This window comes from Rattus norvegicus, chromosome 3, assembly GCF_021556685.1.
Source record: "Rattus norvegicus strain SHRSP/BbbUtx chromosome 3, alternate assembly SHRSP_T2T, whole genome shotgun sequence".
Lineage (NCBI taxonomy): Eukaryota > Metazoa > Chordata > Mammalia > Rodentia > Muridae > Rattus > Rattus norvegicus.
This window is the reverse complement of record NC_141536.1, coordinates 131,418,766-131,478,108: the sequence shown is the minus strand read 5'-3', so window position 1 is coordinate 131,478,108 and position 59,343 is coordinate 131,418,766. Positions and strand designations below refer to the sequence as shown.

Here is a 59,343-nt window from a genome sequence, read left to right as displayed (position 1 = left end):
TTTAACTTTATTTATTTATTATATATAGATACACTGTAGCTGTCTTCAGACACACCAGAAGAGGGCATCAGATCTCATTACAGATGGTTGTGAGCCACCATGTGGTTGCTGGGAATTGAACTCAGGACCTCTGGAAGAGCAGTCAGTGCTCTTAACCACTGAGCCATCTCTCCAGCCCAAAGACCATCTTTTAAAAATGCCTTAAGGTGGGCCAGTCACGGCAGCACACACCTTCTGCCCTTGGGTTCAAGGCAGAGGCAACTCTCAGACTTCTGAGAGGTGAAGGCCAGGCTGGTCTACATAGAAAGTTCCCGTACAGCCTATGCTACATAATGAAACCCTGCGTCAAACAAACAAAAGACTTAAAGAAGGCCAGCTGCCCAGTAGTAAGATCCTTCAGGGATCTGAGAAGTAAATCAAGTTATAAAGGTGATAGAAATTGGTTAGAATAAAATAGTAAGAGAAATAGGGATAGAGAAATGTTCAATTGTCATAGGCCATGGACTCTCAGACTAAGTCAATACATATTTTGTACATGTGTAAATATAAGTTTCGTGGCTTCTCAGCCTTTGGGTAAGACTGAGTGGGGTAAACGTTGAGTCTCTGTTGCAGACTGTATTGGTGGGAATTGTGGATCGAGTCGTTTTCATCCGCCCTACTTCAGGAACCATTCTGATTTTTTTGTTTTGTTTTGTTTTAATGTATGTGAGTACACTGTCACTGTCTTCAGACACATCGGAAGAGGGCATCAGATCCCTTAAGAGATATTGTGAGCCACCATGTGTTTGCTGGGAATTGAACTCAGCACCTCTAGGAAGTGCATCCAGTGCTTTTAACCGCCGAGTCATCTCTCCAGCCATACAGAATAACCCTTAATCACCCCTCATTTACTGATATCATTTTTCTCATTGCTATGAAAACTATCTAACAAACGAAATTTCAGGATGGTTGGGGCTGGAAAGATGGTTCAGAGCTTAGGAACTCTGGCTGCAGAGAACCTAAGTTCAATTCCCAGCTCCCACGTGGTGGTTCCCAACTGTCAGTAACTCCACTTCCTAGGCATCTGACTCTGCTGGCTTCCCCAGGCACCAAGCATGCATAGAACACATATACCCACATGCAGGTAAAACACCCAAACAAATAAAGTAAGTCTAAAAAAAGAAAATGGCTCTGTAGACACACGTACAGGCTAATCTTCATTCCTCTCCTAAGACCCTGTGGCATCAGGCATGCATGTGATACACAGACGTCCGTTTAGGTAAAGCATTCATATGCATAAAACTAAATAAAATAATTTTATAAAGTTGAAAACAGTGACAAGTTTGACTCATGGTGTACTGGCTGGTTTTGTGTCACCTTGACACAAGCTGGAGTCAGCACTGAGAAAGGAGCCTCAGATGAGGAAATGCTTCCATGAGACCCAGCTGTAAGGCATTTTCTCAATTAGTGATCAAGGGGGAGGGCCCAGCCCATTGTAGGTGGTGCCATCCCTGGGCTGGTGGTCTTGGGTTCTATAAGAGGGCAAGCTGAGCAAGCCAGTAAGTAATATCCCTCCGTGGCCTCTGCATCAGCTCCTGCTTCCTGACCTGCCTGAGTTCCAGTCCTGACTTCCTTTGGTGATGAACAGCAATGTGGAAGTGTGAGCTGAATAAACCCTTTCCTCCCCAACTGCTTCTTGGTCATGATGTTTTTTTTTTTTTGTTTTTTTTTTTAAAGATTTATTTATTTATTTAGTATATATGAGTACACTATAGCTGTCTTAGACACACCAGAAGGGTGTATCAGATCTCGTTACAGATGGTTGTGAGCCACCATGTGGGTGCTGGGATTTGAACTCAGGTCCTCTGGAAGAGCAGTCAGTGCTCTTAACCACTGAGCCATCTCTCCAGCCTGGTCATGATGTTTTATGCAGGAATAGAAACCCTGACTAAGACAAATGGTTTGAGGGAAGGTATAGCGGCAAGAGAACATAGGGGGCCTGGTCACCTGTGTCACAGGAAGCAGAGAGAGGTGAGTGCTGGTACTCAGCTGGTTTGCCCATTCTTTCCTTTGTATTCATTCCAGAACCTCGGCCCATGGATGGTGCTACTCCCATTCAGAGCAGATCTTCCTTCCTTGATTAAACCTTTCTGTTAATACCCTCATAGACATGCCCAGAAGTGTGTCTCCTGGGTGACTCTAAATCCAGTCAATTTGACAATGAAAATGGAACCATTATACTTTTATTTTGATTGTCCATGCAGAAATTAAAAAAAATATATATGGCCATGTGTAATTTATTTCATTGTATTATTATTGCTATTATTAATAATAGTAGTAAAGATTTGTGTATTTCATATATATTAGTGTTTTATTTGCATTTACATGCCAGAAGAGGGCATTGGATTCCATTATACATGTTTATGAACCACCACGTAGTTGCTCAGAACCTATGGAAGGGCAGTCAGTACTCTTAACCACTAAGCCATCTCTCCAATCCCATATTATTGGTTTTTTTTTTTAATAGTGCCTCATTTGTTGATTTCTCCTTCCTGTTACATCCTGCCTGTGTTATCGCAGGCTGATCCTGCCTATGTTCAAACGTTTCATAGCCTTTGACTTGATATTATGTCTATAAGACTCATCTATGCTAGTTTAGAAATACTTCCCCTGTTCAATGAGGCGTTTCATGGTACAAATGTACCTGGTTAGTACCAGTTCTCTCGTTGATGATTATCTGGAAAGCTCTCTACTTAGACTATTACAAAAGAAGCTGCTGTGAGCATTCTTTTAAAATTTATCTATTTTTATTTTATGTGTATCTGTTTTACCTGCATACATATGTGTGCCCTGTGTGTAAGGTGTCCAAGAAGGCTGGAAGAAGAAGTTGGAGCCCCTAGAACTGGAATTACAGATGCTTGTGAGCCACCGTGAGGGGACTAGGAACCAAATCCAGTTTGTGAGCTGCCAGGTGGGCCCTAAAACCAAACCCACGTCCTCAGCAAGGGCAGCAAATGCTGTTAGCTGCCCAACCATCTCTCCAGCCCCACCGTGAACATGGTTATTTATATCTGCTAAAAAATTATTTTTATTTAGATTTCTTTATTTTGTGTCTGTGTTTGTGGTGTGTGTGTGTGTGTGTGTGTGTGTGTGTGTGTGTGTGTGTGTTGCTTGCATGGGTGTACCATGTGCATGGCTACTGCCCATGGAGGTCAGAAAAGGTCATTGGATTTATTGGATCTCCCTAGAACTTGCATGAAGAAGAGTTGTGAGCCACCATGTTCCCCTGCAAGTGTACTTTCTAGAGAGCCATCTTTCTAGTCCCTTGATCTTCTTTTAATTATGTGTCTGAATGTATGCGCACATGAGTGCAGGTGCTTACAGAGGCCAAAGGCATCAGATACCCCTGGAGATGGAGCCACCAGACACGGGAACAGAACCCTTGTCCTTTGGAAAAGCAGTACATGCTCTTAAGCACTGAGCCAACTCTCCAGCCCTTTTACTAGTTTTTAATTCTTTAATTCTTTATTAATTAATTTATTTCTTTAAAGAATTGTTTCTTTATTTTATGTTTATAAGTACATTGTAGCTGTCTTCAAACACATCAGAAGGGAACATCGGACCCCATTACAGATGGCTGGGAGTCACCATGTGGTTGCTGGGATTTGAACTCAGGACCTCTAGACAACCATCTATAACTGTGGTATCATGGGATCAGATGGCCTCTTCTGGTGTACAGATAGATGTACACGTAGATAAAACATCCACATACAGGGCTGGAGAGATGGCTCAGTGGTTAAGAGCACTGGCTGCTTTTCCAGCCCAGCGGTCCTGAGTTCAATTCTCAGCACCCACATGGTGGCTCACAACCATCTGTAATGAGATCTGGTGCCCTCTTCTGGCATGCAGGCATACACGCAGGCAAACTGCTGTAAACATAAATAAACACATTTTAAAATATACTTTTAATTTTGAAATAGGGTCTGACCGATTTGTCCAGGTTCTCATTGAACTCCTGATCCTCCAGTAGCAGTCTCCCACATTCTGGGATTCTAGGCCTACAGACCCAGGCCCAGCTATGGTATCTTTTGAACAGTCATTTTTACTAGGCAATTCACAGAGTAGAAGTGCTTTATTGTGGGTCTCCATATATTTAACTTTAGCAAGTTCAGTCAAGTGTTTTTCCAGAGTATATGAGCTAGAAATGTGATTGCTCCGGTAGCTGCCCCCACCCACATTTAGGAAGTTTTCTGACCCACGTGCGCGTGTGTAACACTTCAGCTATTCTTATAGACTCATATGCAAATCAGATTTTATCATTGTCATAAATCACGGAAAGAATTAGTCATCTTCTGTAGCAGATGCTGCCACTGCCACTGCCACTGTCCTGCCCACGTTCCCAGGGATCTCTTTTACAGTCTCCCTCGTTACAGGTATGGCCGCACATTTGCACCATAACACGGAGCAGCGATTTTGGTCCTCAACCTGTGGGTCTTGACCCCCTTTGTTAACTTCATGTATATCAGACGTTTGCATTATGATTCATAATAGTAGCATATTTGCAATTATGAAGTAGCAACAAAGTAAGTTTATGACTGGGGTTCAACAGGAAGAACTGTATTAAAAGGTTGCAGCATTAAAAGGTTGAGAACCACAGACACAGATTACCTCTAGGCAAGGAAACACAGTTTTGACACTGGCCCTAGGAAGCACACACGAGCAAGCGCACACACACACACACACACACACACACACACACAGAGAGAGAGAGAGAGAGAGAGAGAGAGAGAGAGAGAGAGAGAGAGAGAGAGAGATTCATGTACACGAGATGATCAAGAGAAAAGCTGATACAAGATAGAGTTCTCCAGGCTGAACCTGGACTTTCCGGTAGTACTTCCCCAAAGGTCTTTCTGTCTCCTACCCTCATTTTCAGGCTTTCCTTTGAGTATTGCCCCACACAGCATTTTCTGCTTCATTACTAAGAACCTGACCCAAGATGCCTTTGTAAGATCCATTTCTCCATCCTTCTTTCTCAAGGTCCTACTCCTTGTGGTCTAGTTAATGAGGGCAACCACTAAAAACCTATTCGTTTTCTACTTTTGTGTAGCAGCTGAAACAATTGTGGAAGATGAATGTGGAAAGTCAAAAAAGTCAGGGGCAGAGAGATGGCTCAGTTATTAAGAGCACTGACTGCTTTTCCTAGAGGTCCTGAGCTCAATTCCCAGCAACCACATGGTGACTCATAATATCTGTTATGGGATCTAATGCCCTCTTCTGGTATGCAGGCCTAATATAGACAGAGCACATAAATACATAAATAAATAAATAAATAAATAAATAAATAAATAAATAAATAAATAAATAAATAAATCTGTAAGAAATAATACAATTTTAGACTTATGGAAAAATGTGGGGGTAGTACAGAGTTTGCTTAAATCCTATGCTTAATATCCCCATTCTTTTTATTTAATCTTTTAACTTTATGGGTATATGTGTGTGCCCGATTGTAAGAGTACCACATGTGTTCAGCAGCCTGAGAACACCAGAAGAGGCCATCAGATCCCTTAGAACTGCAGTTACTGACAGTTGTGAACCACCCTGTGAGGAACTGCATACTGAACCCAGTCTTCTGTAACAGCCGAGGAGCCATCTCTAGCCCCAATTCCTCTACTCATAATATATTCTAGTAATGAGGTACATCCATCACAACTAGTGGGCCAGTACGGATACGCTGTTGATGGCTAAAGTCCATAGTTTGTTCCATTTTCATCCATTTTCCTCTGTTCTGTGATCCTCCCCGCCCCCCAGGCCAGTGCATTATGGTTAGTTGTGGTGTCTCTGTGAGCTAATGCTTCTGGGGTTTTACTTGTTTGCTTTTAATGACCTAAGCCATTCGAGGAGTGCTGGACAAGTCTTTGGTAAAATTTTCCTCACACCAGGGCTATGGCTTTGAGGGTGGAAGGCTATAAAGGTAAAGATCTGGTAGGTATATTAAATGCTTACTGTATGCCATAGCGTGGATCTACAATGTTCTCCAAAGGGCTATGTGCCTCCAGCCTGTGTACTTTTAGGTGCAAGATGCCTTTAGGAGGCTGGACAACTGGAAAGGTTGATCATTAGAGATGTGCCCTTGAAGTGGATGTTGAGGCCCAACTTCCCCCAAGTCCCCCAAATACCCTTCCCAGGTGTTTCTCCTGCTTCCCAGCAACCATGGACTAAAGACATTTGAGAATGAAGGATCTCACTCTCAAATCTAGGAGCAAGGTCAGGAAGCCCTAAAATTATAGGCCCTTAAGTCTGCTTTCAAGGGGGCTGGAGAGGTGGGTCAGGAATTAAGAGCACTGGCTGGCTGCTTTTCCTAGAGGACCTGGGTTCAATTCCCAGTACTCACATGGCAACTCACAACTGTCTGTAACTCTAGTCCCAGGGGACCTGGCACACTCACACAGACATACATTCAGGCCAAGCACCATGCAAGAGTAAATAAATCTTTTTATAAAAATACACTTTTGCGGCTGGAGAGATGGCTGGGTGGTTAAGCCCACTCACTGCTCTCCCAGAAGTCTTGAGTTCAATTCCCAGCAACCACACGGTGGCTCACAGTCATCTGTAATGGGATCCGTTTACCGCCTTCTTCTGGTGTGTCTGAAGACAGCTACAGTGTACTCACACACATTAAATAAATAATAAATAATTTAAAATAAAAAATACACTTTCGCTTAACCAGCTTAAAGGCAAATTCTCAAATATGAACTTGAATATAAACATGTTCACCTTTAAGTGAATTTCAAACATAAAAATGACCTACAGACCATACCAAGGATCAAGACATGTGCTTAGTGGTTTGGAGTCGGTGGCTGACTCCAGTTCCCGGATCAGCCCTGGTGGTTGTCCGCTCTGACTTAACTGGTTGTTGCAGAATCTCACAGAGCCCATTCTTTGCATGGACTTTTAGGGGAGCGTGTGTAAAATAGAAAGGGGGTCCTGGCGAACCCTTGAAGTGGAAGAAGAGGCAGAAGGAGAGGGCAAAGTGGTAAGTGTGAGAAAGATAGAACAGACTATTGTGCTTTTGAAGAGGAGCCAACCGAAGCCGAAGATTCTACACAGGAAAGGTTATTGATTCTGTCTTAGAGCATCCACATAAAAACCGCCGGGACACCATGGTGAGAACTGCTAGACTTCTGACCTCCAGAGCTGTTAATCAACCAGAGTTGCATAAAGCCACCCTGTCTCCTGCCACGGTGGTTCACACTCGTGATCCCAACAATTGGGAGGCTGGAGTGGGAGGATTGCCACAAGTCTGAGGCTAGCCTCACCGGAGGCCTCTACATAGATCCAATCTCAAAATGGAAACGAACGAACGAACGAACGGACAAAACCCCAGAATATCAACATATTAAAAAGGGAACGAAAGTCCTACCTACCGGAGGGGCAGGGCTTTGAGGAACACACAATACTTACAGTTGGAAGTTACTGGAGTCAAGCTGGAAAGGCGCCTGTTGCTCCTGCAAAGGTTTCAGGGTCAGCCTCTAGCACCCACTTTGAGCAGCCCACAACCACCTGTAACTCCAGCTCCCTCTTCTGGTCTCCGATGGCAACCACACCCACTGACATTTACTCACATGTACACATAAAATAAATTTAAAATCTTTTAAAAAGCATTGGAAGGCCAATGTCTTTGAAACGGGTCACTAGAGAGGCACTGGAGAAATACACCTACTGCCTCATTCCTTCATACACAATGTTTGTCATTCATTTAGAATGAGGGACTGGAGACATCACTCAGTTGGCAGAGGGCTTGACAAAGCATCCTGGAAGCCCTGAGTTCAGTCCTCAGTACCGAATAAAACTGGATGTGATGTCGTATACCTATAATTCCAATACTGGGAGGAAGGCAGAGACCAGAAGTCCCAGGTCTGCTGGCCGTGATGTGGCACACCTTTAATCCCAGCGCTCGGAGGCAGCGTATCAATGGGGGTAGACTTTGAGGTTTCCATAGCACATGCCGAGCCCAGCGCCTTTCTCACTGAAGGGACCCTTGTATTGTGGGTGCTCTCCTCTGGACCCCAGATTAGGCACAAACCATACCCAAACATCAATTTCCAAACACAAAGAGATCCTTTATTAAGTAAGATAAAAAAGACCAGGTAGCTGACTCTAAACCAGGCAGAAACAGCAGCAAGTAATTCACAGCTGTTGATTTTAAGAGGAAAAGGGGGGGAGGGGTCTGCTTAGGATGAGCTAGGATGTGTCGGTGAGTTCTGACTGGCTATTTTAGTTAAGGTAGTCAAAACTGTGATGCGCGACCTTGCTGTTTTGATAGTTGGACCTTGGAGATCTATCTCAGGAATGAGTGAGGTCTAACAAAGTGGCCCAAATAAGGGGACTAGACCTTGGTGGCTAGCTTTAGGGATGTGATCTATTTATTTAGAAAGGAAGAGGGAAGGATATTTCTCTCCCCATTCTCTTCTCCCCATCCTCTTCCCAACTAGCTCCCCTATAGCTGGGGACGATGGGGGGTGGCAATGAATTTCATTAGCATTGTTCACACACCAGTGGGCACCTTACCTGTGGCTATGCAATGGAAGAAAACTTTAGGATAAGATCTTTAAAACCAACCAGAAGGACAAAAGGACACTGGGAAAACAAGAGTAAGACCTGCCGCTTACTTCTCAACTGAATCAGCAGGACCCTCAATGCACTGAGATGTCTCTAAAGAGCCACAAACAAGTCAATGCTCAACCTAAACATTTGTTTAAAGATGCAGGTAAAATAAGTTGTTTCCTTACAATCAAAAGCAGAATTTCTTGCCAATCAGTGTGTAGGAAAAGGGGAAATAAAGTGAGGTTTTTAAGCTGGAAAAAATGTATAAATATTTAGAAACACAGCAAAACATATATACATTTGACCCAAAGAAACAAAAATTGGGGTATAATGAAGATATCACAACATAATGTGTGGCCTGCAACTGAGGAGTGTCTAAGGAAAGTCAGGTATGGCGGTATAACAGTGCACGCCTGTAATGCCAGCTCTCAGGAGGCAGAGGCAAGAGGTTTGCCACAAGTTCAAGGCCAAGGTTGTGTACAAAGTGAGTTTCAGGTCATCCATGGCTACAAAGTAAATGGAGGCATATTTATATTACAAAAGGGAAATTATACACACACACACACACACACACACACACACACACACACATATCCTCTCGTGGCTACACTTTCCCTTTATGTTAATATGTATGTATATAACAATTATATATAAAATGTATAATAAATTTATATTACAAAAGGGAAATTATATATCACATATGTGATATATAAATATGTGTGTTATATTGTATATGCCATATAAAAATATATGTGATATATCATATATATCAATACATAATTAATGTCATATATCATTTTATATTGTATATCACATATATTATATACATGTGATGCACATGTCATGTCACATATGCCAGATGTGGTGGCAAACATATATGTCACATATATTATATATATAAATACAGGATATATAACTTATATATATGATATATACATATATTGATATAATATGTCATAAGTGCAATATATTGATATATAATATGTATCATATAAATGATGTAGTATGTAATATATACATAATATCTCTTTTGTCCATATGTAATATATATCATATTTATATATATGTTGTGATATATATACATATATAATTCCTCTTGTGTAATATAAATATATATAATTATATACATAATATAATTATATCTATGTAAAGGAAAGATGTAGACTGGGAGGAATGGTGGCATCTGAGTTGAAGCCAACCAGCCAGGGTTTGTGGGAAAAAGCATCTGTAAGAGGCAGTACTGGATATACAAAACACAGTATTGTTTTAGTCTATTTGTTTTACTGAGTGTGTGTGGCTTATAAAGCACAGAAGTCAACTGTTCTAAAGGTCCAAGGTCAGGCTGTTCTCACTGGTGGGTGCTGACTTATCTCACATGTCAGAAGACAGAGATAGGAAAGGCGATCTCTGAGGTTCACTTGTAACAGTGGAACAATCCTAAACTAATCACTTTCTGAAAGGCCCCACCTCTCAGCTGAAGTTTCACCAGGAAAGTTAAGGGGAACTCCACGGTCAAACCTTAGCACCACTCCAACCCTGGCAGAATTGTTCTAATAAAGATCTGCCCTCTCACCCTCCAGCTCTAAGCTTCCTGGGTAGTTTTCTATTGCCTCTGGAGCTTAATGTGAATGTAAGATTGTGGTGTAGTGGGCTTTACTGACAGATGTGCGAAAGAGGCTCCTCCCCTTCTTCTGGCCTCTGGGACGGAAACTATGGGGGGAACTGAGTCGGGTCAAGAACTCCCCAGCAGTCAAAGGACCCTCACTTCCTCTGGTGTTCCCGGGATGGCTGTTCAGGACTTCATACTCCGTGGAGGCCATGTGGACTACAAGGTCTTCCATTCAGCTGTTTTAGCCGAATTCATTGTCATTCCAGGGGATGACCTTGACAAAGTGGCCTTTGAGGGCAAACCTGGCCCCAGCATCAACTGAAGATCGGCTATGTCTGTTAAACTTGCAGGAGACAACATGGTCCTTGGTATAGCCAAAGATGTTTTTCAGGGAGCCTCAGATGCATGTCACTTTTTTTTTGGGGGGGGGGTTAGGGTCTCACTATACAGCTCTGGCTAACCTAGAACTCCCAAGGATCTGCCTGTCTTTGCCCTCCAGTGCTGTGATTAAAGGCATATGCCACCACACCTGGCAGTCACTACCTCGTTGATGTCATTATACTTGATTGGCAGCTTTCTCCAGACACAGTAAGAGTAGGAACAGGGAGGCCATGCTGGTGAACGTCCTTTTCAGTTCCGGGATGGCTTGACAGCTCTAGAACACACAGGTATGATCATCTGGGCAGCCTCATGGCCATCTTACCACCTCTCTCAGAGGGTTACTTATGGTCTTCTGGGTGGCAGTGATGGATGGGTGTCCCTCCATGATGCCAAAGTTGTTATGAATGAGCTGGGCTGTGGGGCAGTGTAGGTAGTTGGAGGAACAAGAGGCAGAGCTGACAATCTTGAGTGTGATGTTCTTTGCTGGTTGATGCCCATCTCTGATTTGAAGGCCCCAGAAGGCTTCATCCAGCCTCCTCTGTGGGAGTTGTCTTAGTGTTCTATTGCTGTGAAGAGACACCATGACCAAGGTAACTCTTTTAAAAGAACGAATTTCCTTGGGAGCTGGCTTACAGTTTTAGAGGGTTCGTCTATGATCATCCCGGCAGGAATCAGACAGACATAGTTGCTGGAGCAGTAGCTGAGAGCTTTACACACTGATCAGCAGATGGAGAGAGACACTGGGCCCGTTGTGGGCTTTTGAAATATCAGAGCCTACCTCTAGGAGCACACCTCTTTCAACAAGACCACACCTAACTCTTCTAACTCTTCTCAAATAGTTCCTCCACTGAGGACCAAACATTTAAATATTGAGCCTACGGGGCTCGTGTGGGGTGGGGGCATTTTCTGTCAAACCACCACAGTTGGGAAGATGCTGCAAGACTCCACAATAGAGTCAGCATCACAACAACATTCTAGACTGGTCTGGTTTTCTCGATGACAAAGCTGCCTTGGAGTCACCCTGCTCCTGTAAGTAACCCCACTTAGCTCCCTGATTCACTATTCTAGATTTGTTTGCAATCATTTCTTTAGTTTGCCGTTGGCGCCTTATCTAGGGTAAATAGATGTGTGCTCATGTTTCCCCAAAGAAAGTCACTTAACAAGAGATTATGGACAGGAGACACCACATCCAGTCTAGAATCTTCTTTCTTTCTTTTTTTTAAGATTTATTTACTTGTTTTCTTCAGACACACCAGAAGAGGGCATCAGATCTCATTACAGATGGTTTTGGGCCACCATGTGGTTGCTGGGGATTGAACTCAGGACCTCTGGAAGAGCAATCAAGTTTGCTTTCAACCGCTGAGCCATCTCTCCAGCTCCTAGAATCCTTTTTCATGTTTAAGGACTTTTGCCAAGCTTGGCTTCCCAGCTGTGTTTCCTGACTTCTTCTTATCCCTATAGGGGTCCGAGATGACTGGTGACCCTGGAAACTTTGTGCCACTTATCCATCCTATAGCATGGTGTTGTCTCCTGAAGGTGACTTCGCATCCAAGGGCCCTACACCCAGTGCTTTCGTGTCCAGTAACTAATTCTTTAAAATAGCAGGTGAGAATGTATGTCACCTTCTGGTTGGGGTTTCTTTCCCACTCTTTGTTTATTTAACATGTTTGTGTATGAACCTGCATTCATGTGTGTGTGCTTGGAGAGTGTTCAGGAGCCTGTGGAAGTCAGAAGACGGTGTCCGATTTGTAGTCCCAGGTAGTTTTGAGATACCATGTGGGTGCTAGGAACCAAACTCAAGTCTTCTGCTGAACACTCACTTGTAACTGCTGAGCCACCTCTCCAGTCCTTGGGTTGGGAAGTTTAAAGTGTGAGTGGAAAATCCCAAGTCTCGTTATTCTACTGAGTAGAAAGAAAGAACTCTGAGATCCTAATGAGGGCAGAACCACCAAACACCCGTGCCTATCACTAGGTTGACCTTTATGGTTAGTCCCTAGGAAGCAGCAGAGCCCCTCCAAGAGTTGGGAAATGATGTTCTAAGTGCCTGCAGCATGCCAACAGGAACATGAAGAATCCAGGACGGCAGGTGGCTTGCACTGTGTACAGACAGAGAAGGGCCACACAGATGCTTCAGGCTCTCACATGACAGACATCTTCCAGCATAATGAAGCAAAAGAAATGAGGCTCCGAACTGATCTGAGTACAACAGCAACTCAGCAGTGTTGCTGGGGTCTCGGCACAAGCCACATGGTTCCGCTGGTAAAATGCTTGCTGTGTAAACCTGATGGCCTGAGTTCAATCCCTACTTCCCACAGTGGAAGGAGAGAGCAGCTTTCCAAAAGCCATCCTCTGTAAAACTTCCACATGCACACTGGTACTGCCCACTCATGCACATTTGTACACACACACACACACACACACACACACACACACACACACACACCACAACCAAACACAAACACACAAACAAAAACATACATATACATCACACAGTGATGATGATGATGATGATACTTTTAAAAATCTGGCTGGTGTGGTGGCATATACCTTTAATCTCGGCACACTCAGGAAGCAAAGAGTCATATTTCAGAGAGTTTGATGCTAGCCTAAGTTACAGAGTGATCTTGTCTAAGGTAAATAAATAAATAAATAAATAAATAAATAAATAAATAAATATTGAGCATGAAGAAAATTTGGTAACCCTGGGAGTTTAAGGCCTAAACTTATAATTTTAGCACCTGACTACCTTGTTATCTCCCTAGACATAGAATTTAGCTTTTTAAAATTTAATCTTATTATTTTTTTGCATGTATGGGTATTGCTGCTTGCATGTATGTCTGGACATCATGTGTGTGCCTGATGTCTTCAGAGGCCAGAAGAGGACATCAGATCCCCTAGAATTGAAGTTATAGTTGTTTGTGAGCTGCCATGTGGGGGCTGGGAATTGAACCCAGGGTTCCTGAAAGAGTAGTCAGTGCTCTTAGATGCTGAGCCATCTCTCTAGCCCAGCTGTAGGATTTTTGAGACAAGGTCTCACTATTTGTAGCGTAGGCTAGCCTTGAACTTGGGACTTTCTTGCATCAGCCTCCCAAGTACTAAGATTAGAGGATGAATTTCCAAGCCCAGATAAACTCCCTTTTAGGCATTATACAGCTGAGGAAACGTGAAATCCTGTGTCTTTAAGGAAAAAACTTACATAATGAACTTTCTTAATATTTGTATAAATTATAAGATAACTGATAAATATTAGAAATCTGCTAGAAAAAGGAAAGCTCTCTGTTTTAGGGTTTTATTGCTGTGAAGACACCATGACCATGGCAACTCTTATAAAAACAACATTTAGTTGGGGCTGGCTTACAGATTCAGGGATTCAGTCCATTATCATCAAGGGAGGAGAATGACAGCGTCCAGGCAGGCATGGTGTAGCGGGAGCTGAGAATTCTACATCTTCATCCAAAGGCAAACAGGAAAAGATTAGCTTCCAGGCAGCAAGGGTCTTAAAGACCATGCCCATAGAGCCACTCCTGGGCTAAACATATTCAAACCACTACATTCCCTCTCCAATATTGTCCAAATCAGTCTTCCTCAAGATTAACAAGTTGAAGGCTGGAGGCACTGCTCAACGGTTAGCAACAGCGGCCACTCTCCCAGAAGACCTGGGTTCAATTCCCAGCACCCACATGGCAGATCACAACTGTCTGAAACCCTCCCACAGACATACATTCAGGCGAAACACCAATGCACAAAATGTCAATAGATGAAAGGATTAAGTGTGCTGGGTACCGGGGCTGGGGATTTAGCTCAGTGGTAGAGCACTTACCTAGGAAGCGCAAGGCCCTGGGTTCGGTCCCCAGCTCCGGAAAAAGAAAAAAAAAAAAAAAAAGTGTGCTGGGTACCCATTGCTGCAGAAAGAATCCTGGCTTTAAACACCAGGAAGCACTTTCCTCCGTGTCCTTCACGATAGTTGCAGTCTCTGTTCAGCGGCTTGAGCCCTCCCAGGTTCAGGCTCCCTGCTTTGCCGGCTCTGGCATCTAACTTCCTCACTGTTACAAGGTGGCCGAGCACAGCCATACATTACACTGTACCTGAGCAGAGTTTTATGTTTGACTCCTGGGATGAAACAGTATCACTTAGAGTGATTGATGGGACTCTGACGCCCTCTTCTGGCCTCTAGGAGGAAGCTGCATACAACTGCACACACACTCTCCAAATAAAACATTTAAAAATTTGTTTAAAGAATTATTTATGGGGTTGGGGATTTAGCTCAGTGGTAGAGCGCTTGCCTAGCAAGCGCATGGCCCTGGGTTCGGTCCCCAGCTCCGAAAAAAAAGAAAAGACAAAAAAAAACACCCAATTATTTATGGCCTGGAGAGATGGCTCAGTGATTAAGAGCACTGACTGCTCTTCCAGAGGTCCTGCGTGCAAATCCCAGCACCCACATGGTGGCTCACAGCCCTCTGTAACGGAATCCAATGTCCTCTTCTGGTGTGTCTGAAGATTGAGATTGATATCTTCAACCCCCCTCTCACTTTTTTTGGGGGGGCGGGGGAAGGATTTCGTTATATAGCTCTGACTGTCCTGGAACTCTCTATGTAGACTAAGCTGGCCTCAAATTCATGGAGATCCATTCACCTGCTTCTACCTCCCAAGTGCTGTCACGGCACTCAGCATCAGACCTCAAAGAAGAACAAATGAAACTAAGAACACAGAGGGAACAAACTTTTCTTATCAAAGAGGCATGAAAGGGGCATTAATTAGCAAGTTAACACTACTTTTGCAGTGTTAGTAAATAGGGCTTGGGGAAAGTATGGGGACATTAGATAAGCTGTAAAGGAAGGGTAGGGAAGAGCAGGGGGCTATGAGAGCATTGAGCAGGGGGTTATGGGAGCATTGAGCAGGGGGTTATGGGAGCATTGGTTCCCTGTGGCTGCTGGAACATCCACCCATGTAAAAAAGCCTGGAATGGTCCTATGAATGCCTGTAACCCCGCATTGAAAGCCTGGAGACAGAGGATCTCTGAGGTTTGCTGTCTGTCACGCAAGCTCCAGGTTCAGAGAGAGAGAGAGGAACAGAGCAAAGAGAAGGAGGACACCTGAAGCTCTCCCTTGTCCTCTGCATGGGCATTGGTGTACACCTTTGCCTCCCCCTTCCCCACATCACACAAGCACATGAAAACATACGCAGTGGAAATAAATAAACCCACAAGTGCACTCTTACATAGTTCTGGAGGCCAAAAATCTAATGTGTATCCCTGGGCTGGAACCAGAGTGTCCATAGAGCACTATATTTTTGCCTCTTGCAATTCCTGTGGCCACCAGCGTTTTTTGACTGCTGATGTCATTACTCCTACAAGCGCCACCTCCATGGTCACAAGGCATCCTTTTAATCTGTGTAATCTGCCTATTTTTCCTCTCTCATAAGGACATTTATAATGGTATTTAGTATCCTCCCAGATAATTGAGGATAATCTAATCTCAAATCCTTAATTACATCTGTAAAGACCTTTGTTCCAGGTAAGGTCACACACGTGGCTTCTTCCCTGGCTTCTGTAAAGGGAGACAGAGATACCCTTTTTGTGGGAGGCAGGATTTACATGTTAGTCTGTAACAGTGGGAGAGAGCAAGGAAGAGCAAAACAGGCCCTCCCTCTTAAAGGCTACCTTCCTTTAGACTAGTATTGTCCCCTAACCGTTCCTTCTGATGTCACTGGCAGGATGTTAGTTCTATGCGTGCACCGTAGAGCCACTCACAGCGGTAACTGTAGGAACAGTTAAGAGGCCTAGAACCTCAGCCACTGTCTTCTGAAATCCACTGTGCTTTCACAGCTCAGGGGGGAAAAGCCCTGCTTCCAGCTTCACATTTCTTTCTTGTCGTCCTTCTCAGAAGGCTGCCTACCCAGACTTGGTCACTCTCCACATCGTAGAGGAAAGGGCTCTCATCCCTTGCTCATCTTCAGAGCTGGTTCTTTTTGGGTGGCATGTCTGTCGCTGACACAGTCACTTTGGGCAAGTTAACTTAAAGCTCTAATAAGTGGGTGAGATGTCCACCGTCCCTGGGAGGGGTGGGGCTAGCCTGTCTAGAACCACATGGGCTTAGAGCAGGAAGAAGCGGTTTACCACTGAGAAAGATTGCAGGGAAGGCCTGCCCTACAGGAGGTAAGAACACTTTCCTGCCTTTCCCAGACCCCGGTGTATCTCAGAGGAGACACTGAGGCCTTCTCTCCGGGGAACTTCCACTGTGCTTACAGACAGCATCGAGGGTTCCTTGGGAGTCCTGACTCAGCACGCTGTGGTTCCTACTGCAAGCTTTGCACACATTGATGAATCCTGGGTGAGACCCTGGGAGGATTCATTCACTCCTTTCTCATTTCTACTGACGTCTGATCTACTGGGTCCATAGACCTAACCTTTCAGGAACATGACTCTTCTACACTCACACACGCACACACTCGCGTGCGCACACACACACACACACACACACACACACACACACACACACACATCTCCAGAGTCTCTAGACAATCCTGGCTGATCTGAAATTCACTAATAGCCCAGGCTGCCCTCAGACTTGGAGCCGACCTCCCTCCTCTGCTTCCTGAGTGCTGGGACTGCAGATGTGCATCACGACACCGGCTCTGGCTCTCTCAGAACAAGTTTGTCACAAACCAGGAAAAGGCCTTTTTGTTCCAAGTACTCTAAAGGATTCTACTAAATGTATATATGAAGGCTGGAGTGTAGCTCAGTGTCAGGACATTTGCAGGGGATGGATGAGCACCGGAAATGCATCCTGGTACTCCAAATAAATAAAAGTTTAGGAAATCTACAGATGGACTTAGGCTTTCTTCCTGGCTTGGAGTCTCCCAGTTGGTCACATGTTCTATCCACTTACTAATATCTCCTTTAATGTCTCAGTTTCTCCAAAGCAAACTTGCTCATTTAAAAGGCCTTACTTCCAGGAGCTTTCTGTTCCTGATGCTGCTGTAAGCTTCTCCGCTCCATGGACTTATTATTCTGACTGCTGCCAGCATTTAGCAGTGCTCTAGCATAGGGCTAAAGAGAGGGCTCAGTGGTTAAGAGGCTCTTGCAGAGGACCTGGGTTCGATTCCCAGTACCCACATAGCAGCTCACAGTTGTAACTCCAGGTGCAGAGGATCTGACACCCTCACAGAAACATGCATGCAGGCAAAACACCAATGCACAAAAAATTAAATACATGTTAAAAGTATTATGACTCATACTTACGTCTTCTATACAATGGACTACCTTGCTAAATTCTCATTCATTTAATAACATGCTCACAGGGGGTTGGGGATTTAGCTCAGTGGTAGAGCGATTGCTTAGGAAGCGCAAGGCCCTGGGTTCGGTCCCCAGCTCCGAAAAAAAGAACCAAAAAAAAAAAAAAAAATAACATGCTCACAGATTCCCTTGGCTGCTCACACAGATAGCCACACTGACTGTAATAAGTGATAGTCATTTTGGTTTTTTTTTTCCATTATAATCCTTATACCTTCCCTTTAGACAGTTTCACCATGCAGCCTTGGCTGTTCTGGAACCTCTTATGTAGACCAGCCTGGCCTTGAAATCACAGAGATCTGCCTGCCTCTGCCTCCTGACTTCTGGGATTAAAGACCTTAAAGGGTATGCATCCACACCTAACTTCTTTTTTTTTTTTTAAATATCATCTGTAGAGAAACTGACAAAATATTGCAGGGGTGAGACTGGCGTTAGCCTCTGTTCTCCTGTGCTGCATATGCAGGTGAATTTGGTTCCTTTTTTTTTTTTTTTTTTTTTTTTCGGAACTGGGGACCGAACCCAGGGCCTTGCGCATGCTAGGCAAGCGCTCTCCCGCTGAGCTAAATCCCCAAGCCGAATTTGGTTCCAGTACGTGTACACACACACACACACACACACACACACACACACACACACGAGAAAGAGAGACAGACAGACAGACAGACAGACAGACAGACAGAGATGGACACAGAGACACAGGAGAAACAGAGACAGAGACACACAGGAGAGAGAGAGAGAGAGAGAGAGAGAGAGAGAGAGAGAAACACACAGGAGGGGAGAGGGGAGAACATACTTCTGACTTGTCTGTTAGAAATTGGACTATTTCTCCAGCATCCTTCTATTTTCTATGGCTATGTGTTTTCTGTGTATAAGCAGGTCTGTGCCTGTCCATTTCCAACCTGACAGTAGTTTCTAGAGAGAAGAAGCCTTAACTAAGAATGTGTAAACCGGCTGCCCTGATTTCGAGCTCTGGGAAGAGGAGGCGGGAGGGGAACTGGGGATGGAATGAGCGCTGAGATGGAAACACAGCAGAAGATGTGTCTAACTAGAGAGTACATGACTGTTACAGATAGTGAGCATCCCATCCCTGGAAGCATCCAACTGAGCTGGATGCCGGTTCTAAGGATCCCATGTAAGACTCTCGACCACAGCTATTCATGAGGGGTGGGCCATGTCCTGTTTCTCACCTCTTGCAACTTCAAGCCTGAGGGTTTTTGTTTTGAATTAGGATTTTTTCCCCCATACTCCTTTTGAGGCTATAAGGAAGGCAAAGTCTTGCCCTTTGTATGCAGATGATATTGATAAACATATCGAGACTGAATTTTAAAAGTAAGAGAATAAAAACAGATTAGGATTCTCTGTCCCTAAAAATACTTGTAGGGTCTGGCTCCAGGAGTTGGGGGAGGAACCATCATTGGAACATATTGTATGAAAAATATTTTCAGTAAATAATAAACATCTAGAAACTATCATAGATGTGTACCTACCTCCTCCAATCATAGAATTATGGTTATTATTATATTATTATTATATTATTATTCATTCTCAGTGTCTGAAGTTTGCAGAGCCCCACAAGTTAATGCGATCTTTTTTTTTTTTTTTTTTTTTGGTTCTTTTTTTTTTTTTTCCGGAGCTGGGGACCGAACCCAGGGCCTTGAGCTTCCTAGGTAAGCGCTCTACCACTGAGCTAAATCCCCAGCCCCTAATGCGATCTTTTAAAATAACAATAATGACCCAAGTGTTCAGTGATTTGAAATCCGAAAAAGGGGAGGGAGGGAGGGAGGAAAGCGGAGAGGCAGGTTTTATCAATAGAATCGACTTGTTCTTGAATAAAATAAGGAATTTTGAATGAAGTTTTGAAGATTCTTAAAAGATGGAGGATAATTCTGTGGCTTCGTGGTTTTATTTTTACTCTTTCATTCACCACGCTCCTTCTTTCTAGCAAGTCTCCCGTTTGTTGGCAGATAAAAATACATCTGCAGAGTTGCCCAGAAGCTGCGCCATCAACTCCATAGCCAAGAAGCCCCATTTTCTTGTGCCGCTATAGACATCTCTTCCGTCTCCAGTTCACCAAGATCAAAGTCCTTTTCTTTCTTAGACGAGTTTTCTCCGGGGAAACCTAGAATTCAGAGTTGATTCCCCGATGAGGTCAATCCTTGAGGGCGGATCGGTAGTCATGGTGAGCTCGCCTAGTCCCCTCCATAGCCTCGCCAGAGCTGCGCCCCCTCTCTGTGTGCCCTGAAAATACGCCAGCCAGCCAAGCCCAGAAATCCGTTACTAGGCTGCTGTATCCCTAAAGGCCATTCCAAGGCGGAAGAAAGCAGGGACAGCTTCTGTGGATTCCCCGGGCCGCTGTGACCCGGAACGCATCTAGTCCTGTTGTGGGCAGGTGAGGCTGGCACTTCTCTGAACCGCAGACGCCTGAGCACCCCTGACCAGACGCGCCCTGGCAACCTCCAGCAGCTAGCACTCTGCTTAACCCGTGAAGCCTACCACGATAGCTGTGCGGGTTGTTGAGCAACAAAGCTGTGGCACAGGGACATCAGCGTCCCCAAAGTGAGCAGGCCGTCCCTTGAAACTTAGTATCTTTTTAGCAGATCTCTCACCCACACACACACTTCCCTCCAGGAATGAAGGTAAATAGGAAAAAAATAAAAACAAAAAAACTCAAAGCTCTTCTGCCTTCTTCGCTGGCGGAGGAGGAGAGAGGTTGTATCAATTTTCAATCCCTGGCTTCCCTGGATAAGTCCTTTTCTGCCTCCGAATTTGAGGGTCCAGTGGCTAGGGGAGGCAATAACGGGAAAGGCTGAAGACAAGAAGTTCGCTTTAAATCTGCACTCACATGATATGCAATTAGCTTTTGTCTTGATTGTGCGTTGATCTTGGGTGAAGGGTCTCCTGGACTGTAAGGTTTCGGGGTGAGAGCTGCTTTGGTAGAACAAGCCTTATTTTCTTAGATTGAGTGGCACAGATCAGTAAAATGACGATGCGGAGCTTTTAGGCTTTATTATTGAGGGGTGTTCCAGATAATAGGAGACTTACGCTCCCAACCCCCCTCCTTTTACCTGACAAGGATACTGAGGACCCTCCCCCATCCGACCACCGAGATTCCAGAAAGCCTAGGAACAGCCCCACAAGGTCCAGAGTCAATATCTGGCTTGCTGATGAAGAAAAATTTACTTCGGAGGTGGGGGCCAACTCGCGGGAGAACCCATAGTAGGGGTCCATGGGGCAGAAAACCTGTGGCTCGTTTTAAAGACTTTATCCTATAAAGTGCATGTGATGGGGGTATGAGGTAGACGGTTGATTTGAAAAAAAGTTCTTCCTTTTTTTAAAAAGAGGAGGGGGGAAGAATCAGACGTTAAATTCTTTTGCAAACATTCATGCCTAAGGAAGGGCTGGATCAGGCAGCCCCGGCCGCCGGAACCGGTCGGACAGGTAGCGAGCTTGTTGACACCGTTATGTTGCAGGGCGCATGCTCACTCCCAAGTTTCCTGGTGCCTTTTCTATTCCACCTTATGAAACTTTTTCCCCGGCGTGGTCTCACGCGCGATTTAAGGCATAGGTGTCGCCGAGCCCGGAGGCTGCGAGTAGCCGGGAGTGAAGGGAGAGGACCAGGCAGCTCGGCGCGGGGTGCAGGAAGAAGGCAGGCGAGGCGGGAAGGTGGGCTCCGGACTCCAGGAGCGGGGGGACCCAGGCGCCACCGCCGCCACTAGCGGGGAGCAGCCGGGAGGAGGGGGCCGCAGTCGGGAGAGAAGATCCCACCATGCCCAAAGTCTTTCTGGTGAAGAGGAGGAGCCCGGGAGCCTCTGTCCGCAGCTGGGATGAGCTCCCGGATGACAAAAGGGCAGACACTTACATCCCAGGTGAGGAGCGCGGGGGCCGGGCCTGGGCGCGGGGCTCCGGGGTGGGGGCAGGGTGGCTGCGGGCCTCCTGCTCGGGACCAAGTCTGCGGCTACCACCCCTACCCCCTCTCGGCCGGGGTCACAGCGGTCTTGCGAGTGGGGAACGAGAATCTAGGCTGGGAAACCTGGGACCCCCGGTGCTCTCTCCCTAGACAGGGCTAATTGCCTGGCGGCAGGACCGTTGGTTGCAGCGCGGGCCAAAAGTGGCCCTGGAAGGGGGTAGAAGGCACTGGGAGTTTCCTTGTCCCCTACGTCCTCTAAACCGCTTGTGAAGGTCCGCTAACCCCTCGGGAGCGAGGCAAGACGTGGGCACACCCGCCTCCACGGGCGCGAGAGGAAACTTGGCGCGCGGGTTTCTCCACGGCGCCTGGACCCCGGTGCTTCGTGGGCGCCGAGGTGGGCCTGAGAACCGGTCTCACGACACCCTAAGTTAGTTCGAGGGGCGGGTGGCTGGGGCTGACTTGTCTACCCTCGGGACGTCGCCCACTTGGCGAGGTGCCCAGGTCCGGGGCGGGGCGGCGGCACCGCCCGCAGGTCAAACTGCCGTGGGCGCCCGGGCGTGACGCCGCGTGTGGTTGAGTGTCGGGGTGCGGCCCCCTCCCTCCACAGTGAGCCTGGGCTGTCTGCTCCGCGACCCCCCCGAAGACTGCCGCAGCGACGGTGGCAGTAGCAGCGGCTGCAGCAGCAGCGCCGGGGAGCCCGGAGGGGCCGAAAGCAGCTCGTCCCCGCGCGCGCCGGAGCCTGAAACTCCAGAGCTTCACGACGCCGAAGGCACGGATGGACATCTGGCAGCGATGCAGCGCCCGGTTGCCAGGTCAAAAATCAAGGTAGGGTGTCGACTCTGCCCCCGCCGCCACCTGCACCACGCCCTGGCGTCCGGCTCCGGAGCCCCGGCGCCCCTCCCTGCCGCGCCCGCCCGCGCACCGGAGCCCAGGCGCCGCACACTGGCCCGCCACTCCTGCACCTGCCCCTGGGCGGCAGCCAGGCTCCTAGCGACCTGTCCCCTGCGCCACAGTGCCTGCATCTTAAGCGGATCCAGACTCAGGGTGATGGCCCTGTCTGACGCCGCTAGTGGTTTCGGGAACGATTGAAGATCGAGCCCAGCTATCCCGGTTCAACTGCCCAGCCTGTGTCCAGGCAGGGCCAGACTATTAACTAGACAGCCTGAGATCTGGGGTAAAGAAGCCGGACCCAGGATCTTAGACAGAATGCCTTCTGTAACATAGTCCTTGGCACATTGAGCGCCTGAGTTTTGTTTCACTACTGTGTCTTAGGACACAGTGGACCTCGCAGTCACCGCTATTCCCAGCGTCCTAGTGGAACCTGTTAGATGAGAAGTTTGTTGTGCGGGGCAGTTTAGATTTGCCTTTTCTCTCAAATCTTCAAGAGTTAAATTAGTGGGTAAAAGATAAAAGGGCTCACCTGCAGATTTTTTTTTTTTTTTTTTTTTTGCGTTCCTACTCTAGTTGATTGGAATGTCTGTGGCCCCTCAAAAGCCATAGACTTGTAAGCAACATTTATCGGGATGGCGATCAGCACTTTGTTGGGTGGAACTTTCATGACCACCTGTTCAAAGGTATCCGCTACCCCCAGGATTAAGGAATCCTGCCCCGCTGACTCACAGTCAGCTGGAGGGGGAAGGGAGGCGACAGGTTTTCTGCAAGCCCGAGGTCCTGAGGTCCTAGCCTGGCCCGTTATAGCGTCATCTTGTTTAAAGTAGGCCTTAATTCTAGGGCGCCCCAGGGTGTCGGCTACCCATGCCCCCAGACCCATGCCGGGAAGGAAGGGTGAACTCAGACGGTAGTTAGTTGGGGCGGGGGAAGGATAAAGAAAGCGGTTCCTCCCCCCCCCCCCCGACCTCCCAGGGCTGGGCTCCCGGGTGGGCCGGGGTGGGCCAGGGCGCATTTGGTTCTGAATTAGGATTTGAGGCTATAGTACCGGAAAGACTCAATGCTGTGAGCTGAGGGTGGGGGTGTGGGGGTGTGGTGATGATTCACGGAGCGTGCTGGAGTTTAAAGTGAATAGCTGGGAAGCTTCTGGGCTAGGTGGGGTTAAGTGGGAGGGAAAAGTTTTCCTGAAGCCGATAGCTCTTTCCCTTTGGGAAATTCTACAAAGTGCCCCACTTGCATATTTATCACCAGGCTAGAAAGACAATTGTAAGGTTGTTTTTGGAGGGACAGTAGTTAGTTTGCCCCTCTTCTATCCCCAACTTGGTAAGGAGAGAAAGCCACGTTGTGGGAGATCTCTTTTCTGCCTTAGGCGGACACAGGAATTGGAACTCCGGATTAAGGGAGTCAATAGACTCCTCATTTCCAAGATAAATTGCCTCTGGTGGGAGAGGGGCCTGGACATATTTGCAGACCATCAACAAGCAGCCTGCTCCCCACGCTTTCCCATTTCCCAGGGAGTTTTTAGTCCCTGAAGACATTCAGGTTTCTACCCTTCCTCTCTAGGCTAACATTGGAGGCATCTCCTCGGTATTAGGATTGCCAATGCGTCAGGAAATAGCGGCCCTGGCACTGGTAGTTTTTAAATGGCTGATCAAATTGCCCACCTCTCAGCACTCTGTGTAACTACTTCATAAGACATACAGAACTCAAAGGGTTTCCTCTAGGAATTAGTACCTTAACCTGATGGAGTGCCTCCCCTCCCCCTTAGTCCCAGTACTCAGGAGGCAGAGGCAGTTGGATCTCTGAGAGTTACAGGCCAGCCAGCTCTACATAGTGATGTTCCAAGCCAGAGAGGGCTACACAGAATAGCCTTGTTTCAAAAGCAAAAAAACAAACAAACAAACAAAAACCCCCCAACATTTGGTGGTTTTGCTGGAAGAGGAAGAAAGCCATTCCAGCAAGGATGAGGTCCAGGGCATGGAGTAGCTAACTGTTCACCCCACCTTCCCTGTTGGACAAGCATTCTACAGCCGAGTTGTAGCTCAGCTGTGTGTGCTGTTTTAATGACTTAGTTTTAAAACCTGAAGACACAAATTGGGCAGTGGGGTTTGTGGGACCAAAGAAAAGACAGGATTGAGCCCTGCTCAGCAGATACAAATATCCTTATTATGTGCAAGGTAGCTATGACATAAAGACAGCTGCTTCTGCTCTAGTGAGTGTGTTCCTTCCGGAACATTCCGGCAGTAGTGGTTAACGAATCTAAGAACTGGCCTTTGTAAGTTCTTAGGAACTCTGCAACCTTGGGCAGTTCTTTATTGTTCTGGCCTCAGATTCCTTCTCTGCAAAGGGAAGCTATGCACGATATCTCCCTAATACAGTAGGAGAATAAAGGCTGTAGCAGTGTGTGCGCTCACTAACCCTGCCTAGTCTCTGATCTGGTGGAGAGCGAGGACCAGACTAGAAGCACAGCAAAGATAGGATTGTGGAGAGGGAAAGGGCTCTTGATATGGACCAGCAGGCTGTGGAGATGGGGGTGAGGGGATTGGTCTTAGGGTGATGTAAGCTGAGCCTTATGCTGGAGTAAGGAAAGGAATCAGTGTCCTAGTGAGGAAAGGATTGGAAATGCACCCGTTAGGATCAGGGATAGAGCTGGAAATGACGCCTGAGACAGGGCCAAGCCAGGAAGTGTTTATATCTGGGCAGAGGATCCGCTTTGGAAGGTTTCAGGGGAGGAAAGAGTTGACTGGGGCCATCTTGCTCCTCGAGGCCTCACTCTGAAATACAGTGTGGGTTAAATGAGAAAATGAGCAAGGAACTGTTGGCACTCTTGTGTATGCACACGCTGACTGACCGACAGGAGGAAGTCAGCTGACAACAGCCCCAGGTTTTGTTAGTGTGCTGACCTGAAGCGGGGGGGTGGGGGGGGGTGGGGGTGGGGGGTGGGGGGGGTGGGGGGGTGGGGGGGGTGGGGGGGGTGGGGTGGGGGGGTGGGGGTGGGGACAACACGGGACCTAGAGTTTGACTGCCTGGCTGTGTTGATGTGGGGAGTAGGTCTGGGAAGAAAGCTTGGAACCAGGTTGGGAAGATGTAGTTCATCTCTACCTCTTCTGACCTTCCATTGCGGGCTTTGGGGCAGGTTATGACGGGATCTCTTTAACACTGAGGATTCTCTAATTTAAAAGAAAATACCTTGTGGCAAGGAGATACTTACATCTGGGTTCAATCAAGGACATTATTTACAGGCCTCTGACTGTGAGAGACAGACCCTGGGCCTGCAGGTGTCCTCTGTCTTTTAGTCTTCCCCAGAACAAATATGGCTGGCAGGACCCATGTGCAAGTGGGGACTAGTGGGTGAATCTCTATTCTTTCTCCGTCCTAATGAGTTCTCTTCTCCTTTGGCTCCCCACCCCGCCCCCACATGAGTTCCTCAGAAGTACAGCCAGGCATGGTGGTGCACACCTTTAATTCCAGTACTAGAGGCAGAGACAGTCTGATTTTTGTGAGTTCAAAGGCAGCCTGGTCTCCGTATCCAGTTCTAGGTCCGCCAGGGCTACATAGTGAGACCATGTCTCAATTTAAAAAAAAAAAAGTTTTCCACCTTTTTTTTTTTTCTTTTTTTTTTTTTTCGGAGCTGGGGACTGAACCCAGGGCCTTGCCCTTGCTAGGCAAGCGCTCTACCACTGAGCTAAATCCCCAACCCCAGTTTTCCACCTTTCATATGGCCCTCACTTGGGTGATAACAGTATATGCCAAATGTGTGCCCCCTTTTTCTTCTCAATTTTAATTATAAAGAGTTTCAAAGACAAAATAGTAGGTATCTGGCACCTCGTCCCCATAAGGATGGCCCTTACTGACTTCCCTTTCCCGCCTCCCCACCTGAGCAATTTACAGATATATTACGGTCATTTTTCCCATAACTGCAGGCCATATGAAGAGCTGTGATCCTGTAAGATTGTAACGCTGGGTGATGTCTTAGCCAGCTTGGTTTGTGTAAATACACTCTGTGTTGTCCATGCAATGGTAAAATTGCCTAACAGGGCTTTTCTCGGAATGGATCCATCATTAAGGAGTGGCTGAATGTATTTCAATTATAAGTGGCTCCCAATGTGCCCCAGCACACCCACTTGAATTATGTGTTCACATTGTTAAATGGCTTGTAAATGCCTACTCTCCTCCAGTCTGTTTAATCAGAGTCCATGTAATGTCCACACACCGTGATTGACGTTTGGCATGGCCTTTGGTTGCTTTCGATTTACGGTCCCCCCCCCCCCCCTTCTCCTTTCTTATGTACTTGCAAGTAAATTGTTGGAGTAATGGGTCATTTGCTTGGTAAAGGTCCCAACAGTGTGGATTTTGCTTAGCCAGTCAGTCACCTTGGGCATTCCTCAGTTTCTGTTAGCTTCAAATGGATTTTAAGGCTAAGGCCTCACCTTAGCAGGGTGTCTAGCAGGGTGGTCCCTATCACATGTAGGATAAGTCACATAGGATTAAAAGCAAAAATCCTTAGTGCTGCTGAATTGGCCAATATGTCGCAGCGGTTTCCCTCCCTTAGGAGGGGCACTGCTCTGCCTGCGTGGTCAGTTACTGGGGTTTGGCTTGAATGCCTCAGTGTGTGAGAGACAATGGGGAGGGGCTGTGCTCCTTAAAGAGGCATTGCCTGCTTGTTACATTTCTGTAATGGTTGGAGCTGTTGATGCTTGGGGCATGAATGTTTTGGTATTATAAGCGATATGCCAGTTCTGTTCATCTGTTAGCTCTCGTTGATTGGATTAGACTTTCGTTCTTCCTCTTCCTCATATGCCTCCCCCTACAACGGCCTTGAGGCCTTGTGCATGCTGATCGAGTACTTTCCTGTTAAACCGCACCCTAAGACCCTAGCAGGCATATTTCTGTAGAGACAGATTTCCCCAAGCATTCGGTTTGGGTTTTGTGGGGATATTTATTAGGGAAGGAGAAGAATGCTTGATTTTTCTGCTTGATGTGATTGTGCAAACCCATAATCCCAGAACCCAGGAGGCTGAGGACAATAGTTCCAAGCAAGCCTAGGCTATATAACCGCATACCTCTATTTAAAAAACAAAAAATATAACTGGGTGTAGTGGTTCACACCTTTAATCCCAGTACTTGGGAGGCAGAGGCAGGCAGATAAACGTTTGTGAATTCAAGGCCAGCCTGGTCTACAAATCGAGTTCTAAGACAGCCAGGGCTACCTAGTAAACCCTGTCTTTGAAAACAAAAACAAAAGCAAAAACAAAACCAAAGAAAACCCAACGGAAAGTCTTGGTTATGGATAAAGATTATCGATTAGTAAGTCCTTCAGTGATCCTAATTAACTATTTCTTTAAAATTGTTTTGAATCTATTTTTTCTTTGTGTGTGCGCGCGTGCCATGGTACACATTGTCAGAGACAGTTCTGCCCTTCAGTTATATGGGTCCTGATTTGAACGCATGTTCTCAGGTTTGCCAGTAGTTGCTTTTACCAGGTGAGCCATCTTGTGGGCATCAATGCACTCTCCCTTTCTCTCTCTCTCTCTCTCTCTCTCTCTCTCTCTCTCTCTCCCTCCCTCTCTCTCTCTCTCTCTCTCCCTCTCTCTCCCTCTCTCTCTCTCTCTCTCTCTCTCTCTCTCTCTCTCTCTCTCTCTCTGCATATTTGGTCCTTTATTCAAAGACATGAGAATCTTTACACCCACATTCACTCTTGAACACAGACACTTACAGCAGCTTTATTCACAGGAGTCCAAATCTGGAACCAGACCAGCTTCCCCAAGTAAATGGGGAAATAAACTACAGAACAGCCATTCCAGACTAACACTCAACAATCAAAGGACTACACCATTGAAATGTTTATAATTTTTTAAAATCTTATTTGTGTAGGCTAGAAGTATATGAATAGAGTGATATTCTCTATTCAGTAATTTCCCTCAGCCAATTTCAATGTCCCAAAGTTTAATTAACAGAACAGGGAAGTTGCTCTGAACCAAGCTCAACCCTTTGGAGTTCTTTCTCTCTCTCTCAATTGTTAAGTATTCGTAGTGCTTGGTACTGGGCTTAATGGGTATTGTCATGTTAATTGTTAGTTATTTCCTTTTTCTTTTGGTTTTAGAGACAGTGTTTGTCTGTGTACCCCTGACTGTCCTGGAACTTGGTCTGTAGACCAGGCTAGCCTTGAACTCACTGCGCTCCACCTGCCACTGCATTCTGAGTGCTGTGATTAAAGGTGGGAGCCACCAACACCCAGTGAGTCTTGGTTTCTTGTGGCTTATTTATTTACTTATTTTTATTTAAGTGCATGTGTGTGTGCCTGTGTGAGTTGATGTGCACTGTGTGTGTGCAGGTGGCCATGAAGGCCAGAAAAGGCCATTACGTCACCTAGAACTGGAGTTAGAGGCAGTTGTAGGTGCTAGGAACTGAACCTTGGGTTCTTACAAGAACAGGAAGTGCTCTTAACTGCTGAGCCATTTCTCTAGCTCCACCTCTGGCTAATGAAGCATCCCTTCATCATCTCTTCCTTTGAGGAGGTGATCCAGTCTGTCATGTGAAACGCTGAAGAGCCTTAGGCAATGCTACCTGGGCCCAGGAGTCCCAAAGGAGTTGGCTGAATGTACTTGGCATGTTTTGAGCAGTTGGATGTAAGTGACTCACATGACAGTAGAAATCTTATCCAAATGGCCACCAGAAAGTACCTGTGGACTTGGGATGTCCTGCAGATACAGAAGCATTGATTTAGTGGCCTGGTTTCTAGTGGAAGCATCCCAAGAACAAGGGCTGCTTGCTTCTGGGGGACTTTGCCTTCACAAGTTTGACAGGCAGTGATCTTAGACACCTGGTTAGCTGGTGTCAGATACAGTTCATGCCCTGGCCCCCCCTGAATGCTGCTAGTTCTGTCAACAGTCCTGACAATGATTGGTTTGTTGTGGGGTTGGTTGGTTGGTTTTATTTTGATTTGGGGCCACTAAGGCTTGCTTTTTAGAACTTAGTTGGAATTTGGCTTATTTTATTACATGAAAGCTGAGATCCTACAGGGAACAGGACTGAGGAGAGACTGGCCAAGTCCTAAGCTTGGCGAATCACTCTTCCACTCTTTATCTTGCTCTGAGTTGATTTCCAGGCTGATGTCATTTCCTAGCCTCTGTGGTAGTCTCTCTGCTTCACTAATAAGTCTTAGCAAAGTATTGATTTTTAGCTTAAGGTGAGACTAGGAAGCATTTCCAGAGGGTATCATAGTCTAAGTCTCCCTCCTGGAAGATCTGAAACAGTACCCCGTGATTAAATGCATTAACAACTCCTGTATCAAACACAAGTCGGGGCTGGAGAGATGGCCTAGTGGTTGAGAGCACTTGTTGCTCTTACTAAGGACCCAGGTTCAGTTCCTAGCATTCATAAAGTGACTTCTACCTATTCCACGACTGCAGTTCCAGCAGATGTGATGCCCTTTTCTGTGCTCTTCAAGAGTACTAGGCACAAGTATATGGTGCACATACGCATATGTGGGCAGAACATTTATAGACTAAACATTAAATCTAAAAGAAAATTTTTTAACTAATTAGATATCTTTTTAAAAAACAAATGATACTGCTGGTTGTGGCACACACCTTTAATGCTAGCCCTTGGGAGGCAGAGGCAGTCGGATCTCTGTGAGTTAGGGTCAGCCTGGTCTACAGAGAGCTCCAGGAAAGCCAAGGCTACACAGAGAAACACTACCTAGAAAAACCAAACCAAAACAAATAGGACAGGCTCTATCACTGGGGTCAGATTCTCCTGGCTGGGAAGACCTGAGAGGAGGTTGGCAGCCACAGCTTTTTGGATTGCAGAATTTTAGGTGAAGGACTATGGCTCACACTAAAGGTGAATTCCCTCTCTCCCATCAGAGAGAGGAAAATTCAAAAGCAAAGTAAGGAACAAGGAATTTTGACCAATTATCTTTTAATGTATACATTTTTTTGTTCTGATTAAAGTGTGGGGGGGGGGGTTGTCCAGAAATGCCTTGCATGAGTTGGTTTTCTCCTTCGATCATGCACCATACGGATTCCAGGGAGGAGACCATCAGACTTGTCCTCTGAGCCCTCTCACCTGCCCTTAGTTCCTTTTGTCTTAACGTTCTAGAACTTTGGAACTGCTCTAACTGTAATGGCTGTCTTTTTAATAAAAAAATAAGTGGCTTTCTTCTCTTTAATTTACTCCCAAGAGGCAAATACCGTTATTCATAGTTCATGGTGATGAAATTAAGTCTTAGAGAACTAAATTACTTCTTTGCATTCTCAGATTGTGGGCAGTGAAGCCCTTGTTGAATTTAGGAAGCTGGGAAGCCTGGCTCTCCTCCAGCTTCTCACACTACAGAGGAGACTGGTGCTGGTTACTGTGTTTCCACGTGGAGAAATGGTGATTTGGGACTTTTGGTTTTGCTGGGTTGTTTGTTTGTTTGTTTTTGAGACAGGGTTTCTCTGTGTAGCCCTGGCTATCCTGGAACTCATTCTATAGGCCAGGCTGGCCTAGAACTCAGAGACCCACCTGCTTCTGCCTTCCAAATGTGGGGTTAAAGGCATGCGTGCTCCAGGATATTAAATGGCATTTCGTATCACAGTCAGTCTCTTGGGACTTCTTACCTCTCTGTGTACCATGATTATTTGTTTGTTTATTGTGTCTATGTGTGGGTGGTGCAAGCATGTTCACGTATGTGTGTGTATGCGTGTGTGCGTGTATGCATGCGCGTGCGTGCACAAACTATAGAGGTCAGAGGAAAACAACCCCATGTGTCATCTTCAGAAACACTGTCTGCCTTCTTTGATACAGGCTCTCCCTGCTCTGGAGGTCACTGGTCAGGCTAGACTGCCTACCCTAGGACTCCTTTCTCCCCCCAGCTTTGGGACTCAACCATAACATCTGCCATTTTTAGGAGTTCTGAGGATCTAACTCAAGTCTTCATACTTGTAAGGCAAGGACCTCACTTGCTGAGCTGACTCCCCAGCCCCACAATTGTTTTATAATTAACATGGTTAGGATGTAATTTTGGTCTAAGTTTCGGTTCATGACGTAATTGTGGTAGGTTCCTGTAGAACCAGGTAAAGGAATGAGACTGGTTACCTCTGTTTCGAACACTGCGGAGAGAGAACGTTAGGTGTGCCTGTGTGAGCACAGTAAACACGGCCCAGGCAGCAGACAGACTACCTAGGGAGGGAGAAAAGGTCCAGGAATCAGCCATGTTTTCCATGGCATACAGCCCATCCTGGGAGAGGGGACCAAGAAACATGGAAGACCAGGGCTGGTGGGTGCAGCTGTTCTTGGTTTTTTGAGACAGGTTTTTTCTGTAGTCTTACCCATCTGGGAACTCAGTCTGTAGATCAGGCTGGCTTCGAACTCACCGAGCTCCACCTGTCTCCACCTCCAGAGTGCTGGCACTAAAGGTGTGCACTAAATACCATGCCCAGCAAGAGTATGTGTTCCAGTTCAAAAGTTAACAAAGAAAAAATGCAAGCAATATGACAATACTGATGTTCTGGAAAGAATCTGTTTGTTGCTGATTTTTAGAAGTTTGTTTGTTTGTTTGTTTGTTTGTTTGTTTGTTTGTTTTTAGAGCTGGGGACTGAACCAGGGCCTTGTGCTTGCTAGGCAAGTGCTCTACCACTGAGCTAAATCCCCAACCCAGAAGTTTATTTGTTTTAAAGATGTATTTATCTTACGTGTATGGATGTTTTGCCTGCATGGGTATCTGTGTACCATGTGAGTGCCTGGTACCTATGTAGGCCAGAGGACGGCCTTGGATCCCCTGAAATTGGAGTTACACACAGTTGTAAGCCATTACATGAGTGCTGGGAATTGAAGGTGGGTTCTCTGGAAAAGCAACCAGTGTTTTTAATGACTGAGTCATCTCTCAGGCCTTTATTTTCAGTTCTGTGTATATGAGGGTAGTGTGCACGTGAGTGCAGGTGCCCTTAGGCCAGAAGACAGTGTCAGATACCCTGGAGTGGAGTTAGAGGTGGTTGTGAGTGAGCCACCTGTCATGGGACCTGAGCTCAGGTGCTCAGCAAAAGCAGTGTGACCTCTTAACTGCTGAGCCATCTCCAGCTCATTGTTACTGGCTTAGTTACTCTGTTTCTTCTGTGCAAGTAACCCTAATTTAGTAGGTAAAATAATGTATATTCTATTTTCTATTTCTATGGAATATCTGGATAGTTCTTGCTGTCCCTCTGTGGAGGTTGCAGCTAAAGGTCCTGACTTTTTCCCTTGGCCCCTGCAGGATTGCATGGTCCTCCGGTCATTTTGTTTTTTTTTTCAAACCCATATTAATAGGCATTCGGACGTATCCAGTCAATTGCTATTATAGACCAGATTTTAAAGCACCATGAAAGAAATACACCTACAAACTAAATACCCTTCCCTTCTGAGAAGTGATACAGTCTGACAGAAACTAGTTATTGGCTATGATTCTTTGCCAATTGTCTCTGTCTCCTTAAAAGAAAAATTTTAAATATTTATCTTATGTGTGTGAATGTTTTGCTGTGTTTGTGCATGCACCACGTGTGTGCCTGGTGCTTAAGGAGGTCAGAAGGAGGCGTTGGATCTCCTAGGACTAGAGTTCCATGTCAATGCCAGGCACTTCCTCTAGAAGAACAACCAATGTTCTTAACTGCTGAGCCATCTCTCCAGCCCTCTCTTTTATTTTTTTCAGACAGGGTGTTACTATGTAGCCTTGGCTGGGCTGGCTTCAAGACTTCAGTTGTCTCTGTCTTGGTTGTTGGTTCCTTACACTCTCTCATGTGCCCTCTGTAACGTTCCCTTCAGACAGTTAGAGTGCTCACTGGCCTCGTTTAGTATTTCTTTGTCTTCCAGAGCTTTTGGAATAATCTTGCCTTTTGGTCCCACCTATTGGGTCCCCAAGGTAGACCCGCCCTTCTCTACACCCCAGTGACTGCTCTCTCAGGCCCTGGCAGCTCACATTGAACAAGACAGAATGTCATTTCCCAGCACACTCTGCTTGGCTGAGAGGCTTGGTCCCCTGCAACCCTCTCCCTTGGTGGTCCACATCCCAGCAACTATGGCTGGCTTTGGCCATAGGACCAAGCGGTCAGTCCAGTGCTAATTCAGACAAACCAAGCTAGGAGCCAGTCAGAATGAATTGCAAGAAGCAGCCTGGGAAATAATGTCCTGTCACCCTTCTGTTTGCTCCCAGCTGCCCAGCACACTGACTGTGTACTGCCTTTGGGCATGGAGGAACGGGAGGCAGCAGCAGTGTGAGTGGATGTGCTGAGTGTCCAAAGGCCTTGAATGGAGGAGTCCGCATGGACTCTTCAGAAGCATAAAATATAATCCGCTCTTGGAATGAAGTGGAGTGATGTACCGGCAGCCTCTATACCCGTGGCTTCCACACCCAGTGGATCTAATCCATCCAAAAAGAACATTGTGTCTGTGCTAAACATGCACAGATCTTTTTCTTGTCCCTTGTCCTTATTCCCTAAATAGTACAGCCTACAACTAGTCACATAGAGTTTACATTGGTATAAGGTATTATAGACATCTGTTTAAGTCATGTAGATGTGGATGGGATAATATGTCTAACTGTGCCCAAAGCCATAGGAGGGATCTGTATCGGGGGCCTGAGCACCCACAGCAGATAGTGTTTGCAAAGGATCCTGCTGCCAATCCTGTGTGTGCCAAAGGACGACTGTACAGACCGTAAGGCCTACTGCCTCATGTCCTTTTCCTCTGACTGCCGTCCCCTCCACTACCACTAACTCCACGTATGTATGTATGTATTATGTATGTATGTATGTATGTATGTATGTATGTATGTATGTATGAAGGTGCTGGGGATAGAGCACAGGGCCTGCATGTCTACATGAGAGCCCTGCTTCTGAGCTGCATCTCCAATCTTTGGGCTGCCTACAGACAGTTCTGGCAGAGCCATTGGACCATCTACAGCAGCAGTTCTCAGTCTGTGGGTCTCCACCATTTTGGGGGTTGAATGACCCTTCCCCGGGAGTCACCTAAGTTGATCTGCACATCAGATTATTTCCATTACGATTTGTAACAGTAGCTCAATCACAGTTAAGAAGTAGCAACAAGGGGTTGGGGATTTAGCTCAGTGGTAGAGCGCTTGCCTAGGAAGCGCAAGGCCCTGGGTTCGGTCCCCAGCTCCGAAAAAAAGAACCAAAAAAAAAAAAAAAAAAAGAAGTAGCAACAAAAATACTTTTATGGTTAACCACAGCACAAGGGACTAACTGTATTAAAGAGTCACAGCTTTAGGAAAGTTGAGAACCACTGATACACAGGGTCTGATGTGGTGGCCTTAGAGCACATCAGATCTGGTATTTCTCATCCTATGGATAACAGTTCAGTGCTTGTCCACAGAGACAGCAAATTCGGCTGAAAGAGCCCTGAATTGGGGATGGGGGACAGCCTGGAGGCTGGGGTTCAGTTGTGACCTCACTGATTATAAGGCTCTGGAACCGAGGCTTTTATTTGTGCAGGATTGGGATGTCTGGACCTCGGGCGTGGTCCAGCTAGGCAGTTTTCAACTGAATGGTGTGATCTGAGGCTACTTGGGTAGGTGGCGGTGACCCTGGGTTAACTGGAAGGTCAAGAGAGGCTTTATGCATAGCTTGGTGTCCCTGCACAGAGCTCTGGCTCTCCTTGTGGCTAGGTTAGCGGGGGAGGGAGTGAAGTGACCAGGTGACCTACATCCCAGAATTACCACATCGTATCTGCTCTCCGTTAGTCATGAGGCCTAAGTTAGTCAGGTTCAGGGGAAGAAAAACCACTTTCATCCTCCCCTACCCCTTCAAGTTTGAATTATGTTTATCGGTTGTGTGTGGGTATACTGTGGTGTGTGACAGCTTGTGGGAGTTGGTTCTCTACTGGGAGTTGACTTTCTACTGCCGAGTGTGTGAGTGTGTTGGTGTCCGGAATTAAGTTCATCAGTCTTTGTCATCCAGGTTGGCAGCAAGCGCTTTTACTCACTGAAGCATCTCTGCAGCGCCATTTCTATTTCTTGGTGGCTGGAACCGTATTCAGGAGGCAAAGAAGAAGGGGTTGACTGTGTCTGTCTTTGGGAACCATTGACAAGGACCCAGACCCTTTCTTCTGTTCCTCCACCCTTAGCATTTGCTTCCTCCTCGTAGTCCAGGTGGCTGCTGGGAACCTCTCCTCTCCCTTAAGGGACTGTCTTTTTCATCAGTCCCATGCCCATGTCCTGTTAAAAGGCTGCTGCAAGACTGTTCAGAGATAGGAATCAGAGGTCTGCTGGAGGGAGACAGGAACAATGCTGCGCAAAGCCGAGCCCACATGCACCTTAGAGGGGGCAGAAGCATAGCCAGGCTCAGCCCAGCAAGAAAAGATGTCCGGATTCCCAAGTGAGCCCCGGAGATCTCACGCTTCCTCTCTCTCTACTCCCAGTTTACCACTGGCACGTGCAACGACTCCGTGATTCACAACTGTGACCTGTGTGGCAAGAGTTTCCGTCTGCAGCGCATGCTCAACCGTCACCTTAAGTGCCACAACCAGGTAAAGAGGCACCTGTGCACCTTCTGCGGCAAGGGCTTCAACGACACCTTCGACCTGAAGAGGCATGTACGCACACACACAGGTGAGGCTGCAAGTGTGCTTTGCTCACTTCCTGTTCCTGTGTCGTCCCCGATCCCCCACCCCAGCCCCCCAGACAAGTTAGGAGTGTGGAGCAGGATGATATTTCTTTAAAGGACACAGGATGAGGCATTTTGGGCTATCCCTGGCTGTGCTACCTGCTAGCCTTGTCACCTGGAGCACGCAGGCCAACTCTCACTGTCTGAGTTTGCTCCTGTAAAGATGGGCATGGTGTACAGGTTCAAGTGAGGCTAACACAGAATCTCTGCGTTAATACGGCCACCCTTACTCGGGCTGCAGGGTGGGATGCTTAAGGCCGACTTCAAATATGTTGTGCCTCTTTCCTGACTCTTATTGTCATTGGTTTGCTTTTGCATTTGCTTTCTTAAGAAAAGGCCCAGGCTGGCCTTGAACCCTCTATCCTTTTTTTTCTCTGCCTCCCAAGGGCAGGGATTGCGGGTGTGCACCACTGTGCAGGAAGCCCGACTCGGGACTCATGATTCTCTTAAGACAGCAGAACAGCTGAGCTGTTCGTGGATCTTCCTGTAGGCCTTTTCCCTGGCTTCCCAACTTTTCTTCTTTCTCTTTTTTTGTTAAATGCTAGGGGTAGAATCTAAGGTCCACCACTAACGTTGACCCTGAGCCCATTTTCTGACTTAGGCAGTGTGGATCTGAGACTTCTTCTTGTGTGTTCCAGAGAGGCTGTGGTGGGAGATGACCTTTTGCCTCAATCTCAAACCTGCTGATTGGTCACAGGCTTCATTAGTTTTATCTTAGGTACATCTGGCCTCTAGGCTTCTCTATTTGAGGCCCAGTCCACACCTTTGGTCCAGTAAACCCTGGAGGAAAATTGTAAGGATGCCACTTCTCTGCTCAGAATTCTGCAACTCCTGGTAAAATACAAACATCTCCTTCCAGTTCACATGAGGCCTCTCACAGTGTGGGGTCACTCCATTAAGTCTCCAGTGATCTCATCCCACTCCATTTCAACATGACTTATCCTAAACTATTAAGTCCTGCCCTGACCACCACCCACCCTCCCAGCAGCCTCTCGCTGTGTGCATTGGCCCCATCCCTCAAATTCTTTGAGAATGTAGAGTTCCCCCCGGGTGTTAGAAAAAGGGGAAATGCCCACAGCTCTTTCCAGATGAAGGCTTCAGCCCTGTCAGTCCCCCCACCCCCCACCCCGACCTTCCTAGGTCCTGCGTATTCCATTTTCTTTCCTAGTTTTTATCATGGTTTATTTTTCCTAAGTGTGGTGGCATGAGCCGCCTCCCCGGCCTGGCAAAGGCGTCCTCATATTAAAAAGTGGACTGGTCTACAAAAGACACCTTTTTGTGGGGTTTTGGGGAGGTAAGGGGTGGGACGAGGGCTGAGATAGGATTTCTCCCTGTAGCCCTGGTTATCCTGGATCTCAGCAAACAGGCCTTGAGCTCAGGGATCTGCCCGCCTCTGCCTCTCAAGGGCTGAGGTTAAAAGGCGTGTGCCACCACACCTGGCCATACCTTTCCTTAAAAAAATAAACAAAAACTTTTTTTTTCCACTAAACTGAGCTTTGCATTGAAGTTATATTATCCCACGCCCCAATGACTAGTCCTAGAGTCCTGCAACTAAAACCACATTAAAATCAGAATACCTCTAGCCTTAGAGGTCTCTCCCTTAACCTGCTTTCCTCCAAGGGAAGTCACTATCATGACTTCTAATGAAAATGAGTGTCTTTTAACTTGGTGATATAAATGAGATTTGTATTTCCTTTGAATCTGACTATAAAGTTTTTGTCTTTTTGTTTTTGTTTTTAAACATTTTTTTAAAGATTTATTTATTATATTTGAGTACACTGTTGCTGTCCTCAGACACACCAGAAGAGGGCATCAGATCTCATTACAGATGACTGTGAGCCACCATGTGGTTGCTGGGATTTGAACTCAGGACCTCTGGAAGAGCAGTCAGTGCTCTTAACCACTGAGCCATCTCTCCAGCCCGTCTTTTTGTTTTTTGTTTTTTTTTTTCTTTTGTTTTGTTTTTTGTCTCTAAAGATTAATTAACCAAGGAAGTAATTAATACAGGAAATTGAATCCAGGGCCTTGGACACACTGAACAAGTGTTCTAACATTAACCTATATCTCAGGCCTGTTTTAATTTTATATTCTGAGAATGGCCTCACTATGTTGTTCAGACTGGCCTTGAACTCACAGAGTAACCCTGGCCAGCCTTGAATCAGCCGTTCTAGTGATTGAGAGGCACCTCCGGAGTCTGACTGGACCACAGCCACTGGCTGGATGTGGCTGCTAAGCTCCTACCTTGGGATTAGCAGCAGTTAGATGTAGTTAGATGTGCTGAGTTAAGACTAGATTTTGAAGACTTAATAAAAAAAACCTCAAATTTTAATGTAGATTCCACTTTGAATTGCTAATGTTTAAAAGAAGTTTAAAATGTTAGCGTTGAAGATAATCTCTTTAATCTCTCGGGGTGCAGAGGCAGGAGGATCTCTGTGAGTTCTAGACAACCTGGTCTATATGGAGTCCTAAGCCATCCAGGGAAATACAGTGAGACCCTGTCAAAGAATCTCATCTGTTTCTGTTTACTTCTGTTTTGAGAGAGGGTCCCCTGTAGTCTAGCCTGGCCTTGAACTCTACCTTCTGCTTTAGCCTCCTGAGTACTGGAATTGTAAGTACGTGCCACTGTACCTGACTCCTTTTAGAAATTTACATTAGTAAATTTAGAAATTTAAAGTAGTTTGCCCCTTAATTGCTGTTGGACAGCACTATAATAGTTGAAATTGTTGGCTGGACATTTTTAGAGTTTTGATGATAACTTTTGCCTTCAAAGTAATGAACAATCTGCACTGTGGGGATGGCTTGAACCCGACTCCATGCCCAGACTCCTGTGCTAGTGGAGGTATGCCTCCAAAGATTACTGGATCATAAAGAGAAGCTAGGGGCTACATTTATCTTATCTAGTGACAAACATGTGGAGTCAGTGACCTGAGCAGGCCATGGGGCTAGGGGCTATGATTGTCTCCTGGTCTTAACCATAGACATGATTGTACTACAGAAAACATTTGAGAGGTCTTGGATGTGTTAGTTCGTGCTACCCAACCTCGCTGGTTCCAAAAGACCATCTTAGACTTTAGTGGAAACTTACTCTTTGCATTTGGTCTAGCTGTGAGCATTGGGGTTTCTCTACTGACTATTCTAAGTGTTATATTTAGGTCAGAAGCAAAGATATAGACACTCAACACAAAGACGGGAGACAGCTGGGTGAAGGATATGTTTGCACAGAGTCCAAAAAGACCAAGCCGTACTTAGCATTTTAAATACCTAGCAAAAGAATCCTAGGGACCGCCATTAGAGAAGGGTTAGCAGTGTTGGTAAATTCTGCAAAGACGAATGGACGGACAATCAGGCTAATTTTGCCTCTCACCCTTAGCACCAACAACATCTCTTCGCATCCCGGCAACTGCGGAGGACATCTAATTAGAGACCCAAAATTCAAAGAAAAATTCTTGAAAAAGATTCAGGGAAACCAGAGCCTGAATGTGTCTTACATTAATATCTAAACAGATGAAAGAAAAGATTAGGAATCCTTTTTTGGGTATGACTTCACCAAGAAAAAAGTAACCACAGGATTCTTTGTCCCTGTGCCTGTTTCTGCTGTTTCTAGCTCTCTGTGGTGTGTATGTGTGTGTGTGTGTGTGTGTGTGTGTGTCTGTCTGTCTGTCTCCATGTGTCTGTGTCTGTGTGACTGTGTCTGTCTGTCTCCGTTTATGTGTGTGTTTGTCTGTGTGTCTGTGTCTCCGTGTGTGTGTGTGTGCCTGTGTGTGTGTCTGTGTCTGTGTGACTGTGTCTGTGTGTCTGTCTGTCTCCAGGCAAGGGTTCAGCCAGGCTAGGGGGGGGGCAAGGGCGTGATCCAGATGGTGGTTCATTAAATATCTGAATAAACACACTGGTGTGGAGGAAAAGCCCGTAGCATTTTTAAACTGTATTTGTTGGTCGCTGGTCATGGTGGTACATGCCTGTAATCTCTCGGGAGGAGAAGCCTGGAGCATCATGAGTTCCAGGACAGCCTGCGTTAAGCAGGGAATTCTAGACAAGCAACAAACACCCCCGCCCACCACAAACACACGAAACCAAACAAGCCAGAATCAACAACGCCATGAAAGCAATCTGTAAATGAGTAGCAAGCGGTTTTGTTCTAAACGGTCTCGGGCCCTGCGCGCCGGAAGCAGTTCCTTGTTAGGATGATTTATGGAGGCGAGCTCCTGGGACAAACTTGTCAAGCAGTGAAGGCAACTGGGGTCTGAGGGTTTTCCTTTGATGCTGTCCTGTCCACCGTTTGTCGGGGACCTTTCTAGACCCGTTTCAATCTGACGTGGCTGAGGATAGTTTTCACACCCGTCACTGGGAAAGTTAATTGCTGGTGTCCAATCCTAGGAGAAGGGGATGACTAGGAGATCTTAGCTGTCAGCCTTCATGTGCACTGGGGCTGTGCATTAGCCTAAGAAGTGGGTCCACCTTCCATATACGTCACAGAGATGTTTCTCTAGTCCAGTGTCAGGGACAGGATCACAGAGGCCGGACTCACCCACGTGGAAAGAGAGAGGGGAACACTGAGCATCAGAAAACCAAAACATGTATGCTAAGTTCACAGACCGAGGGAAGCACCACACATCTGTGCTTACAGAACATTCTTTTGGATTTGGGCTTTTTTTTTTTTTACTTAGGCCAGCTAAGGTTCCTGCCTAAGAATGGCTGCCTGTTGACAGAAATGATTTGATTTTGAGAGGGAGCTGTGTGTTTCAGTAAAAAGTACTGAGTAGACTGAAGCCTGTGAAGCTAGGTGTAAGAGGTGTGGCAGCTGGAACACTTTGGAACGCTTGGAGAAGGCAGGGGAGTGTGGTATAGACATTAAAAAAAATGCTAACCCACCCTCACACATGCTGGACTCCACCCCACGTGTCCACACTACTCAGTATGGTTTGAAGACCCCTGGCAGCACCTAGGAGTTGGTGGGTGTGCACAGTCACACATTTCGATGCCCCAAAGGTACCAACCTCGTTGAGATGCAACATTCATTGAAAGTATTTTGTTTTCCTATTTGGTAAAATGAATGCTTATGCTGTGGAAGGTTTTAGTGACATAAAAAACAAAAGCAAGTGTCAGTCACCATAATGACTGATTAGGCCTGGAAAGATGACCTGCAGCTCTGACGGTGTGGTGGCTCATGCGCCTAATCCCATCATGCAGAGGCAGGAGGATTACTGAAGTTCAAGATCAGCCTGAGCACTTGGTTTTTCTTGCAGAGGACCTGGGTTCGATTACCAGTGCCCACGTGGTAGCGTGCCATCATCTGTAGGGAATTTGATGCCACCTTCTGACTTCTGCAGGCATTGTGCTCACGTGATATACATGTAGGCTCATACACATAAAATAGAAATAAATGTTTTATGAAGTTATTATTATTATTATCATCAATATTATTTCTTTTTTTTTTTTTTTTTCGGAGCTGGGGACCGAACCGAGGGCTTGTGCTCGCTAGGCAAGCGCTCTACCGTTGAGCTAAATCCCCAACCCCAATATTATTTCTTTTGAGGCTGGGTCTCACCATGAAACTCTGACTGATCTAGAACTTCATAGCTAGGCCAGGCTAGCCTCAAACTCCCAAGTGCTGAGATGGCCACCATGCCTGACTAAAAAGAAATAAATCTTAAAAAAAAATAAAAATGAAAAGACTGGCTCAAACAGTAAGTGCCTGTGGTTTGGTCCCAAGAACCCATGGGAAAAATCGGGTGTGGCTGAGGCACTCACAGGGGTGAAGAGTGCAAAGCGATGAATTAAATCTCTAGGACCATATACAACCAGGGCGGAGGCCCACTCCTGTAGTTACATCGCCTGGGAAGTGGAGGCAGGATATTCAAGGTTAGACTCAGCGACACAGTTAGTTTGAGGCCAGCCTAGACTACAGGAAAACATTAAAAAAAAAACAACCTTGGGGCTGGGGATTTAGCTCAGTGGTAGAGCGCTTACCTAGGAAGCGCAAGGCCCTGGGTTCGGTCCCCAGCTCCGAAAAAAAAGAACAAAAAAAAAAAAAAAAAAACAAAAACAACCTTATACCTCTGGTTGAAGAAGGCTCTCGCCTTTCCTGTGGCTTGCGTTCCATAGAGAGAACCTGAGGAATTCCAATTTGAGGTGAGGGCTGGGGAGGGGCTTCCCACAGGACTAGGGGCTTTCTTGCCTTATCTTCTATCAGGGGCCATGCTGAATGAGACCAGAAGGCAAACAAACCCCAGCCTGACTAAAGCAGAGAGGACAATGGTGGCTTTGTTTGGGGCCTGAGGAGAAAGATTGACTGGATTGGGAAAAATGCAGATCAGAAGTTTAAGGCAAGGCTGCTAGCTGAAGAAGTCCTCAGCAGCCCCAGCTCTCCTGTGACACTGCCTCAGCCTGGTCATTTAGATTTTAACTTAAAATATACATTTGCTTTTACCTAAATAAAGATAATGTATTTGTATGTGGGGACAGTGAAAAATGAGATTTAAAAAAAAAACCCACCAAGTTTCTTGTACAGCCCCAGTTCACGATATGCCATTTGTGTTGTTGTTGTTTTGTTTTGTTTTGTTTTGTTTTGTTTTGTTTTGTTTGTCCTGGAAGCTTCTAAGGCCCGTGGCTGCTCGTGGGAAGACCTTGGGGACCCTTTGGTGTCGGCATGGTGGATGAGCCTTACTCCTTTTCATCATAGTCCATTTAATATGAAACCATGACCATTTCTATCACAGGCCTTTCCTAATTCCCAGAAGCACTTGCTTCCATTTTCTGATTGCTTTTCTGTCTTGTTTAATTCTGGCAATGCCACCATGAATTTTCTCGTTTATCCTTTGCCCACATGTGAGTCTATCTCTAACGGAACCTGGAGCAAGTGAACTTACTAGGCCAAAGGGCGGGAACATTCCGGGTTTCACGGGCATCACCTACTTACCCACCCAGAGGCTCCCGCCAGGAGGCCAGTGTTGGAGCTTCTTGTTGGAGTTCGAAATTGGAGCAAAGTCAGGAAAGGAACATTTGACCTAGAGGAAGGAGAGCAAACAGAAAATTCCAGGGGGATTTACCTGGAGATGTGGGATATGAAACTTAGTGTTAGGGATAAACAAACAGAAAGAATGAAAAACTCAAGCCTTTGGTGACAGCTCCCCAAAAGATCGTGTGCGTGTGCGTGTGCGTGTGCGTGTGCGTGTGTGTGTGTGTGTGTGTACATATATAGACATATGTATATATGAATGTGTGTATATGTGTATGTATGAATGCACACGTGTGTATGTATGTAGTATGTATGTTTGTGTGTGTGTGTGTGTGTGTGTGTGTGTGTGTGTGTGTGTGTGTGTGTGTGTATGAACTAGGTAATAAAGGCCTAGGGTAGAGATTTCAAAAGAGCAGGCAGTGAGGGATGACTCTGCCAGCCACCTAGGGTTCTTTTTTTTTCGGAGTTGGGGACCGAACCCAGGGGCTTGCTAGGCAAGTGCTCTACCGATGAGCTAAATCCCCAACCCCCACATCTTTTTTTTTTTAAGATTTATTTATTTATTTATTTATTTAATGTATACGAGTACACTGTAGCTGTCTTCAGACACACCAGATCCCATTACAGATGGTTGTGAGCCACCATGTGGTTGCTGGGAATTGAACTCAGGACCTCTGGAAGAGCAGAGCTCTTAACCGCTGAGCCATCTCTCCAGCCCGGGACCACATCTTTTCAAAATCATTTTTGGTGGGAAATACAGAATCCATAACTAAAGGTGTGGTTGAAAGACAAATAAGTACTTAGGGATGCAGCAGGCAGCTGACGCCTGCATGGCATGCTGCATGGTGAGCTTTCGTCGTGTTGAGTGCTCAGCGTTTGCCGAGTCTTGTGCCTGTGATAACTCAGTTAGTCCTCAGAGCAGCCATGCTGGGTGTGAGAACCATCTGCATTTTGTGGGTGAGGTGACTGAGCTGTGGTGAGGGTTAACAGATTGACCACGGACTCCGTTAATGAGTGGCAGATGTTCAGCGCCTGGCTTTCCAGTGGCCTTGGACTTTGGAACACAGGTAGGTTAATTATGTCTGGTAGCAGATGGTGCTTTTGGTTCCCAACCAACCTTTTCTTCTCTTTTTTTTCTTTTTTCAAGATTTATTTTATTGTATTTATGTGAGTACACTGTCACTGACTTCAGACACACCACAAGAGGGCATCGGATCCCATTTCAGATGGTTGTGAGCCACCATGTGGGAATTGAACTCCTGACCTCTGGAGCAGCAGCCAGTGCTCTCTCCAGCCCCAACCTTTTCTCTTTCTTTCTTTCTTTCTTTCTTTCTTTCTTTCTTTCTTTCTTTCTTTTTTTTTTTTTTATTAACTTGAGTATTTCTTATTTACATTTCGAATGTTATTCCCTTTCCCGGTTTCCAGGCCAACATCCCCCTAGCCCCTCCCCCTCCCCTTTTCTATGGGTGTTCCCCTCCCCATCCTCCCCCCATTGCCGCCCTCCCCCCAACAATCATGTTCACTGGGGGTTCAGTCTTAGCAGGACCCAGGGTTTCCCCTTCCACTGGTGATCTTACTAGGATATTCATTGCTACCTATGAGGTTGGAGCCCAGGGTTGGTCCATGTATAGTCTTTGGGTAGTGGCTTAGTCCCTGGAAGCTCTGGTTGCTTGGCATTGTTGTTCATATGGGGTCTTGAGCCCCTTCAAGCTCTTCCAGTCCTTTCTCTGATTCCTTCAACGGGGCTCCTATTCTCAGTTCAGTGGTTTGCTGCTGGCATCTGCCTATGTATTTGCTGTATTCTGGCTTTGTCTCTCAGGAGCGATCTACATCCGGCTCCTGTCGGCCTGCACTTCTTTGCTTCATCCATCTTGTCTAATTGGGTGGCTCTATATGTATGGGCCACATGTGGGGCAGGCTCTGAATGGGTGTTCCTTCAGTCTCTGTTTTAATCTTTGCCTCTCTCTTCCCTGCCAAGGGTATTCTTGTTCCCCTTTTAAAGAAGGAGTGAAGCATTCACATTTTGATCATCCGTCATGAGTTTCATTTGTTCTAGGCATCTAGGGTAATTCAAGCATTTGGGCTAATAGCCACTTATCAATGAGTACATACCATGTGTGTTTTTCTGTGATTGGGCTACCTCACTCAGGATGATATTTTCCAGTTCCAACCATTTGCCTACGAATTTCATAAAGTCATTGTTTTTGATAACTGAGTAATATTCCATTGTGTAGATGTACCACATTTTCTGTATCCATTCCTCTGTTGAAGGGCATCTGGGTTCTTTCCAGCTTCTGGCTATTATAAATAAGGCTGCGATGAACATAGTGGAGCACGTGTCTTTTTTATATGTTGGGGCATCTTTTGGGTATATGCCCAAGAGAGGTATAGCTGGATCCTCAGGCTGTTCAATGTCCAATTTTCTGAGGAACCTCCGGACTGATTTCCAGAATGGTTGTACCAGTCTGCAATCCCACCAACAATGGAGGAGTGTTCCTCTTTCTCCGCATCCTCGCCAGCATCTGCTGTCACCTGAGTTTTTGATCTTAGCCATTCTCACTGGTGTGAGGTGAAATCTCAGGGTTGTTTTGATTTGCATTTCCCTTATGACTAAAGATGTTGAACATTTCTTTAGGTGTTTCTCAGCCATTCGGCATTCCTCAGCTGTGAATTCTTTGTTTAGCTCTGAACCCCATTTTTTTTCCGGAGCTGGGGACCGAACCCAGGGCCTCGCACTTGCTAGGCAAGCTCTCTACCGCTGAGCTAAATCCCCAACCCCTGAACCCCATTTTTTAATAGGGTTATTTGTCTCCCTGCGGTCTAACTTCTTGAGTTCTTTGTATATTTTGGATATAAGCCCTCTATCTGTTGTAGGATTGGTAAAGATCTTTTCCCAATCTGGCCCCAACCTTTTCTTTTGACTAGGACAAGATTGGTTTTTGCTAGAGAGGGAGATGATGGGCGTGGCCTCAGTGTTGTGGGTGGAGCTTAGATCCTCTTTACAGGAGTCCACCTCCATTCCCTTGAAGGTGTGGAAAACAGGAGCTCCTGGAGACCAGAGTTTAGTCAAGCCCAGGAAGGAGGTGTTTTTTTTTTTGACAAAACATCTGTCTGCCAGCAGTGAGATTATAGTCAGAAGAGGAAGCAGGAACACTGGGCAGGGAACAGGTTTATAAGTTAGAAATGTCATAACTAGAGCTTTTATGGTACGTCTCCTTCTCTGTCTATATCACAAAACACCCAGCCTCAAAACCAAACTCGGCAACCTCTACTGTATCCTCCTAGGGAAAGAAACTCTGTCAGCCCCTTTCTCTCCTGGCCAGGTGATGCGGGGCCCCTGAAATCTCCTGACCTTCTCAGACCTTGCTGGGTGCTCTGCCCATAGAAGATATGTGCAGACTATGCATTCGAGACTACAGGGAAGGTGATAAGGTCTTCACAGGCTAGGCTGAGTGTGGTCCTGCCTGTCTCTGAGTCACCCTAGCACTAGGAAGCTCCATGTCAAGTGCCAGAAGTGTTCATTTCTTGGAGATGCAGTGGAGTATCATATAGCCATAAACAGTGAAATTATGTCATCTCATTTGAAGTAAGGCAAGTGACTCACACATATTGTTTGCTTCTCTCGTGTAGAAAGTAGAAAGAGAAGAGGAAGTGTGGGGGGGGTGAGTTCAGGTGAGCGGGCCTTGATCCTCATTTGTCATGGGGTGGGTGAGAGAGAAATGCCCTCCCCCTCCTCACCCTTGATGCCTGCAGAACGCCCAGGGTAGGCCTTGCACCTCACGGGACAGCAGAGTAGAGTTGATTCTGGAGGTAAAGGCAAAAATGAGCTTCCCCAAGGGCATGAGAGAGGAAGGACTGACCTCCACCCCTTGCCAGCTTTGGCATTGGGTGAGCAGGGATGGTGCAGGACAGCTTGCCTTGGAGGTGCAGGCGCAGGACAGCTGGAGAGGTGACCAGCTTAGTTACCTCCAAGGCCCAAATCCAGGCCTTTGAGTCCATCCCAACACCTCTCATCTATGACCTGTACAAATCCAAAGCTACAGAATCTCCATGACACAGGGCAACAACAGGGTATCCAAGAAGAGTCCCGTGAGGATCCGGTATTGATGGTGTAGCAGAAGCCAGAGGCCTCGAACCGGAACAATGGCTCGTTGCAATGAACATTGAGAGTAGAGATGTGTGGACAAAAGTGTATACTGTGGGACACACTGTGACAGCCTCTGTGGCAAGATGTTTTTTGATTTTCTGTTTTTTCTCTTTTTGGGGCGCTGTAAGGGCAGAGGATGGACACAAAGCTACTGGGAGATGAATGGGGTTGGAGCGAGCAATATAAAATTCACGAAGAACAAATTAAAAGGTTAAGGGAAAAGAAAAATCCTGTTAGTTTCCAAAACTTTCTGGGAAAAAAAGAAGTAGGTAATAGTGTGAATAGGTCAAAGTAAGTCTTACGCACGTGTGGGAAGACCATCTATTTGTGTGTATGGGCGTCTTGTCTGGACGTATGTCTGTAGTACGCAGTACAGGTCTGGAGGCTAGGAAAAGGCATCAGATCTCCTGTGTGTACGGATGGTGGAGCAGAACCTAGCTCCTCACTCAGTTCTCTTCGCTCCTTAGCTACCTCTCCAGCACCTGAAAAGGTCACAGTGAAGCCAAGGGTGGCTCTTGCCTTTAGTTCTAGGACTCAGGAGACAGAGGCAGGGATCTTATGTGAGTTCCACCCAGAATGACAAGGTCAAGCCCTATCTCAACAACAAAGCACAAATTCTCAGCTTTGCCCTCTTTCTTTTGGTTTTGAGACAGCATCTTACTCCGGCCCAGACTGACTTCAGACTTGTGGCAATCCTTTTCTTTTTAAGATTTATTTATTGTATGTATGTGAGTACACTGTCTCTGATGTCAGACACACCAGAAGAGGGTATCAGATCCCATTACAGATGGTTGTGGGCCACCACGTGGTTGCTGGGACTTGAACTCAGGACCTCTGGAAGAGCAGTCAGTGCTCTTAACCGCTGAGCCATCTCTCCAGCCCCTTGTGGCAATCCTTCTAAGTCAACCTCCCAAATGCTAGCATGACAGGCTTGTCGCCTCGCTGGCTCACAACATTCTTTCTGGCGATTGGGTGATTGGTGAGGATTTTTGCTGCAGTGCTCTGAGTACCTTTCTTACCTCAAACTAAGCACAGCCCAACCTAGGTCTAAAGAGACTAGGCGGCAGCGTATAAACTCACTTGCTTAATCTTGGCTGCCGAGTAGAATCTTTCAAGAAGACTTTGAGAAGTCCTCCTTCAGACCATGTCCTGAGCAATTAAATACACGTTAAAACAGATTTGATAACATGTACATGTTATTAACACATGTTCATAATTTTGTATGAATTGTAAACAATCCCAAGAAACTCTTTGATGACTGGGCTGGGGGAAGAGACATGTATGAAGTGAGAAAGGGACCTTTTTTTTTTTTTTTTTTTTTTTTTTTCCGGAGCTGGGGACCGAACCCAGGGCCTTGCGCTTCCTAGGTAAGCGCTCTACCACTGAGCTAAATCCCCAGCCCCGAAAGGGACCTTTTTAGTTTTATTTTTAAATTTATTGTTTATCGTTCAGACCTGTCTTATGTAGTCACATGACTCAAGTTGGCCTTGAACACCTGATCCTTCTACCTCCATCTCCCTCGGGTGATATAACAGACTTGGCTTTGATTTTAAATTTAAATATCCCCCTACTGCCTTCTGATGGACTCCCCCTGCACTGGGTAGCCCAGGAGGCTCTCACACTCTAACTGAAATTACGGATTACCACTGCTTACAACAGTTCATTTAAAAAAAACAAAATGATGGGCTGGAGAGATGGCTCAGCGGTTAAGAGCACCCGACTACTCTTCCAGAGGTCCTGAGTTCAATTCCCAGCAACCACATGGTGGCTCACTACCCTCTGTAATGGGATCCCATACCCTCTTCTGGTGTGTCTGAAGACAGCTACAGTGTACTTATATATAATAAGTGAATAAAGCTTTAAAAAAAAAAAAACAAAATGACACAGTAAGTCATCTCTGTGTGTGCGTGCATGTGTGATCGCACGCATGTGGTAGCCAGAGGTAAGCCAATGATGTCGTGTCCTCTGCCACTCTGTACCCCACCCCCCGTATGTTCTTATGTTCTCTCTCAACATTTATTTCCTGCACATAAAGTATAAGGTGTGTGTGTGTATGTCTGCCTATGCATGTCATGTGTGATTTTGGAGATCAGAGGACAATTTATGGGAGCCAATTCTTTATGTCCTTCCACCATGTAGGAGTTCTGGTGTCCAAACTCAGAGGGGTCAGCCTTGGTGGCTAACTCCTTCAGTCAGCCATTGAGTTGTCTTATTGTGCCCCCCTATCTCCCACGGCACCATTTTCTGAGAAAGGGTCTCTCACTTGGCCCGTTAGTACCAGGGATCCACCTGCCATTGATTCCCAGAAACTAGAGACATGGTTTTGTGGTGTAGCCCAGGCTGGCCTTGAATTCACAGAGATCTGTTTGCTTCTGCCTCCAAGTGCTGGGATTAAAGGCACGTGTTACTACAGTAAATGAATTACTTAGCATGACTTGATGCATAGTTCTGAGCAAATGGAAAATGTTTCAGATTTCTTTCCCTTTCACTATGCTATTGTATTAAGACTTGTAAAGGTCATAGTTTTAACAGTAATCAAGGGGAGTGCTTTGGAACCTAGCAGCCACCACTTCCATGCCTTGGGCATGTAAAGCAAGCACTTTTACCAGCTTAGCTGTCGTCCCAGCCGGCTACCCGGTGGTCTTTCATTTCATCTCTTCTCTGCAGTGCTTAGCATAGTGTGAGTGAACGCTGCCCTGCCTCCCACGATGCCCAGATGGAGGCTGGGTTAATATCCCTGCTCTCTGCCTGCCTCCCTTCCCCGTTTCTGTCCTTCGTTGCCTAACCCTTGCTTCCTCAGACGGCCTCTCCAATAAACTTATTCTAGGATCTTTGTCTCAGAGTCTGTTTCCTGGGACACTGACAGTACATATATTGAAAACAGTGTTGACCTGGCCGCTAAAAGGGAGACAGTTAAGTCAGATGAGAGATTGTTCATCTCTCTCCCAGAGCCAAGTGGTGGTTCTGGCTCATTGGCGCCCACGTGTGTTAGGTTTGTTCAAGTACCTTGTAGACGGTTCCGGCCCCACTTTCCCCACATCATCAAAGGTCTTTTCAAGGGAGGCTTTTATGGATTCCTAGAAGAGAGGCTGGGACTTGGCTATGACCAACAAGTGACCGTCTGCCCCTCCTCCTTGCAGGCATTCGCCCCTACAAATGCGAGGTGTGTTACAAAGCCTTCACCCAGCGATGTTCCTTGGAGTCCCACCTGAAGAAGATCCATGGGGTACAGCAGCAGTATGCCTACAAGCAACGTCGGGACAAACTCTATGTGTGTGAGGATTGCGGCTACACGGGCCCCACCCAGGAGGACCTGTACCTGCATGTGAACAGTGCCCATCCAGGTAGCACGTTTCTCAAAAAGACTTCCAAAAAGTTGGCGGCCCTTATGCAGAACAAGCTGACATCCCCACTGCAGGAGAATTCCACCCTGAGCGAAGAGGAGGAAAAAAAGTGAAGCTCGAGGAAAGACAGAGGAGAGACGAGACGCCGGTGCCACATTTACTTGGACTTTTGGTCTGAGGCGTGCCCCTCTGCTCCCCTGGATCTTTTTATAGTGACGAGTATTCAGTCCACCTCTCTTTTCTTTTGCAACAGTAAGGAGCACCCCAAAGTTGTCAGTCATTCTGCCAAACAGGCCCTGTACCCTGTGTTATTGTTTTCTTGGTGGTTGAGGTCACATACGGGTTCGTGAGTGTGAGTGTGTGTGTGTGTGTCTCTGTGTGTTATGTGTGTTTTTTTTCCTAATAGAATTTTCACATATGAATAGAGAGAGGGGTGTTCTTAAAGAGACAGTCATCTTATGGTGCCTTGAAACACTTCCCGAACAAGGAAAATGTATATTCTTTCTGAAAGAGTTTACAGAAATTATTTTAATAAATGAAATGTTCGTGTGAAACCTCTCTTTTTTAAATTTTTATTTATTTCCCTTTATTTTATGTGCATTGATGTTTTGCTTGCATGCATGTATGTCAGTGTGAAACTGTCAGATCTTGGAGTTATAGACAGTTGTGAGCTGCCATGTGGGTGCTGGGATTTGAGCCCAGGTCCTTTGGAAGAGCAGTCAGTGTCCCCAACCACTGAACCATCTCTTCAGCCCTAAAACAAAATAGTGTTTGAGTTTTAGTTGTCCTGTTGAGGGCTTGTGTGACAAAACACTGGACTCAGTTACTTGGAGGGTGGTTGATGGTTCTGTCCTGGTAGACAGGATTTGAAGAGGCAAATCTCGTCAGGTGGGTAGAGCAGTGGTTGGTGAGAGAAACCCAGCACTGAGAGACTCGGGTTAGATATGCCTTGGGGCACAGCCTTGAGAACTCATTGCTTTCTTCTTTTGATGACCCTGGGGTTCCTGTGGTTTTTGGCTTCACGAGCTAGGACTTGCTGGATGAAGGGCCCTGCTTCCTCCCTGGAAGCTGGCCCTGGGTGAAGCCTATGACAAACCCTGGAGCAAGAGAAGCTAGCCCAGGCATGACGTACCCCAGTTGAGGCAGCTCTGCTGGGAGGCTGGGCAGCAGACAGGTTTCCTTCAGGGCACTGGACTGGGAATGCAATGACCTTGAGCATAGCCCCCTCCCTCCTCACTGTGGAGCTCCATTCCTAGATGTCAGAGAGATTAACAATCAAGTCTACCTTTGGACACAACAGGGAAAAGGGGAAACCACAAGCTGAGTGGGTGAGAGGTGGTTTCTGTGGTACTCCCATGACTACTGGGCAGGAGGAAGAGCCTAGACCCTCCCTTGGGAAGCCCCTTAGCCATGAAAGCCTTGACACAAGTTGTGTGCTGCTGTCTAAACTGACTGGGAAGTGGCGGGCTTGTCCTTGCCTTTCACTGCCTAGGCCTGTCTTATCTGGAGGACTCCTGGCTGGGCTCCTTGGTCTAGGGGAAATTTTGAGTGGCATGGCCATTGTCTTGTTTCCTCTCTGTATTTCCATCCTTCCCCTTCCAGCCCTCTCTCTTCATTTCCTCTTCTCTCAGTTCTGTCTTCTCCCCTTTTCTCCTTACTCTGACCAGGCCTTACACCATGGGCTGGACACTTGAGATGTGTTACTGTTTCTCTTCTAACCATGGCTTTGCTTCTAGGAGAGAGGACAAAAGATCTGTGTACTAGCGATCTGCCATGGAGGAACCTGGGCACCCCTCACTGTGCGGGTGTCATTTGGAACACCGGTAAAACACCCCAGGGACCAGCAGCCCTGTTTTCTGTGCAGAGACTTTCAAATCTCGTCCAAACACCTCTTTTCCTCATTCTTCCTTCAAAATGGAGAAAAGGTTTCAGGTTCAACTGGGCCCCTGCAGAGAAAGGCACAAGAGTCAGGGTGCCTTTTTTTTTTTTTTCTTTTCTTTTCTTTTTTTTCTTCTCTTTATTTTTTTCTTTTCTTTTTTTTTCTTTTCTTTTCTTTCTTTTTTTTTTTTTCCGGAGCTGGGGACCGAACCCAGGGCCTTGCGCTTGCTAGGCAAGCGCTCTACCACTGAGCTAAATCCCCAACCCCCGTCAGGGTGCCTTTGGCCAGCATCACCCCTCAGATCCTGGCCATCTGTTGACACCACAGGTGTCTGTCCCACCTCTCCTGAGGCACCAGGTGAGTGGAATTCAACCTCAGAGCTATAGTTAGCCACCTATGGTCAAGACAGCAGTGGCAAGGACTGAACTTGGGACTCACTGGTGCAGCCACCCTTAAGGGCTCCACCCTGACTTCGAAAGACAAACTGCTGACTTGCATTGTCTCAGAGTCTCTAAGTCTTGCTTTCTGCCCTGTTATTCTGGCGGAGACAAAAGTGAGCTGCCCCGGCTGGGAGTGTGTAGCTAGCTGCGTCTGGTGTCACGTAGGTACTGTGACTAAGGTAATGTTCTCCTTAGATTAGTTTTTTATTAAACAGCTTATACAGTTGCAGGTGACAGAAACCCAGCTTTAAAAGGCCTTAGTGATTTGCATACTCCTTCATGACCAGGAGCTGACAGGAAGCCTCCCTTGGAATCAGGGCTGAAAACTGAAGGGTCTGGACCTCTGAGATGGCTCGGGAGACAGAAAGTGCTTGTTGCTGAACCAGACACCGAAGTTTACCCTCAATGACCCACATAGTAGACAACTGACTGCAACAAGCTGTCCTTGAGTCTCCATATGTACTGTGCGCTGTGACACCTACACACCCCCGGCCCCATACACACAACATTTTAAAAAGCTTCAGTTTCTAGATGGTCAGATACAATGTACAAGAAACGGCATCGTCTCATCTTTCCCTCCATCTTTACTGTGTTTTTATAAACTGGAATGGAATCTTGCTCTGTGCTCGTGAATTTGTAATTCATCTGCCCGAGACTCTCGAGCAGTTATGTTTACAAACACGAAGCACCACACAGTGTCCTCTCTTGTTAAGCATCTGAGCTGCTTTTCCTCCTGTTGTGGCTTTGTAAGCAAGTTCGAGTGGAGCTCTCATGGCCATCCACAACCTGAGACCTTCGTGCTGCCAGTGTAGTAGCAGAGATCATGGTAAATTTGGCCCTAGACCGTGTGTTGCTCTTTGGGACTGAGGCACATGCTCCCACTGCCCCCAAATCAGGCGTAATGATGAATTGGCTTCGTTCCTAAGAAAGTGGCTACAGCAAGGAAACCAGGGTGACAGGACCCAGGGGAAAAATAGATGTCAGGCAGGTGTAGTGGTTAAGATCACCACTTCTATGTAGCATGCTGGGCATGGTGATGTAGTAAAAATCCTATCACTGGGGACACAAAGTCAGGTGGAGCACCACAGCTTCCTGGCCAGTCAGCCAGCTAGCCTAACTGGAGAGCTGCAAGTCCCAATGAGAGAATTTATCTTTAAAAGCAAGACACTTAAAGAACAATACCTGAGGTTCAACCTGGCCTAGATATGCATACCTCCAAAACACTCAACTCTGATTTAAAAAATCATTTTTAAAATGACTTATTTATTTAGGATTTATTTACTTTATGTAAGTACACTGTTGCTCTCTTCAGACACACCAGAAGAGGGTATCAGATCCCGTTATAGATGGTTGTGAGCCACTATATGGTTGCTGGGAGTTGAACTTGGGACCTCTGGAAGGGCAGTGTTCTTAACCACCGAGCCATCTCTCCAGTCCCAATTCATTCATCTTTATTTTATGCACTGGTACTTTGCCTGCATGTAGCTGTGTGAGGGTGTTGAATTCCCCTGTGCTTGAATTCCAGGCACTTGTGAGCTGCCGTGTGGGCTCTGGGACTTGAACCCAGACCCTCTGGAAGAGCAGCCAATGCTCTTGACCACTGAGTCACCTCTCCAGCACCCCTACCCTCAACTTTTTTTGAGACAGCATCTCTCCGTATAATCTTAACTGTCTTAGAACTAGTTAGGTAGACCAGGCTGCCCTCAGACTCACAGAGATCTGCCTGCCTCTGTCTTCCAAGCAATAGAACTGAAAGTTCTCATGCTCCTTGTTAGTTCAAACAAACCAAAAAGGGTCAAGAGTCAATTTTACCTATCTTGTAAGGACTGCAAGTGGTCTACCATAATTCAGATCAATTTTTCCGTTTGTAACATACAAGCTTTGTTGAGAGCTACACACCTCACCCCTAGCTGATGTAGCTACATGCTCCCTAAGGATCCCTCCCACGGAGTATAAGAGTCACATGCCCCATATGGCAACGTCTTCACAGTGAGTGAGACCTTTTCCAGACATGAACAGACACAGCTATCCCTTGCCTGTAGTTCATCAGCTTCCGGGCCTATGCCCTGAGGGCTGTTACTGACTGACCCCTGCTACTGCCTGTGGCAGAGAAGGGGCTTCCTGGTCAGCGTAAGCATGGACAAGTTGGAAGGCTCCAGAAACAGACCCTTCCCATGGCAGAAGTCCTCAACCAATAACAGATGAGGAGTTCATGGCGTTTCCTCTCCCTACCCCTCTAGAGACAACCAGGCAGGAACTTTCCCGCTTCGGGTCCCTTTACCAATTCTCTTTTCTTCTTGTCATCCTAGCCCAGTCCCTGTAGATTCGTCCTGGAACTCCCTCCTAATCTCCTAGAATTTGAACACTTGCTTCAGATTTGGTTTCTGATAAAACCAAACCCAGGATGGCTTCCCACTGTTGGACTGGCCTCAGCTGGAATGTATAGCAACATCCAAAGACGGCTGAGTGACAGGAGAAGGACCTGGGTCCCTGAGAAGCCACAAAATTAACTGGGCATCTTTGTTACAGAGTTGTTTGATTAAAAAAAAAAAAAAGAAAGAAAGAAAAAAAGAGCCCAGGGGTGGTAGCAGCACTTACCTTTAATCCTAATGCTAGGGACGCAGAGGCAGAGGGAACTCTGTGAGTTCGAGGCCAGACTGGTCTAGAGTGAGTTCCAGGATAGCTAGTGCTATACAAAGAAACCATGTCTCTCAAAAAACCAAAAAAAAATTTTTTTTATTTTTTAAAAAAGGCGCACGAATGCGTGCGTGCCTCTTTGTGAGAGTAGCATGAGAGTGGATGCTGGCTAGCATTGTGGGTGTCCGGGGCTGAACTCTGGGCCTTTGCGAGAGCAGCTAGTGCGCTTAACTGTCAAGCCATCTTTCCAGCTCCAAGCATGCTGATCTTTTCTTTTCCTTTTTTTAAAGATTTATTCATTTATTATATATAAGTACACTGTAGCTGCCTTCAGACGCACCAAAAGAGGGCATCTGATCCCATTACAGATGGTTGTGAACCACCATGTGGTTGCTGGGATTTGAACTCAGGACCTCTGGAAGAGCAGTCGGTGCTCTTAACCACTGAGCCATCTCTCCAGCCCTGTTCAACAGACTTTTAACTCACTGGACTATCCTCCCAGTTCCCTGTCTTAGTTACTTTTCTACAGCATGAATGGCACTTAGAAGTGCTTCCTGGAGCAAGGGGCCAGTTATCACGTGACTGACACGGGAGGAATGACTTCTGGACATTTTCAGTAACAGCAGCTGGGAGCTCTTATAACCAATGCACAAAGCACATAGGGACTGGTTCACTCAGAGGTCTCAAAGGTGGGGTAGGACCAGACTGATGGATCTCAGAGGTTATTAAAAAAAAGGAAGAAGTTCACAGGCTCTGACCCTCCTCGGAATGCATGCATTTTGAGAAAGGATCTGCTTTTAGAACTAAAGGAGTGCTCCAGTTATTGCAAATTATGTGGTATTCCAAGAAGAAGTTTTACAAATATTTATAATAATATATGTAGAGGAAGGTGGTGCCTCTGAACTGGTGTCTCGTCTTCCCCAGCTCTTCTCCACAGTTGGTCAGCGTTGTTAGTCTCTTCCTCACAAGATAGAGGAATTTATTTCACAAGACAGAGGGAAGTCCAATAGGATGCAAGTGTTATTGGCTTTTTGTATAACTTTTATGGTTTTTTTGTAAACATTAAGGTGTGTGTTCTTTAAAAAAAGTTTGTGTGTGTGTGTGTGTGACATGTGTGTGTGTGCAGGTGCCTGGAGAGGCCAGAAGAGAGTCTTGGATCCCCTGGAGCAGAGTAATAGGTGTGAGCCATTTTCCATGTGTGCCGGGAATCAACCTCGGGTCCTGAACAAGAGCAGAACACATTCTTAGCTGCTGAACCACCTGAATTTATCTTCTAACATTACAGATCTGGGCCAGCAAGATGGCGTGGTCCATGAATCACTTCGTACCAAATCTGACGAGCTGAGCTCAGTTCCTGGAAGCCATGTGGTAGAAGAGAACTGGCTCTTACAACTTGTTCTCTGACCCCCCACAGACATGGTGTAGCTCATGAGTGCTCGAACACACGCTCGTACACAGGCGTGCACACACACACACACACACACACACACACACACACACACACACACGAATGAGAGGATGGATATAATAAAAATTTAAAACTGTATCTAGTGTCGTGTTGTGTGGATGCATTGTATTTTAGGTTATCGGCCTTCCAGTAATAGACATTATGTAGCTCCCAATGCTTTGCTACTATAGAGAATGCTAGAGTAAGTATCTTTACCTATGTGTCATTTCACATAAATGCAATCCTGTCTTCGGAATAAATTCCCAGAAATGCAATTGTCAGTGTTGACAGTTTCACATGTCAAGGGCAAATTTGTAGTTCCCTTTTCTGTGAACTGGCCTAAACGCCCATATTCCCACAGGCTATTGGTCTGTTTTTCTGCATTACCACTGCCTCCTCCTCTTCCTCTTCATCTTCCTTCCCTCCCCCTCCTTCCCCTCCTCCCCCTCCTCCTCCTTCTCCATTTCCCGTGCTGGGGATAGAACCGAGGGCCTTCACAAGACAGGCAAACACTGTCATTGTGCTACACCCTTAGCCTCTCTGCTGAACGTCTAAGAATTGTACAGATCTTGTAAACACACACACACACACACACACACACACACACACACACACACACACACACACCACTGTGAATGCTGGCCCCTAGTCGTGTAAGTTGTTGGATGTTGTAAAGTTGGTGGATAGGGCTCAATTACCCTACAAGGAGATGGTGCCAATTTGTACTTTGAGTGCACCTATGTCCTTGCCACTGTGCCAACATTGTATTGCTGTGGTTTTGGCTCTCTGCCCATCTGATAGGAGAGAAATAGTTTTTTCAGTGTCGTTTGATTTGACATTTGTCTCACTGTGTGTGTGAGGAAGGCTGGATGTCTTGTCTTATCAAGAGCCATTTGTATGTGGCTGCTTCAAGAAGCAGTCTGACATTCAGGTACCGCCTAATTTCTTGGTCTTTTCTCTGTCTGATTTCTGAGAGTGTTTCCTTACTCACATGCTTGCTGTACCCGGAAGTTCAACCCTTTGTGATTTAAGTTGCTGTTTTTCCTCCTGGACTGTCATTCAGCTTTGACTTTCATTCACGTTGAATGTGTCCCCCCCACCACCACGCAGAAGTTTTATGTAGCGTGAGAGGACCATCTTTTTCTTCTCTGGCTGCTGCTGAAGGTCAAGCCGCAGGTAGAAAGGCCTTCGGACTCCAAAGTTACATCGGGATTGTGCCGTGCATTTTTCTAGGGCTCTAACGGCTTCATTTTATCGCATCTAAATCTTTGATCTGTTTGGACTATTTCCTGGGCTGTAGTGGGAGGTATGGATCCAACTTTATCATTTTCCAGATGGCTGACAAGAGATATTTTTTAGCAGGGAGCTAGTCCAAAACACACCAGAGAACACTTTCTTCAGGAAAAGGTCACATGCCTTAGCAGAAGGTGTGCGAATTATAGTAAGGAGCGGTTTTCTTTAATTAGCAAGGATTCATTTGTTCAACAAATATTTTTCAAGTGCCCATGGTATGCTAGGGACTTTTCTAGATACTAAGGCTAAGAAAAAATAGATCAGTGTCCTTTCTTTTATTTTGTGCTGTATGCTTGGTTGGAGGTATAGTCTCGGTTCCTCTCCACCCCACCCCCACCCCCTGCTAGCCTGGAAGTCACTACATAGCTAAGGTGGCCTGAACTTGTGCCAATCCTGCTGTCTCAGCCTCCCAGTCATTGGAATGGAAGACACAAGCCACCATGCTGGGCTAATCCCTGCTTCTGTAGGGTGGAGACAGACAACAGATAAACAAGTGAATCCATATAGCTCACACCGGAAGCTATAGAGGAAGCTGAACAAGATGGTCAGTTCCTATAACTGGGTAGCTAGCTGAGCCAGACATAGACTCTGTGGGTCTTCGTTTGGACAAGACATAGTACATGTGCACAGGGCATGGTTTTCTCTATTCTTCAGAAGTCTGGGGTCTCAGCTGGAAGACTCTAAGGCTGAACCCTGGAGCTGTCTGAAGACTCTATCAGTCACCCATCTGGTGGTCGGTCAATGCCAGATGGGGATGGGGATGGCATCTCCCATTTTTTTAAAAATTTTGTTTATTTAATTATTTATTGTGTGTTCTGTCTGCATATATGTCTGCACACCAGAAGGTAGTGCCAGATCTCATTATAGGTGAGCCACCGGACTGGAGAGATGGCTCAGTGGTTAAGAGC

General features: G+C 46.3%; 1 protein-coding gene and 1 non-coding gene across 3 annotated transcripts; one reads left to right on the top strand and one right to left on the bottom strand.

Moving 5' to 3' along the window:
- Positions 1-21,410: 21,410 nt before the first annotated feature.
- Positions 21,411-51,290, top strand: Ovol2 (ovo-like zinc finger 2). 2 transcript variants are annotated; one of them, NM_001415680.1, is given in 4 exon segments: positions 21,411-21,730; positions 22,379-22,596; positions 36,049-36,238; positions 50,536-51,290. In NM_001415680.1, coding segments are annotated over 4 exon segments (825 nt in total). In that variant the 5' UTR covers positions 21,411-21,630; the 3' UTR covers positions 50,853-51,290.
- Positions 28,526-28,656, bottom strand: LOC120102008 (small nucleolar RNA SNORA36 family). The gene has a single exon (XR_015685112.1). It is a non-coding gene; the product is annotated as a small nucleolar RNA SNORA36 family (small nucleolar RNA).
- Positions 51,291-59,343: the final 8,053 nt, after the last annotated feature.